At 35.2% G+C, this 72,089-nt stretch overlaps 1 protein-coding gene and 1 long non-coding RNA gene across 10 annotated transcripts; both read right to left on the bottom strand.

Annotated features, from left to right (window-relative positions):
• Window positions 1–12,951: 12,951 nt before the first annotated feature.
• Window positions 12,952–14,781, bottom strand: LOC120073889. Of its 2 annotated transcripts, none has more exons than XM_039026804.1 (3): window positions 14,279–14,781; window positions 13,758–13,837; window positions 12,952–13,224 (listed from the first exon to the last, which is right to left on the bottom strand). In XM_039026804.1, exons 1-3 carry the CDS (start codon window positions 14,496–14,498, stop codon window positions 13,150–13,152), a joined length of 375 nt encoding a protein of 124 aa, XP_038882732.1. In that variant the 5' UTR covers window positions 14,499–14,781; the 3' UTR covers window positions 12,952–13,149. The 2 variants fall into 2 exon arrangements, with proteins under 2 accessions (XP_038882732.1, XP_038882735.1); XM_039026807.1 differs by having other exon boundaries at window positions 13,758–13,834.
• An 8,999-nt stretch (window positions 14,782–23,780) lies between these two features.
• Window positions 23,781–65,225, bottom strand: LOC120067380. 8 transcript variants are annotated; one of them, XR_005478983.1, is made up of 6 exons: window positions 64,968–65,225; window positions 64,788–64,886; window positions 64,608–64,709; window positions 64,079–64,130; window positions 24,645–24,746; window positions 24,203–24,526 (listed from the first exon to the last, which is right to left on the bottom strand). It is a non-coding gene; the product is annotated as an uncharacterized LOC120067380 (long non-coding RNA). The 8 variants fall into 8 exon arrangements; XR_005478982.1 differs by having other exon boundaries at window positions 24,645–24,734; XR_005478981.1 differs by lacking the exons at window positions 24,203–24,526; window positions 24,645–24,746 and adding exons at window positions 25,966–26,469; window positions 26,544–26,794.
• Window positions 65,226–72,089: the final 6,864 nt, after the last annotated feature.

The raw sequence follows: 72,089 nt of genomic DNA, 5'->3' as shown, positions 1-72,089 counted from the left end.
TGTAGTTTGTAAATTGTATTTATACTAACATATTATTTATCTAATAAAATAAATTATATTTTATTTAACATTTAGTTGCATTAACCCAAAACTAATAAACTAAGATCCAAGATTATTAGATGTAACTTAAACATGTATATGGAGACATACAGGTGGATCATCTTTAAGGAAAAACCTGAAAGGTCTATAGTAGATGGATAAGATCGGGTACCTTATCCTGGTGACACTATAGATACGACCTGCTTTTTAGTTGTTACAATTGTTTAAAGTGCTACAAATTATCTGATCTTGATCATTCATGTGAAGACATGTAAGCAAGGGTATCCTACACAAAAATTTTGTATAAGAGCGGACCGCGAAATGAATAGTCTTACTTTATTACACCGCTGCTAGAAGAGACTTACATTTCACTAGAATGACCATAGGTGACTTGACCTTAATCCTTAGTGAGTTGTGAACTCTTGTCTACAAGGGCGGTTCTTTGATCTATATGGGTGAGAGTGGCCAGTTTCACCGATTCAACATGCCTACCATTTTGGGGATTGGTCTGATTAGGGAGCTAAAAACACAGCTACACAAGAAGAAATTCACTCATTCCCTATTGTTAGGGTTAGTAGATAAATTGCTCCCTTAAAGGCCGACTCTGGGTCTTGAACAATGTGGCACCACACTCCCTCGGGCCCTCTCCTAACCCGAGAGGGGTATAGTTATAGTTGGACTTTGACTAATTATTCATTAAAGAGATCAGCGATACTTAAGGAGTTAGATGTAACTACAGGGGTAAAATAGTAATTTTGACCCAGTTGTACTTGCAAGCAATTTGTGAAGGGTCAACACACTGTTGACTAGTTATATCCAATGGACACAAAAATATATCTATAATGTGAATAGTGCAGGTGTTGGTCTTTAGTGGAGTGATCGGCAGTTAATGAAGGTTGATTACTTTAATTAAAGAGTTTAATTAATTAATCAAGTGTCATTCAAACTTCAATCTATAGGTCCATAAGGTCCCATTGTTAGTTCAATAAGAATTAATGAGAATCAAATTAATTGTGGATTAATTTTAATTGTTCAAATTAATCAAAAGCAATTAATTATATAAGATATAATGATACATTATAATATAAAATTTCGATGAAATAAATAAATATTTGAATTTGATTCAAATATTAATTATATGAATATGATTCATATAAAAACTATAGATTAAAATTAATATGAATATGATTCATATTGATACTATAATTTGTATATGAGAGAATATTAAATTATAGGTTATATTATATGTGATCTAATAAATTATAGGTTATATATTATATGAGATATAATATTTAGTTTAATTATATTAGGTCGTTAATATAATTAAATCAAAATGGATTTTAAAATTTGAATTTAAAATCAATAACTCCTTAGGGAGTAATTTTGACAGAGTGCGGAGTTATTCTCATTCTTCTCTTATATACGTGAAATATATAAAGAGATCAACTGCTTGATTATTCTTCATTATCTTCATCTTCTTCCTTGAGATCTCTATGAAAATTTTCTCATAAAATTTCCTCCATTGGTTGCCAAAATTAATCAATAGAAGCCTACACCTCTTTATTGATTCTCATCCTATAGAATAACTCGGAGTCCTTGTGGTGGTGTCTCCTTGCTGCTGTGTTCGAGATTTTGGTGTCGAGTTATGGATATCGAGAAGGTAGAGTTCGTGCTATGAACGAGAGGATACGTGAAGATACGGTTATTCAAATGTGAGTTTCTCAATCACTTATCCTATCTGTAAATTTGGTAGAACGCATGATTAATTATATTTTTGTTTATCCATGTTTTCATCCCTATGAATTTTATGTTTTATAAAACGAAATTGGAGACGCAATTGCATTCGGTTGCTTCCGCTTCGAGGTATTCCAAATCCTTCAGAAGCTTCCAGCCTTTAAAGTACTTCCACCAACTCAGCTAGTAGCAGGTGATGTAACCGCATCACAGCCACATTAGGTTATGGAGTTTCATCACCTTCAATTCATACCACAATTGGAGTTGGATACATGACTGACCAATTGGATTTCTTCATTGATCAATCCGGGGCCTATTAGGGGAGTTCAATTCATACCTGAGATGAAATGTTCCAAAGATTCATGTGCTTGATAGCTTCAAGACACTATCAAGTCATGCCTTTCTACCTTGCTAATATCCTTCATGACCTCACTACTAAGGAAAATGAAGATGGAGTTTCCAAAACTCATTAGGGGAGTTCTCAGTTCTCTTATTGTTTCTTTCAATATATTTTATTGGGAATAGTGTCCTAAATCTCGTGGATCTCATAGTTTGTAATTTTTAAATACAAATTATTTATTTAATAAAATAAGAAGTATTTTATTCAACATTTAGATTCCAATAACTCAATCTAATAAACTAAGATCCAAGGTTATTTAATGTAGCTTGAATAGTATGTGGTAGACATACAAGTGGATCATGTTCAAGTTATAACCTAAAAGGTCTGCAGTACATGCATAAGGTTGTATGTTTTATCCTGATGATGCTGCGGATACGTCCCACTTTGTAAATGTTATAAGAGTTATAAATATTACAAATGATTTGATTCAAATCATTTATGTAGAGATATGTGAGTTAGGGTATTTTATACAAAGAGTTTGTATAAGACTAGACCATAAGATGATTCATCCCTCTTTATAACACCGTTAATTGAAGAGACTAAAGGGTTGTTTAGGGCGGAGTTGAGATATGATGTCTGAAATTCATTGTTCTGTGGAATTCATATATCTGTGTTTGAGGTGCAGAGTTATTTGGTCTGAGTTCATATGTCTGGGTATCAGATGCAGTTCTTTAAACTCTAAATAATATGCTTTTATAATTACTATTTTTGTTTTGAAACTTTTTTATTCAATAATTCTAACCATCCTTGTTTGAATAAAATATAGGTTGCAATTTTTTTCTTCTTTTCTTTCTTTCTTTCATTCTTTCTTTCATTCTTTTATTCTTTCTGTCTTTCTTTTTTGGGCAATGAACGCCAATTAACTCATTACATTTCTTATAGAAATATAGTTAAATAAAATGAGAAACTAAAGCGAAATCAAAACTTTTGATTTTAGCTAATTTTTCTCCTTGAATTTGATTATCATCTTTTTCTTTTTCTTTTTGTTCCTATTGTTGCTCTATATTTTTACTATGTCATAAACTTTTTAATTAAATCTCCTCCATCATCGTAATAGCCAATGGAATGTCACCACATTTCTTCAACAGTTTCACTTTCATTTCCTCTAAATTTGGAGGATCATCAGAGAACAAATCTCTATTTTTCACTAATTTTTGCTGAAAAATGTTCCGGGAAAAAAAAATTCATTTTATGTTTTTTTTTTTTTGTTATATGTTACATATTTTTCAACTACATACATACTTTTTGTCTAAATATTCTTAACACTCATTTGATATGTGAATTCATTACGTATAATTATTGCATTTAATGTAGCAAAATAATATTTTTTTATACAATAAAAAACTCTATAACATACTTTAACAGTCATCAGTCTTATAGTAGTAGGAAGTGGTTATCGAAGTTGATTATCGAAGTTGATTATCGAAGATGATTTTTTGTGGAGTTTGTAGTCGAAGGTGATTTTCGGAGCCTGAAGTTGGTCACATGAAGGTGTATTAGAGTTGGTTGTCGAAGTTTTTCATCAGAGGTGGTTTTCAAATCCCAGAGTTGGTCGGGCGAAAGTGGTCGTCGAAGTTGATCATCGAAGATGACTTTCCCTGGAGATTGTAGTTGGAGGTGACTGTTGGAGCCGGAAGTTAGTCACATAAAGGTGGTATTAGAGTTGGTTGTCAGAGTTTGTCGCTGGAAAGCTTGTCCCGGGTAGGGCCAGGAAAGTAGGGACTAGTAGTTGTTGAAGCCTCGAGTTGGTCGTCAGAGTTGCTCGCTCAAAGGTGATCATCGAAGGTGATTTTCAGCGAAGTTTGTAGTCGAAGATGGTTGTTGGAGCCTATAAAGGTGGTTGCCGAAGTTGGTCATTGGAGTTTGTTGTCGAAGCCAATTGGTCGTCAGAGTTGGTAGCACGAAGGTGGTCGTCCAAGTTAGGTCACCAGAGATGGATTTCGGAGTTAGTCATGAAGGTTGTTAGAGCTTGGAGTTGGTTGTCGAATATGTCATCAGAGGTGGTTGCCAGAGTTCGGATTTCGTAGTTAAAATTTTCATCAGAGGTGGTTGTCGGAGTCAGGAGTTAGTCGTCAGAGTTTTCATCAGAGTGTAAGAGTATATCAGCATGCAGCGGAAGCAACAAGGATCAATAAGCATTCTAATTCATTAATTTTGGCTGTAAACAAAGCATGCTCATACAATAATAAGAGTGTTTCAAGTAATACCTTTGTAGAACCTCTTGAATCTCGAATTCAGCTCCAAATCTTCTTGTGAACCACCTAAAGATCTTCCCTACTATTCTTTTGGAGCCTTAGATTGAATTGTGGGACTCAAAATAAGCTTGAATGAAGGGAATTTGGAGAAGAAGCTCACTGATGCACCCACTTGAAGAACACCTTCTTCAACTCGAATTTTTCAGCAAAAACTTAACTGATGCATTCCTCATTGCCACTTCAATCTTCTCTATTTATTGTAGGACTATCATGCAATGGAGAAGGCTAATCTATTTACGAGCTAGTAGGAGGACCTCATGGACCTATAGATCATGGGCTCCAATAATTCTAGATTAATTGGCTAAACTTTTTACACTGAATTAACCCTCATTTGTTAACTAATGGGTCACTCCACTAAAGCCCATAGTTGCACTCCCCTTACTGTAGATATATTATTTCCACTCGATATAGCCATGATTAGTAAGTTAACTCTTCATAGGTTGTTCGTAATAACGGCTGGGTCAAATGTTTGTTTTACCCCCGAGATTAACTATTGTTCCTTAAGTTCCACTGATCATCTAATGAACAATTGGTTTATGATCCAATCAACAAACTGATTCCTTCTCTGGCTAATGAGAGGGTGGGACCCCTTATTCAAGACTCGAAGTCAGCACTTAAGGGAACCACCTCTCTACTATCCTTGAAAGTAGGTAGAAGTGAATTTCATCTTGCACTCTATGTCTCCAACTATCTACCCGGTCTTACCCCAGAAATTGAGGTTTATTGAGTCGGCACTGTTGAGCCAACTCTCACCTATGCAAATCTAAGGATAATTCCGAATAAACAGGAGTTCATAGTTAGCTTAGGATTAAGGTCAAGTTACCTAGGTCATCGCTTTGAAATAGTCAGTCTTAAACAGTAAACAACGTTATAAAGTAAGAGTGATTGATTTCCTAGTCCGATCTTGTACAAACTCATTGCACAATACGCCCTCACTCCTTATGTCATAACACGTACGAATTAGGATCACATCATCTGTAGCACTTTACAACTTCTTGTAACAACTATAGAGTAGGCCACATCTAACAGTGTTACTAAAATAAGGCACCCAACCTCATTCATATACTGTAGACCATTTTGATTATTTACTCGAACCTGATCCACTTTTATGTCTCCACATAAAGTTCAAGTACTCATGTAATAGTCATAGATCTTTTAGTTTATTGAATTTATTTCTAAAACGAAATAAGTAATACATATATTCAATAACAACTTATTGAATTTTCAAAAATAAGTGTTATTGTTTATAACCCACGAGTTTTAGGACATAAAACCCAACATAGAGGTAGTTGTCGGAGCCCGGAGTTAGTTCTCGGACTATGGTAGTGATCGATGGATGGAGCCATTGGAAACATGGGAAGAAGGAGATTTAGGGTGAGTTGGGGTGAGTTAGTAAAATATACCAACTCAACTCTACCAACATTTAAAGTTGGTGGACCAAACGATGAATTGGTATATTATCCCCACTCAGCTCAACTTATGTTGGTGAACCAAACACCCCCTAAAATTTCATAGGATGACCATAGGTAATTCAATCTCGATCTTGAGTGAGTTATGAATTCCTATCCATGAGGGCAATCCTTTGATTGGTATGGGTGAAAGTGGCTCGTGTCGCCTAACTTAGTAAGTATACCATTTTTGGGATTTGTCCAATTAAGGAGTTGAGAACATAGCTACACAAGATGGAGTTCAACTTCTTCCTACTTTTAAGAAATGTAGATGAATTGCTCCCTTAAGTGCTGACTCCGGGACTTGAACAAGAGGCTCCTCCCTCTCATTGGCTCAAGAGGGATTTATTTATAGTAGACTATAAGCAGATTGTTCATTAGAGAATTAGTGGAACTTAAGGAGTAAGAAATAATTATAAGTAGAAAATATTAATCTGAACCAATTGTAATTACGAGCAATTTGTGAAGGGTTGACTTACTGATGATTGGTTATATCCATGGACACAAAAATATATCTAGAGTGCGAAGAGTGCAACTGTGGGTCTTTAATGGAGTGACCCACAGTCAATAAATGTTGCTTAATTTAATTAAAGAGTTTAATTAATTCAATCTCAAATCATTTAAGCTTTTAATTTGTAGATTCATTAAGTCCCCCTATTAGCTCAAAACAAGGAATAAATAGTTTTGAGATAATTTGAATTGTTCAAATTATTTAAGGAAAATAAATATATGTATTAACATATATGATATGAGATAATAATATTTGGATAAAATTCAAATATTAAAGTAATATGAATTGGATTCATATTAAACTATAAAGTAAAATTAATGTGAATAAGATTCGTATTAAAACTATAGGATAAAAGAGAGATATGTTTTTTCACATGATTTAAATGTATACCTGTATAAATATTTGATATTTTAAATTAATTAACTAATTGTTAGTTAATTAATTATTATGGCTATAATTTTATATCTTAAATATTATTTAGTATAAATATATATGTATATATACATTTAATTAATTAAAAGAAAAAGTAACTCCCATGTAGTTGCAGGGGAGTGGATAATGGAGTGAGGGGAGTTATTCCCCTCACATAAGTTTCTCTTTTAATTATGTATTTGATACATAATAGAATAACACAAAAACTTTCCTTTTTGGAATATCTCTCTCTCAAGTGAATTCTCTCTAATAAAAAATCTCAGAACAAAAGTTGTTCCTCCTGCTTTTCTCAAATTCCGAAACTAAGAAGGATCCCACAATCTCAATTCATTACTGGAGTCATAGCGGGGAAGCACTATTCGGTGATGTCTAGTATTGTTTGTGATCTTGGAGAAAGAGAAGGCCTTAAGATTTTGGAGAGCTATTCCTCATTGAGGTATTTTGTGTTCTCAAACCCTTTTGTATGCTTAACCTAGTTTTATTTGATTCTATAAAATTTTTTATGCCAATTCAAAAACAAAAAACGATAAAACGCTTCCGCTTTGGGATTCAATCCCTTCACATTTTGCATATTTTTTTCTTTGTTTTTTCTTTTAGGTTAGATTTAAAGTGCTTTCACTTATAAGATTGAAAAAACAATACCAAATAAAAAGATTAAGGATCATGTAAGTAAATACGCATGCTAGTCTTTTTTTTTTTTACAAAGTAATCCTTGATGATGATAATTAGAGCATATCTCATTTTAGTATGCATGCCTTGCTGTCGAGCCTAGGCTAGTCTTCTACATGTTCACACAATCTAGCAAATATTATCCATAGAATGTTATGTTGTTAGGCCTACACTACTACAAAACTAGGTTTTAATGTTAGTTTAAAACTGATATTATAGAGGTACAACGTCGATTGAAAACCGACATTGAAGATCATGTTATAAAAGGTCGTCAATTTCAGTTGTCTTTAATGTCAGTTTTAAACCAACATTAAAAACATTAAAGACAACCAATATTAAACACCTTAAATTACACCTTCTCCAATGTCCGTTATCTTTAATATCGGTTGTCAAACACTAAAAGTTTATTTGTGACAAGCAATGTTTGTCATCATCTTGGTACTTAAAAAATAATAAAATATATACATATTTTGCTTGCACACTACAAATCAATAGTATTTCTCTTTTACTTATACATGCACAAAATAAAATCTTAATTACTTTTATATCCTCTACAACACCTAATGGATGGATAAATGAACGATCAACTAATTATATTGCCACTCTAGTTTTATGTAAATCATTTAATTTTAAATCTTGGTAAACACGGTATGACATCACGTTAATAAAGGCACCTAAATCAAGCATGACCCTCTCTATATTCTTATTTCCTACGAAACAGGGAAGCAAAAATATACCAGGGTCTTTCTGATTTTCATGCATGTTCTTTTGTAAGATCGCAGAGACTAAATGACTTATCATAACCCATTCTTTTTCTTTGGTCTATCTTTTCCTTGTACACAGCTCCTTAAAAAACTTTGCATATTTTGGAATTTGTTTGCCAGCATCGAGAAGTGGGATATTGATCTCCACTCTCTTAGAAGTATGAAGAAGCTCTCGAACAACCTCATTCTTCTTTGGTCTTGCTAACCTGGAAGGAAAAGGAGTAAATTAGAATTCAAAAAAAGAAGGGGATCAATTTTTACTTCCTTCCTTGGTTATGAGGTGGTTCTCCTGTAACGGTTGGATCAATGGAAGTAGAATAATCATCAGCAGGCTCAAATGGGATGTCAATAGGGACAATTGGTGATGGAAGCTCTCTGCCACTCCTCAATGTGATGGCACTCACATTCTTCCTCAGGTTTGCTGTGATGGGAGCTTCCTAGATTGTCTCTCCAGTTTGCTCACAGAGGTGGCAAGCTAGGAAATCTGGTTCCCCATCTAGTCCAAGATAGTCTTTGTATCATATTTGAAAATGCAAACTATTATCAGCTAAATTTTTAACAATGTCTTCTATAGACATACCTGAATTTTAAAAGGCTCCCTTATTATTATGAGCCTTCTCATTTTTCCCAACCGAGTTAAAATTAGGGTAGTCTAGCCACCGTGGATTGTAAGCCTGGCTATGGGTCTCTTCATCTGTTTTGCATATTATTATTAAAACCTCCCATTGCATGCACCTCTTGTTTGGAAGTTTGAATAGACATCAGTCGCGTGCTCAGTTATTGAACAAATATGGCACGTCAATGTCAATTGATTCTTTTCCAACCCCATCTATTTCACAATAGTAACCAAGTCAGAAATTTGACTTTTTAATTCACTTACCTCAGCTGGAGATTTAATATTCGTAGAACTATGGTCCCAAATTGCTAATTATTCTCAATCATAGTAGCAATGAGCTTTTAAGCCTCATTAGGAGTTTTATTAACAAGCGCTCCTCCTACTGCAACATCTATATTGCTCTTGTCTTATTCATAAATTCCTCATAAAAATACTGAACCTGCATCTTATCAGAGATCTAATGTTGGGGAAGCTTGCACAAATTCATTTAAGCTTGCACAAACGGTCAAATTTCCATCCAAATTACTTATTTTTTAGTAACCAAAATGGGGGATTTTGAGTTGAATTTTTTTTATTGCTTAAATGTAAAAGAAAGTGAGAGCAAAGAATCACTAAGCACACAATTGGTAGAATTTAGATTATCAATGAAACAAATACCTAGCCCGAGATATGTTAAGGTTACTTTTGATTTCCTACTCAATCATGGACTAATCATGCATATTTCTTGAAATCACATGAACATAATCATCTATAGAGTGATGTCCTATTAATCAAATCAATCTTTATGTTTAGATGAAAAGCATCCTAAACACACAAATCAATTGGCATTAAGATCTAGGACTATTGTTAAGTTGAACAATTAATTCAGAATTTCCAATTAAGTACTCGATGTGAATCAATCCTACATTAATTAGATGAATGTTATTAGATTGGAATTGCGAATCAATATACAAGTCTAACTTAACTTTGGTTATTTGACGATCTAATGATTACATATTAGATCTAGATCTTTAACAATGAATTTAACAAGCTTGGCTAATTGTCAATAATCCCAGACACACTCAATTGAACGAATAAGTTCAAGGAGAGAATTCGCTATATCATAAAATTACAAGATGAAAATATTCATAATCTCGTGAGTTTGACAATCAAAAGATAAACCCTAAATCTTAAGCTAGATAATAGTACCTTAGCCTTGATACATGCTTCAATTCACCAAATAATAATAAAAGAAGATCTCAATTAAATAGGGAAGAAGAAATATAGAGGAGATCCCAAAAAGAGTAGAGAAAATTCTATGTAAAAGCATGAAAAATCTACAGGTGGCTAGGGTTGGGATATAAAAACACATGATGGTACCATGGTGCTTGGAGGCAGCGTTACGACGCTGTGTAAAATGCGCATCTCAGGTCATTTGATAAAGTCTGTAGCATCATGACACTATAGGATAGTGTCGTGGCACTGTCTGCTCTGCACGAAAAGGCATGCTACTGCCTTACGATGCTGCAAAAAGTATCGAGCAGCGTCACGACGCTAGCCCTTCTTGCTCCAATTTATGTTTCTTGTCTTGGTTGACATTCTAAACCTCTAATTAAGCTCTTTTTTGTCCCAAAATTGGTGCTAAGGGTTGGTTCTACCTAAATTATGCTCAATACCTGTAAAATCAAGAAATCAACTTGTAAAATACAAGAATGATCCCGAATTAAGTGAAGGGAGATAGCGCATTTCAGTGCTGTCACCGTAAAAATCCAACCATTTATAATTTGTTTAAATACATAGAGATTTTTTTTTTTTTTCAAAACTATTGTAAATAATGTATCAAACAAATTTTTTTATATTGTTTGACTCAATAAATGTAAATATTTAATTTGAAAAGACAAAATAGAAATTTATAAAATTTTAAAAGGCAAAAGAAATCCTTTTTCTTGTACATTTGTACAACCTAATTTCTTCGTACATGCTCCCTCATAAAAAAGTATTCATGAAAATCAGTTCCGATACCAAAAGGTAATAATATATAATAGGGAATTAAGTAACGAAGTATATCACTAAGATAAGATTTGGCAACAAACTTTATATTGATGAATCTTTTTCCTTATCCCCACATAATCGCTTTTATGACTTTCCATTGCACCCAATAAATTGAGAAAAAAAATAAACACAATAAAATCAATCCCACATTGCGAAATAAAATATCTTCCTTTGACTATACTTTAGATTATATGTGTATATATATTATCTTCCACATTCCCATCACCAATTTGTAATGCTCTCCCTTTTCCCCATTGCTATACCCCACATTGTCCTTTATGATTTTCTAAGGAAAAACCATCGATAAAATATCTTCCTTTGAGTACAAGTTAGGTTTAGTTTCAATAATCCTTTTTTTTTTTTTCTATTAATGGATAGTGATCAATCTGAGTTGTAGGATAAAAGTTTCACCACTAAATTGAACATTTTCTCATTAATTACAAGTCAAGAATAGAACTCGATATTTAAGATTAATGAATGTTATAAAATGCGATATTTCTTAACCATATATCGTCAACTAATGTTAAGTCACAAACACGTTCTCTAACTAATGCCAAGTCTTTGTATGCACTTTGTATCCTTCACCAACTTTTTAAACTTCTTTCTTACCTAGCTTTTCTTGCTTGTACTAACCAACTTAACATTTTAATTCGAACATAATTCAATTGGCATAAATTTATACTATCGACATCAAGATCAGCGGTCTGATTCCTTCACCCTGCATATTGTCAGAAAAAGATTATCCAAATCGTTAGAATTGGCTTTTTATCTGAAATGATGTGATTGAACAGTTGTGTCCCATCAGCAACAGTCGACTCATGTGATTCAATAAGTTTAAATACCCATGTAAATAATGTTAGTTAAGACTTCTAAAAAATAAAACCATTATATATTGGAGGTATCTTCTTTAAAAAAAACACACACACATCTCAACAGTTAGATTGTGATGTTTCACATTTACATTCTCGGTCATACCCATATGCAAACCAATGCATAAGTTCTCAACAATATTTTGATCACTTGAAGGGTTGTGACCTATCAACATCAATTGTTTTATGTGACCCAAAAACTTTGTAGAAAAAAGGAATCTATAACCCAAAAAAGAAAAATATAAAACATATGAGAAACATAACTAAACATTAAGAGGTCCCACATAAGCAATGTGAGTACTTTTTAAGTACCCATTCATTAGAGGTGTTTATATATATATATATATATATAAAAGTTTTTCATAAAAATACATACAACTTATTAGATCGTGATATTTCACATCTATTTTCTCAATCACATTCATGCAGGCAGAAACATTACTTCTTTTTATTGACATGTTGACCACGATGATTGTGTCCACATGATCAACATCATATGCTCAAAAGTTGAAAGATAAAATAGGAACTTAATTATAAAAAGTTTGAGAGCAAAATAGTTTAATATTGAAAATTCATGTAAACCCCAAAACTCTATGTAGATGTGGGGTTTTGTGAAAGTTGTTTGTACAAACGCATTTTTACTATTTAGGTTTTGATCTTTCACTTCTATAATCACAATTGCAATCTATATGCACATACACATTACTTATCTCCACAAACATGTCATCTTATAGAATTTCGAAAAAATATATATGCATTCCAAAGTTAAATGAAAAAAAAAATTAGAAGATAAAAGTTCCCTCCATAGCTTTATGCAAGCACATTATATACTTGCCTAAGACAGTTACTTATTTTAAAATAATGTTCTCTAATAATATGATCATTATGTTATGTTACAATAGGGTCCTTTACCATACATATTTCATTAAATTAAATTTAGTCACTACATTCCAATAAATTCATTAAAATCATTTAAATAAATAAATAAATAAATAAAACGGTAGAATACAAATATGGGATCCAAATATAGATGGTTGTCTAGATGAGTGACTACAATTTATTTTAAACTAATTTTAAATTATAGAAATAAACAATTAATGTAAAATATCAAAGTGAACATAGTATTTATTTTCTTAATTTTTAAATTTGTACTCGTTGTACTAATAAAGTAAAATATGCAATGTAAACTTAAATTAAGTAGCCAATTAAATTAATCCGTCCACCCATTCAAATTCACTAATATCTCAATTAGACCTTTTTTTTCGCACAATCATTAATTAAAGATGAACAAACTAAAGTGAAATGACATAAAGATTAAAAGAAGAAACAAAGTGAAAAAAAAAAAAATGCAAAAGAAACAATACAATAATAATATATTTTCTCAGTTGACAGGTGACATGGGATGGTCTCTCTCATCTTCATCCTCAACTGCTCTCTTTTCAATCTGTGGGACCACCTGTCATATCACACAAGCATGCCATTTTATTTCTTAATTAATTATATATAAAAATATGTTGTTTTCTAAGTTATTTATGTGTAATTTATAAGATAGTGATGATTGATGAGGATTGTTTCAAAGGAAAAAAAAAAGGGAAAAAAAAAAAAGAAAGAGGAGGATAATTGATGAGATTCGTTTAATAATTGAAGGAGATATTTTTCTTGTGTTTTATTAATTTTATTACTATTATTTAAAATAAGAAAATTTAGAGTTCAACTAATTAGGTGTTGCCTCACAAAGCTATGCTTAATTTACAATATGATCACTTTTTCATATTAGAATGTATATCCACGTGGCATTACAAAAATACCCACAACAGCCGCAAAAAAAAAAGAACATAATTTTGATGGAAAAAGAGAAGATTAAAGGAAGATAAAGACAAAAATGTTATAAAAGCAAAAATTGCTCATAAATATAATTTCTATTATTGGTAGAGAAAAAAGAAAGAAAGAAGAAATGCAATGTTTATATTATATGGTTTCTGCACTAGCCTGATCTTGAGTTGAAGTGTGCGGTAGAGATGATATCCTTCTTGATCTCCTGCTAGATCTACCGTTGATTCTAACAGCTTCTGGATCGCAGCCCAAAAGAAATTAAAAGGGAAATAATAATTAAAAGAAGAAAACTGGAAAATGCAAGGAACCAGAAAGGAAAGAATATTAATGATCTTTGGAGTGAAAGGAAAGTGATTTTTTATTGTGATATCTAAATCATAAATAAATATCTTCGTAAGGAATATTCACTATTCCCACTTTTATCGTATTTTTTTAGGCGCTGTTTGGTTGGTCCTTTTTAGTCAAAAAAAAAAATTATAATAATAATAATAAATTTAAAAAAACAAACCCAAAAAAATGAAAATAATGCGTCCTTCACGTTAACCAGATTTCACTCCAATATTGACCCAATAAAATAATGCGTTTTTTTTAAAAAAAAAAAAATTAAAAAGGAAAGAAAATTGGCGTTGAGTATTAAACTTAGAAAATGAGTGGCAAAAATGCAATATTGAACTGACCAGAGGTGGCATGGTTTTTGGTGTCGTCCTTCTGAGGGGAATCTAGGGTTGAGTCAGCGGTGTCCGGCAAGTGGCGGTCCAGCCGTAGACGGCGGCGATGATGGTTGCGATTTTCGAACATTGATTGGACAAAAGAAGCTTCCATGGAATTCAAGAAGTGCATGTGCTTCTCATTGGTCCAAAACGGCCCTGTTTCGCTGAATTGCACATGCGATTCCATGGCCCAGGGTATGTAAGAAAATAAAATTGAAGGAAGAAGAAAAAAGAACAAACCCTAGAGTGGAATTGAAAGAAGAAGAATTAAGAAAAAGCACTTTTCCGATGGGTTTCGGAGATGAATGTTGATTGGTGGGATTTAAAATTACGTTGGTTTTTATAGAACGCTTTTACAAAGAAGAACCACAGCATAGGGTTGGCGTTTCCTTTTCTTTGGCTCTCTCCCTTTTTCACATTTCTCAAACGCGACTACACATTAAAATCATGTCTTTCTCCTACTCGCCTTTCCCTTCTCTCCTCACCTACCTTTTATAATCCCCCATGATAAAAACAAACTTAAATGGCATATTTAGTCTTTAAAAAATTTAGAATTTAGTCCTATAGTATGAGAAAATATTCCATAACTATGTAAGATAAGCAAATTTTAACTTTTTTTTTTCTAAATCATATAGGTTAAACTTGTAATTAGACTTAAAAACAAACTTAAATTACATGTTAGCTCTATGCAATTAACTATCACTATTGCCTGTGCTAATTTAATTATTATAATTACCTCTTTCAACATTAAATCATAGTTTATAGCTATTTTTTTACCAAGTAAGTCATGTAGTATTTAAAACTGCTTCACGAATTTTAAATTAGTCACATAAATTTTTAAGAGGATCCAGTTGAATATAGATACATTTCAAATGATTACATACCTTATCATTTCTCACATTTTTTTTAATGATATGATAATGTTTACGCTAGTTCAACCATGTTTTGATTGGAGAATAGAGTTGTAAAATAGAATTTCTCGATAAATGTGTAAAAGAGAGAAAGATAAGATCCGTTGATAAATATGTAAACTTAAATAGTGGGATAAAATTCTATAAATACAAACTTCAATAGTAAATATGATTGAAGTTGAGTTATTTTAAGGCGATTAATAAATCGGTGGGTCAATTATCCCAAAGTGAATATTATTATATAATTTGTTGTTGGTGTAAAAAAATTTATTTTAAACGATTGTGAGTAAATGAGAGGAAAAATTTCCTTTATTTCGGTAGTATGAAAAAAATTCATATTTCTTTCATGTTAATATATTTTTCAAAATAGAGTGAGACTCACTAACATCAATATAAGATCCATGAATATTTATAAAAGCAAATTTATAGTACGAATAGAAAGGAAATATTAGAAATTTTTTCATAAAAGAGATAGAAAAGAATAATAATTGTTGGTGACAGGTGGAGGAGAGGAGAGGGCGAGTAGGAAAAGAAAAGTGTAGTCGAGAAAGTGGAGAAGGTTGGGGATGAGGGAGAGCGGTGAAAATATCTGAATGGATTAAATACTGAAAACAGAGATATTTTAGAAGATGGATAGAGAGAAACAAAAAGATCTGAGCTCATTTTTCTGTCCCAGACTCTTTTATTCCAGTTCGCCGATTCTGACAAATTTCATTATTTACTTTATTTATTTTTTTATTTCCTTTTACTGTTGCCCCCATATTTTATTTGCCTTATAAAAGTTTGAGCAAATATCAATTTAGATTCTTAAATTTTTGTGTGGTATAATTTAAACTTTAAATTAATTAAATTTTGGAGTTGCATCGATTTAAATTTTATATTTTTATAAGTTTATCAATTTAAATCATAAATTTTTATAAATATATTAATTTAAACTCTAAATTTTTATAAGTGTATTTAAATAAAACATAAATTGATGGTTTAAGATGATACAATTATAAAAGTTTAGAGTTTAAATTGATATACTTATAAAAGTTCAGGGTTTAAATTGATACAATTATTAATTTATAGTTTAAATTAACACAATATCCAAAATTCAAGTGTATAAATTTATATTTGTCATAAAAGTTTTATAGTAATTAAAATACAATATAAAAGATATCTTATTATAATAAGTGAAGAAGAGTATAAATAAATTATCTCCTTTGAATTTTAGAAAATTATTATCAAGAGATGTTTGGATCATTAAGTTTAGTTATTAAATATGAAGTCATTTAGTTTAAGAAGTTAATTAGTATGTGAAATTATAAATAATATGTATTTGGAATACATAGTTCTTTGATCAATGTTTAAGAAATATATATTTAGAGTGCTAAGTTGTTTAACTTGCCATTCTTAAATTCGTAGGCTTACTTTTCTTTACTATTTTTTAAGGATAATGAATTTGATTTCAATTTTTTTTATATATTATTTGTGGTACTTTCTTATTTTCAATTTCACTCAAATGTGATATTGAATTGAATATGAAAGTAACATATTTTCATAATTTGAGACCAATCCTAAATGGATTCAATTTGAATTTTACATTTTTTAATATTTGGGATCAATCCTATAAACATTTCCAATTTTACCTTCTAAAATAGACTTTTGTGGCATATGTGAAATGAAAATTTAATTGTACCCAAATTCAATTTGATTCAAATTCGAATGATGATCAAGAACATAACTTAAAAAACATATAGAATAATTTTTAAAAGGTAAATCATTTTTTCGTTGGTCAACTAATAATAATTGAAAAATCGATTCAGGTAAGGATAATTAGTTTATGTAATGATACCTCATCTTTAGAGAGCTTTTTATTTGTTAGAATATATATATATATATATATATATATAACCGCTATACCATTTGCTATACTCATTTTGAGTATACTATAATTTATATCGTTTACTTTATAAATAATCCTTTATATATATATGGTCCCTAATTTATATTATACACTTATGATCTTTCACGATTTAACATAAATTAAGTTGAAAGAGTTTTTATGCTTTAACAGTAATAATTAACTTTTAAATAATAGTTTAATTGAACTAAAAAAATACATTTTAGAGATTACTAGATGATACATATACGGTTTAAGAGGTTAAAATTGATGGTAGAATTCTTTTCTTTTTTTTTTTCTTTTTTTTTTTAAAGAAAGAAAATGACGGTAAAATTTATGTTTGAGAAAAAAATGGATGTTGGGTGTTTAAAACATAGACGTAAAGAACTATTCTAATTTTAGTTTAGCCATCAATCAATTGATTGTTGCATGTATGGGGAAGATATTGGATAGATAAAGCAAGCTTTAAACAAGTAGTTGACAATTGAATATAAAAACACACATTAACCCACTACGCAACTCCCAAATCCTGTTTTAGTCCAACTATTTACTTTTGGTCTTTTCTAATTATGGGGGAATCATTTCGAATCAATATCGAAAATGAGACCTATAAAAATCAAGCGAATTTTGAAATATCGTTTTGTTATCCACTAATGAATTATCTTGAAAATAATCTGAATAATTGTTGTTTTGTTTGAATGAGTTTTTAAATGATCAAGAATATCTTTTTATTTTAATTAAAAATACTTTTTCATATTCTTTTAAAACTTCATTTCAAATGGGTTTTAAATTGACGATGATATTAAAATTTAAAAGAGACGACATATATATATATATATATAGTTCCAATATTTTTAAAATTGCGAGTTGTATTATGTTAGATGTCAAAATTTGGATATGGAAAAAGATTGTGTTAATGTCAAAATTTGGACATAAAAAAGGGATATTCAGGCATACAACACTAATTACACTATCATTTGTAAAAATAGTAAATGACAAGATTCTTTTGAATTATGGCATAATATCTATATTTCTTTTCTTTATCCATTTTTTTAATTAGTATCAAAATCTTTCTTTTGAAATTTCACTCTACTCCAATTTTCCATTTATCAATTCTTCTTCTTTTTCTTCTCCCTTTTTTTTTTAATGTTATGTTATTTTCAAGTATCAGTTTATCTAAAATTTTTGTTTTTCCTATTTAATTTTTACTTTTTTTTTATTATTTTTCTGCATTATCATTAAACGTGTTGAGGATTTATTATATTTAATTTAAAATTTGTGTTTGTTATTTACGATTTTGAACTAAATATCGTCTATCCTCCATTTTTCGGCATACATGTTTAAGCTACAAGATAACCTTGGATGTTAGTTTATTGGTTTGTGATTAATGAAACGAATTTTGAAATAAAACATCAAATATTTTATTACATAAATAAAATGTTTGTACATTACAATTACAAACTATAGGACCCTGCAAGATTTAAGGCATCGACCCCAACAATCTCCCACTTGACCTAAAGCTAGTGAGGTGTACAGTATAAAAATCAAACTGTAATACAAAGTACACAAAGCAATAAACTAGGGCACAAACCGCCTAGTACAAAAATCTCCCACTTGCCCTAGTCTAAACGTGGCTTGTCCCATAGACCCATAATTTACAAGTGAACCTCAAACACCTTAGTCGTGAGGGCCTTTGTAAACGGATCAGCAACATTGTGCTCTGAAGCTATTTGCATAATGATCACGTCCACTCGATGCACAATCTCTTAGATGAGATGATGTTTCTACTCTATGTGTTTCCCGCACTTGTGACTCCTAGGCTCTCGGGAATTAGTCACAACACCACTATTATCACAATAAAGTGCGATGAGCTTTGACATGTTTGGAATGACTTTCAGATCCGTCAAGAATTTCCTGAGCCAAACAGCTTCTTTAGCAGTTTCACAAGCCGCTACATACTCAGCCTCCATAGTGGAGTCAGTAATGCACCCTTGCTTGGTGTTCCTTCATACTACTGCTCCTCCATTAAGAGTGAACACTGATCATGAAGTGGATTTTCTCGAATCCTTATCAATTTGAAAACCAGAGTCCATGTATCCAGTAAGGATCAGATCCTTTTAACCATACATGATCATGTAGTCCCTCGTTCTTCGCAGATACTTGAGGATATTTTTAATGGCGGTCCAGTGATCAAATCCTGGATTAAACTGATATCTACTGACTATCCCCACCGCATAGTAGATGTCAGGTCTCGTACATAAAATCACACATATCAGGTTGCCAACAGTCGATGCATAGGGGGCCGTCTCATTTTCTCAACCTTTTGAGGTGTCTTAGGACACTGCTCCTTAGACAATATTACTCCATGTCTGAAAGGTAGTAAGCCTCTCTTAGAATTCTGCATCGAATATTTTACAAGCATACTAAATTGATCTACAATATCCCATACTGAATTGAAGTACATTGACTCTATTTCGAGATCCATAACTTTGATCCATTCATCTTTGTCAACATCCTCCATTGCCTTCTTGTAAGACAATGGATCCTTAACAACTCCGTCAGCTACTATAGCTAGGATTTCAGTTAAACCCATGTAACGGACAGGTGGATTTGTAACCCTTCCACTACATTGAGGTTCCTTCAACACTTGAGGTGGATTTGACCTACTAGATGATCCAACTTCAACAACTCTTGTTGAGTTGTTGGGTTATTTAACAACTCTTGTTGAAGGTTCAGTAGTTTCTTTGGAAAGTTCATTCAACATAATTTTATTACAAGACTTGTGCTCCCTTATGTGGTTTTCTTCAAGAAAAGTAGCATTTGTAGATACAAACACTTTGTTCTCTTTTGGGTCAAAGAAGTAACCACCTCTCATTTCTTTGAAGTAGCCTACAAATAGACACAATTTTGAACGAGATTCTAGTTTCTTAGGATTTGCCTCAAACACATATGCTGGGCAACCCCAGATTATGAAATGATGTAAATTAGCTTTACGACCATTCCATAACTCCCAAGGTGTTTTGATAACACTCTTGAATGGAACACATTTCAACATATACATTGCAGTCTCCACTGCATAACCCCAAAATGAGTCAAATAAGCAAGTGTAACTCATTATAGACTGAACCATGTTCAACAGGGTTCGATTTCTCCTTTATAATACACCATTCTGCTGAGGTGTACCAGGTGCTGGGAGTTGGGATACAATTCCATGTTCTATCAATTGGTTTTGGAATGTTAGAACCATAAACTCTCCACCTTGATTAGATCGAAATTTCTATATTGTTTTACTTAATGCATTTTCAACTTCAGCCTTGAATTCTTTGAACTTTTCAAAAGATTCAGACTTACATTGCATTAAATAAACGTACCAATATCTTGAATAATCATCAGTAAAGGTGATGAAATATTCGCAACCTCCCCTAGCTTTTACATTCATCGGACCATAGAGGTCTGAATGTACTACCTCTAAAGGTTCTTTGGCCCTATGACCTTTTTCAGTAAAGGGCCTCTTAGTCATTTTGCCTTCAAGGCATGATTCACACACAAGTAAAGAATTTTTTTCTAACTCGTTTAAAAGTTCATTCTTCACCTATCTCTCTATCCTATTGAAATTAATGTGTCCTAAACTCAGGTGTCAAAGTTGGGCATTTTCTTTAGGAGAAATTTTAAGCCTTTTATGTTGAGTTCTACAGTTTTAAACATTTAAGTGTTATAGAGTTATTTATTTGCTAACGGCCTTAACACATATAAATTATTTTACAGTTCAGTTGAAAAAATATTGACACTATTCTTTGAAATAAATACTTTATTTAGAGAAATTTATACAATATTTTTGTTCAAGTAAACACTTTAAAGAAATTAAGTTCCTCTTAAAACCAGGAACTACATATACATTTTCTAGTAAAGTGAATTTATTCTGTAAAGTCAATTGAAGACCTCTCACTGCCACAGCTGAGAAGACATGTCCAGTTCCAACCTGTATCATCATCTCACCAACATCTAGTTACCGTTAGGAACTAATTCCCTGAAATGAAGAACAAATGTGGTTAGTGGCACCAGAATCTATAATCCAGGCAGAATCATCATTCTTCACTAAATATGTTTCCAATACAAGAAAATCACATTCACCTTGTTTGGCCTTCTTCTTTTCTACCAAGTACTTGGGATAGTTCCTTTTTCAATGTCCCTTTTGGTTGCAATGGGAAAAGACTCCCTTTGCAACCTTGGCTTTCTTTTGAGCAGTTGCTGGTGGGTTAGCTTTCCCCTTTTCACCTTTCTTTTTCTTTCACTTTTTGTTGCCGAAGGAAGAAGGTGCAGAATTTGTCCTCAAGGTCGAACCTTTGTGGAACTTCTTAAAGGATGAAGCAACATTTGCTTCACCCTTCTATCCCTTGCCTTTCATCAAGGAGCTAAAAATATAACTCATTCTATCACTAAAAGGTCTGTAGCTCGTTGATGAGGGTGGTTACGTTGTAGTCAATCCTGTTTAAACAACATTGCTCCGAAAATGAAGGAAACTTTCAGGTAAAGATTCTAAAATAATGCTAACCTGGTTGACTTCATCAATGACGGACCCATTCATCTCCACCATGTTGAAGTGGACCATCATGTTGAGAACATGTTCTCGAATAGATGCCTCTTCTTGCATACGAGCATTGAAGATGTGTTTGAGAGCATCATGCTTAAGTTGTGCGGATGGTTGTCCGAAATTCCCTTCAGGTACTCCATGATCTCACAGGCTATGAGCATGGCCTAATGCTTCTTGACCAAGACTTCAGAAAGACTCACCAAGATATATGCTCGTGCCTTTTCATTTACCCATGTCGTATGCTTTTCAAACATTTTGAGCAACATTTGGAACTAAAATGAGAGGACAGTCCTCCATTAGGACAAAACAAAGGTCATCGATTATTAAAATTGTGTTGATCGTGTTTTTCCATGAAGCATAGTTTTTGCCCGTTAATTTGTCAGCAGCGAGAAGATTTAAAGTAGCGGTAGCCATTGAAACAAATTTTCTGAAACATAAAATTTATTTATAATTAGTTTATTTGCATTAAACCACTAAGACAACCAATCGGTTTTTAGCAAAATAGTCTAGGGTACCCTAAGTTATATCTATTTTACAATGATGTTTCAGTGAGGAAGGACAAAAGTCACCGTAGAGTGATCAAGTGCCCCTTCACTGAAATGAGACATTCTCAACTATTAGACAAAAACAAAACTTTGTTACTGTAACTAACAGTCACCATTGTTTGGTCAGGGTTTGTTAACTTGCTTAACAATTCTTGTAAGTATGACCCTTCATTTTAGGTTCTAGAGTTCCACCCTAATGAGCCAACTGTAGGGAAAAATCGATTGGGACATGAAACTAAAGCAACCTTATCCATTTCTAGAGATTGAATAAAGCGTTATGTAAAAATTCCATCCTTTAGGGGGACATCCACGATGCCACGAGGCCATGCACAAAACTTTAGTCAACTTAATGAGAGAGACTGAGGGATTGTCACACATCTCGCTCTTACTTACTATAAACAATCTCTTCGTTCACCTTGATATTGATCTATACAAATGTCATCCGTATGGGGACTTCCATGGTGCATCGAGGCCGATATAGACCTCATGGGTGTGAATTTTAAGGAGAAATGTGAAGAGGATAAAATTAAGTATCATATACCCCATTTTCTCCTACTGAGTATTTTTTTTAGGGTTAATTAACTTAGGAAAAATCGACTACTGATTTTTAACTAAGTGAAAGTTTAATTTGCCCAAAAACAATATTTGTATTTGGATAGTTAAACAATTTTGATCAAAATCTAATAAACTCTTTAATAAACTTTAATCTATCTTGTATGCATGTAATAAATCTATCTAATTCACCTTTCTAGGTAATTTCCCAGGTAGAGGTGTTATGTTTCCGACAACTTAAATACCCTAGCCTAGACATAACTCGCCTTAGTCAAAAGATCCCTTATAGATATATTTGTTACATTGTTAATATTTTATTAAGATCAATTTAATCCTATTAAACTGATTAAAAGATTCAACTAAGATTTCTAATCTCATTAGAAATAGATCTTAGGTCTATGTGAATCATATTTTAAAACAGTTTTAAAAGATCATTTTAACCTGAGGTTTGCATATAATTCTAAATTATTGATTTTAATTTCTAAATTCATTTAATTATAACAATTATAAAAAAAATGAAACAAAATTAAAACCAATCAATTGTATCGAATGACATACTTAGTAAATTATAACAATTATAAATTACCCAAGCTAATGTCATGCTTCATGCATTTCCATTTCATTACTAACTATATATAATAATTATATAATAATGTAATGATATAATTAATAACAATCATCCATTCATATTCAAAACTGTATATTATAATATTTATAATATAAATGATGCATGGCAATGTTATTAATGCATCCAAACATATAGTATAACACTTATATTATATGATGCATGAGCATGCTATATTAATTAAATCATGCAATTATATATATTATAACACTTATAATATAAATTATGCATAAAATTAAATGCATAACCTATGGTGGGATTTTTACTATATTACACACATTAGGACATATAATATTAAAAATAAATCATACATCAAATACATAAAAAAATTATTGGATCGAGATTGGACACCTAAACAACTAATTAAATTAGTATAACACTTATATTAATTTAATTAACCAAAGTAACTATCTATTACAAGATAAAAGTCATCTGGTTCGAAACAAGTGAACCAAGCCTTGAACCGCTCGTACCGAACCATCCACCAACGATACCTCAGCAGCGATCTCGTAGTAAACACTGGCAGATCATGTAGCAAACACTGGCAGATCTTATAGCAAACACTAGCAGATGTCGTAGCAAACGCTATACGATCTCGTAGCATAAAGCTAGCAAATCTCGTAGCAAATGCTACACGATCTCGTAGGAAAAACTAGCAAATCTCGTAGCAAACACTGGCAGATCTCGTAGCAAACGCTACGTGATCTCGTATAAAAAACTACATGATCTCTTAGCAAAAGCTTTCTTCCTCATCGTAGCCTTGCTTTGAAATTCCTCTAAAACTCACCAGGAACAGCACAAGCGACTCAAAACTTTATATTACAGACTCGATCGCAAATAAATAAGCCCAAAACATGGGTCTTTACAAACAAATTTGTAAATTGAAAGTAGTAAACTAACAGTGCCAATCTCGTAAATTATCCAATAATTTCAAACATCCACGTTCTTAAACATTCATCAAATGAAAAATTACAAAATACTTAAATCCCACCAAAAACTGTAAAAATTAATATGAAATTTTGGAAAAAATTGGGCCAAAATTCCGCTCTGATACCAATTAAAGGATCCTTGTGAAGGGTTCATAGCAGAAGCAGATCGTCCCAATTCTAAAAAAATTACAAAACGCAATTTTACAGAGAAATAGAATAGATCATGCATTTAATTAAACAAAACATAAAACATGCTTGAGAAACTAAGAAGAGAAAAAGGGAATAGAAGACTTACCCTTGAAGAACGAAATCTTCCGTTTCCTCTTCACTGTGAAAAACACGAACACCAAAAAGGGCACTACCACAAAAGCAACCTCGGTATTCTCTGTATGAGAATCTAGGAGGAGTGAACTCTGACTATTTTGGTAAGGGAAGGGATTGAGAGAGGAGAAGAAAAGAAATGCAGGGAAAGCTTGGGATATCATAACACAAAAAATAAAAAATAAAAAAAAAATCTTTGTTTCTTTTCTTCAGCCGCAGAGGAGAAGAAAGTGTAACCAACCCACATACACAATCTAGAGAGAAAGAGGGGGAAGAGAGTTACAACTCCCTCCCAAATAACATTAATTCAAAAATAAAATAAATTAAATTTATTTATTTATTTAAAATTATTTAATATATATTCATTATCATATAATATATATTAAACTATATGTTATATCAAATATAGTATACCTTTCTCTCACCAATGACTTTTAATATAAATCACAATTATATAAATTTTAACCATATGAATCCAATTCATATAATTAATATTTGAATCATATTCAAATACTTATTTTCTCTCATAAATTCTAATTATATCATATATAATTAAATTAAATTAATTATATCACATATAATTAATTCTCTCAATTAATTTGAAAAATTAAAATTAATCCAAAAACTGATTCTCGTTAGACCACATTGAGATACCGAGGGGACCTCATGGACTTATAGCTCGAAGCTTCAACGATACGTGAATAATTAATTAAACTCTTTAATTTAAATTATTCATCATCCGTTAACTAACGAGCACTCCACTAAAGACCGCCAGCTACACTATTTGCACTACAAATATATTTTTGTGTTCATTGGATATAACTAATCAACAGTATGATGACCCTTCACAAATTGCTCATAAGTACAGCTAGGCCAAAATTACCGTTTTTCCCTTATAATTACATTTAACTTCTTAAGTACCATAGATCCCTCTAATGAACAATAAATCATTGTTCAACTATGACCAAATCCCTCTCAAGCTAGGAGAGTGCGTGACGCCACATTGTTCAAGCCCCAGAATCAGCCCTCAAGGGAGCAATTTATCTACTTATTCCGATGTTGGGGAATGAGTAAATTCCTTCTTATGTAGCTGTGTTCCCAGCTACCCAATCAAACGAATCTCCAAAATGGTAAGCTTGTTGAGTTGGTGATCTGACTACTCTCACCCATACAAATCAAAGAACTGCCTTCATAGGCAGGAATTCATAACTCACTCAAGATTTAGGTCATGTTACTTATGGTCATCCTGGTAAAATGTAAGTCTTTATTATGAACGACGTTATATAATGAGACTAAACATTTCGTGATTTAGTCCTATACAAACTCTTTTATATAGAATATCTCCATTCACATGTCTCCACATGAATGATCATGATCAGATCATTTATAGCAGTTTACAACAATCGTAACATCTATAAAATGAGTCATACTCGTTGTGTCACCAGGATAAGGTATTCAGCCTTATCCATCTACTACAGACCATTTAGGTTATCACTTAAACATGATCCACCCATATGTCTCTAGATACAAGTTTAAGCTATAAAATAACATTGGATGTTGTTTATTAGTTTGTGGCTAATGTAATTAATTTCGAAATAAAACGTCAAATATTTTATTACATAAATAAATTATTTGTACATTACAACTACAAACTAAAGAACCCTACGAGATGTAGGGCATCAACCCCAACAGCTGCTGCCATCATTGATCCAGCAACCTCCAAGGAAGCCACTATTAATTCACTTCACACCATGGATGCTGACAAGTTTGAGAAAGACAACAAAACTATTCGTGGCCACCTACTCAACCACATAAAAAATTATTTATTTGATATGTTCGTCATCCAAAAATTTGCAAAAGTTATCTGGAATACCTTGGAATCCATATACGGAGGCAATAACATAGCCAGAAGAAAATACATAGTTGGCAAATGGGTGCAGTTCAAGAAGTTGGATGACAAAACAGTGTGGAGCAAGTTCACGAGATGAAAATTTAGTATCCAATGTTCTGTATAAAGGCATGAAGATGTGCAAGATTCTTCAAGCAAATGTGTTGCTTGAAAAATTTTCACCATCTTGGAGTGTCTACAGTAACTACCTGAAGCACAAAGAGAAAGATTTAACACTGCAAAAGTTGATTAGTCACATGTGCGCTGAAGAGATGAACGGACAGAAAGATAGGATGAATTCTTTATCTGTTAATTCAGTTAATGCTAACCTTGTTGAATCTTCAAATGTGAAAGATAGGTTAAAAAACAAAGAAAAACAAACAACAAAGACATCACAGAAGAAGGGTCAATTTATGGCTGCTGGTGGACGAATAGAGAAATCCAAAGTGAACTGTTATGTCTATGGGTAACTCGGACATAAATCCTACCAATGCATCCAACGAAAGGAAAGGTCAATCAAAATTCTGATGCTGCTAAACCATTCCCACAGGCCAACGTTGTCGAGAACGATATCGTTCCTGTAGTGGTTGTGGAGGCAAATCTGGTGGAGAACAAGTTTGATTGGATCTTGGACATTGGTGCATCAAGACATTTATACTCAAATCAGGATCTTTTCCACGACTTCCAAGACACCGACAATGGTGAATGTGTTCTCATGGGAAATTCAACAACTACTGGTGTTCTTGGGAAAGGGAATATTTTATTGAAACTTACTTATGAAAAAACTCCATCCCATAGTGATGTATTGTATGTTCCTTCTTTGCTTAGGAATCTAGGGTCGGGGAGTCTATTGAACAAAGTGGAACTTAGGATTTTTTTTTTAAGCTGACAAGGTTATCATCATAAAAAATGATGACTTTATTGGTAAGGGATATCTATATGATTGTCTGTTTATTCTGAATGTTGTATCTGCTTTTATTTCTATGAATGAAAATGCCTTTCATTTTGCTTATATAGTTTAATTACTTGATTTGTGGCATGGTAGATTAGGACATGTTAATGTTACATCAATTAAAAGGCTTTAAAATTTGCATCTAATTAATGTATATGATTCATATGAAAACAATAGATGCCCAATTTGTGTAGAAACAAAATTTGTGAAAAAGCCTTTTAAATCAATAACAACATGTAGTATATAATTACTTGATCCAATTAACACAAATCTAGCTGATTTTGAAAACACTATGAGTAGATATGGTAAAAAAATATTATATTTCTTTTGTTGATGATTATTCTAGATATACAAAAATTTACTTTCTAAAATTAAAGGATGAAGCTAGTAACATGTTTGTGAAATTTAAAGCTAAAGTAGAAAATCAATTAGATAGAAAAATAAAACGAATTGGATCTGATAGAGGAGGAATATAGTGACAATTTCTTTAAGGAATTATGTGAAATTAACGCTTCCTTCATGAAGTAACTACTCCATATTCATCTCAACAAAATGGCATAGTAGAATGTAAAAATAGAACTTTAAAAGAAATGATGAATGCTATGTTATTAAGTTATGGATTATCCAATAACATGTGGAGGGAAGGTGTACTGTCTTCCTGTTTTATTCTTAACAAGACTCCTAAAAAACCCAGATAAGACTCCCAATAAGTTATGGAAGGGTTATCCACCTAATCTAGATTACTTAAGAGTGTGGGGAGCTTAGCTAAGATAGCATATCAAGAATTCAAGAAACCCGCGATAGGATCTAAAACTTTGATTGCATTTTCATTGGTTACGCAAATAATAGTGCTGCATATAAGTTTATGTGTTTAAGTGATAATTCAGTGTATGAATATAGGATATTGTATTTTTTAGCATGTTTTTCCCATGATTGAAACTGGTGATAAATCAGTAGATAATTCACTTAATGATTAAATTGCTAGTACTTCAAGCATCAATCAAATATCTGAATTCTCTCTTTCTAGCCCTAATAACACATTTGAAAATTCAGTGTTAGTAAGAATTTTGGGAAAATTTAGCGTTAGAAGTAAAAGACAAAGGGTTAGTAAGGATTTTGGACCTGATTTTCTAATTACATTTCTAGTTGAAAATTTAGATAAAATAGATGATCAATTTGCTTGCATGTAATTAATAGATGAGGATCAAAAAACCTATCAAGAAACTATACGTTCAGTAGATTCTAGTTTTTGGAAAGAGGCAATCAAGAGTGAATTCAAATCTTTAGTTATGAATCAAAAATGGGAATTAGTGGAACTACCCAAAGAAAAAAAATCCATTAGGTGTAAATGGATCTTTAAGAAGAAAATGAAACCATATGGTATAATGATAAGTTTAAGGCTAGACTAGTGGTTGTGGGATACACATAAAATCAAGGTATAGATTATGTTTATACTTATTCATCTGTGACTAAAATAGCCACTATTAGAGCTTTGATAGCCTATATTGTGATACGTGGCCTTCTAATACATCAGATGGATGTCAAGACGACATTCCTCAATGGGGACTTAGAAGAGGAAATATATATGACACAATCTGAAGGCTTTATTGTTGCTGATAAAAAAAAAGGTCTGTAAATTTGCAAAATCTCTTTATGGTTTAAAATAAGCTCCTAAACAATGGTGTGAAAAATTTAACAACACTTTAGTAAACAATGGTTTTAAGGTAAACTGTTCTGACACTAATATTTACTCAAAGTCATTTAAAGCTGACTGTGTAATTATCTATTTGTATGTTGATGATATGTTGACCTTTGGTACAAACATAAAATAATCAACGATACCAAGTTATTTCTATCCTCACAATTTGAAATGAAAGATTTAGGTGAAACTGACGTGATACTTGGTGTTAAGATAAGAAAAACTGAAAATGGTTTCTCTTTATATCAATCACACTATATTGGAAAGTTGTTAAAAAGATTTGAAAGTTTTGATGTTACACCTATAAAAATACCCTATGATCCTAGTATTAGTCTTAAGAAGAATAAGGGTAAAAGTTTCTCTCAGCCTAATTATGAAAAAATTATTGGCAATGTTATTTTTTTTAATGAACTATACTAAACCCGATATTGCAATGTTGTAAGTAGACTGAGTAGATACACTCATAATCCTGATAAGGATCATTGGACAACACTTTGTCATTTGCTAAGGTACCTCAGAGGTATAATAGACTTTTGTCTGCATTTCAATAATTTTCTTGCAGTGCTAGAAGGATATTGTGATGCAAACTGGGTAACAAATAATGACGAAGTAAATTCCACTAGTTTATACGTATTTATACTAGGTCGAGCAGCTATTTCATGGAAATTAGCTAAACAAACTTCTATAACACAATCCACAATGGAGTTAGAGTTTATAGCACTTGAGCTAGCTGGACAAGAAGTAAAGTGGCTAAGAAGTCTATTAGGGGACGTGCCATTTTGGGGGGCTTTTGTACCAATATCTCTGCATTGTGATTCACTGCCTGCCATAGGTATTGCCAAGAACAGTGTGTATAATGGCAAAAGAAGGCATATTCACCTGAGACATGGAGCTATGAAACAACTGTTGAAGGAAGAAATTATCTCTTTAGAGTATATAAGGTCTAGGACGAATTTAGCAGATGATCCTTTCACCAAAGGCCTAACAAGGAGAGTAATTCTATAGTCTTCAACTAGTATGGGAGTCAAACCCTTAGTGTGATCCATAACCCTTTATTTTGGGTGGTCTATTGTGATAGGCTTGATGGATAATTTGTGAGTGATCCATAGCCCCTTTATGTTGGGTGGTCTATTGCAATAGATTTTATGGATAATTGATAAATTGTAGAAATACAAGTTATTTTTGCTCTTAAGTTGGAACAACTAAGGTTTTTAATGACAAATTCTCCTCATTTTTAGAAGAAATGCATGGAATTACTCAAACATTAGAAAACTCATGCAAAAGAAGTTTTATTACCAAATACTGCGGTACTAACACATTGTATTGCAGGATTTCAACAAGAAGCCAACGCATCATTAAGAAGTGTCGCAGGCAAAAGTTCTAACGCATGGGCCATGCGTCGGAGGGAATTCAAGGCAGAGAAGATTCATTGATGAATGTTGTTTGTGTCAAATCACCACTTGCAAATATGGGCACCTGCAGCAGGCGGCGTCTGAAAAGCTTCTGAGTGTCAGGCGGCTGACCAGAGCATGGACTTTAATGCTGCCCATCACCAAGTGGAGATGACCAATGCCTATAAATAGATGAAGTCCCTCCAGAACACACATACATATACATGTATAGAAATCTATCAAGATTCTCACTCTCTGTAATAGTGTGGTCATAGTTGTAGTTTTTAGAAGCTGTGCTGTGGTGCCAAGATGATCAGAAGGGTTGAGAACCACCACCACCGCTGGTCAGGGAGCGAAGGAAGCCAAGCTTGAGAAAGACACTTCGTCTAACTCCTATACAAGTGATTGTACACAACATAATTGAGCCAAAGAGATACAAGAGATTGTACTCTACGGCTTGACTCAGTTTTTTTCATCTCATTTATCGCTTTCATTTCATTTGATTGAATATTGCTTTTGTAAAGACAATTTGCTTCTTTATAATTTCATATATTTGATCCATCACACTTGCCATTGTTTATTTCTTGTTTATGTTAAATGCATATATACTTTATGTAAAATCTCATTTTAAATGCTTAAGCCGACTTGATCAATTGGTGAAAGCATCCTTAACTTAGATAATTCGAAAGAATAGATAAGCCAGCATCAAGTAGGACGCCTAGTACATCTAGAGATAGACTTACTAGTGTCTATTGCATTCTGTGTTAGATGCATGCATCTTGGAGATAGATTTTGTATGTTATTCGCATTGAGAAGTGTTGAATAAAGTCTAACGCATAAACAAAGATAAGCAAATCATCCCATCTCATCCACATCACACTCTGGTTTGTGTACACTCATCTTAGACCGACGCATACCACTTACATTAAAATCAATTTTCGCATGATCCATCACTCACTACTCAACTATTTTGTATCTTCTTGCACAAGCATAGCACTTTAGTGTAAATAACATATTTCTCTCATATATTTATGAAACCCTTACAATAGCTACAATGCAAGGTCTGCATTAGTTTAACTGAATCCCTGAGTTCGACCCTGGACTTACTAGGAACCTAAACTAGATTTATACTTGGGTCTAGTTTAGGAAAACTTGAACGTCAATAGAAGAAGTGTCGTGTGTTCTGTTGCACATCCTTAACACACCAACGCGTTACAACTACATAAACGCATCAAAGCATCAACGCATCATTTATACTTAGAACTTATTTTTCCAATTTATTTTATACAATACACTCCCAGCTCAAATCACGATAGCAACGAACAAGTTTTTGGCGCTGTTGCCAGGGATTCAGAAACAAAACTAACCAGAAATTTTGATGTATCTTTTGTAGGAACACTTCAGTCGAAGGAGTATTACATGCCAAGCCTAAGCTTGTGAACGTTTATGAGCAGGGAGAGCACTCCTGAATTCATATACGGCCCTGAGATTGAAAGGACCTTCCGACGTAGAAACCGATCTAATCATCGTTGAAGGTTGAGGCAACAAATTCTCAGATAACAGAACAGGCAACGAGCAATGGCGGAAGAACAGGCAAATCAGAACTTAGCTCAGCAACTAGCTCATGCTGCACAAAATCCGATCCTAATGGCGAACAGCAGCACGTGTCCCATGAGGGAATACGCGTCCCTTGTACTGTATGATTTCTCTCCAGGAATCATATACCCAATGCCAGATGGGATGAGGTTCGAGATGAAATTTGTAATGCTTCAAATGCTCCAGACTGCTGGACAATTTGAGGGTGGTCATGGTGAAGATCCTCACGCCCACATGAAGCGTTTCCTGGAAACGTATAATTCATTTGTGATTCCTGGAATCACCCCAGAGGCGATTAGGCTGTCTTTTGTTCCTCTATTCTTTGCGTGATGATGCAAAACAATGGGTAAGCTCACTGAAGCCTGGTAAAATCACCACCTGGGAGAAGTTGGTGGAGAAATTTATGCAAAAATACTTCCTACCTACCACCAATGCGAGGAGGCGTCAAGAGATTATTAACTTTGAACAAGAAGAAGCTGAGACCTTAATCGCCGTATGGGAGCGTTTTAAGGGATTGGTAAAAAATTTTATGGTGGATTGAATAAAGCATCGCAGATGGCAGCCGACGCAGCGGAAACTGGTGGAATTATGGATAAATCTTACACTAAGGCTAAAGAGATATTAGACCACATTGCTAAGCACAACATAGAATGGGTGGACGATACGTATGATGAAAGAGTTGACAAGAAGAAGAGACCTCATAATGTTAATTCTATCGATTCCAACGCAATAGCCACACTTTCTGCACAAGTGGCTATGATGACCAGCCTTTTGTAGAACATATCATTAGGCAACGCATCAAATCAGCAGAAGGTGAATCAGGTAGAAGCGTTTGGGCAGCCCATGGTTAGCTGTGTGGGCTGTGGATATCCTCATTCCTATGCTGGATGCCCACAAAATCCTCAGTCAGTATGCTTCATTAAAAACAACTTATTTTCCAATACATATAATCCTGGATGGAGGAACCATCCAAATTTTTCTTGGATAGGAGGAAATCATCAGAAGCACCACCCAGGGGCGAACCAATAGCAAAGGCAAGGACCGCCACTTGCATTTCAACAAATACATCAGCCACATCAATAGTCCTTTAATAGAGGAGGATAGGTGTCGAGCTCAGGATCTCCACTTGAAAACCTATTAAAGGAGTACATAGCCCAGAATGACGCATTGTTGAAAAGCTTGGCGTCGTCTATCAGAAACCTCGAAAATAGGTAGGGCAGATAGCGAGCGAGTTGAAAAATAGGCAGCCTGGAGTTCTACCTAGCAATACTGAAACACCTGGGAAAAACAATGGAAAGAAGCAATGTCACGCGGTGACATTGCGAAGTGGAAGAGCTTTTGAAGAAAGAAGAATGAATCCAAGAAACAATAGTCCTTTAAAAGAACGCAACACACGTTCAATGGCAGTAGAAGAAAGAACGCCTGAGACCACAAGCCATTCAGAACCAAGTACATCTAACGTGGGAAAACCTGCAATGCCGCTGAACGTACCATTCCCTAGACGTTTGATGAAGAAGCATGATGAACAACAATTCAAGAGCTTTCTTGAGCTCCTGAGGCAATTGCATATCAATATTCCACTTATAGAGGCCTTGGAGCAAATGCCAAAATATGTAAAAAATTTTAAGGACATTTTGACAAAGAAAAAAAGAGTCAGCAAGACGGAGGTAATCACACTAACGTAGGAGTGTAACGCGTTAGTAAGCAACAACCTACCCAAGAAACATAAAGACCCTGGGAGCTTCACAGTTCCTTGCTCGATAGGAGGGCTGGATGTGGGACATGCATTGTGCGATTTGGGAGCTAGCATTAATCTCATGCCACTCCCAATCTTTAAGAAACTGGGAATTGGTGAAGTACAACCCACTTTTGTTACTCTTCAGCTCGCTAACAGAACAATCAAGTATCCTGAAGGAAATATTGAAGACGTTCTGGTAAAGGTTGACAACTTCATATTCCCAGCAGATTTTATCATCTTGGACTATGAAGCAGATAAGGAGGTATCAATTATCCTTGGACGCCCCTTCTTAGCTACTGGGAAAGTTTTAATCGACGTGTATAAAGGAGAATTAACTATGCACGTAGATAATCAAGAGGTGAAGTTTAATGTGTTAAGATTGTCAACTAAGCAGTATAGCGTTGCCTGAAGAAGAGACCTATGTATACGAGGTCCTCGCGTTGGAGGAGAACCTGAAAAAACCAGAGTCACCAAATCTGAGTGAGCGGCGGAAGAAACCAACACGTCCATCACTTGAGAAACCACTAGAACTTGAGTTGAAACCATTACCTAGTCACCTGATATATGCCTTCTTTGGAACAAACAAAACTTTACCTGTGATCACTTCTGCGAATCTTACTGAGTCTAACGAGCACTCTCTCTTGCAGATGCTGAAAAAGCACATGCGTGCAATAGGTTAGATGCTAGCGGATATCCGTGGTATCAGCCCATCTTATTGCAGGCATAAGATCAGGCTAGAAGAAGGGATGTCAGGATCGATTGAGCCTCAAAGAAGGCTGAACCTCATAATGAAAGAAGTGGTCAAGAAAGAAATTTTAAAATGGATAGACACGGGAGTCATCTATCCAATATTCGATAGTAGTTGGGTAAGCCCAGTTCACTGCATTCCCAAGAAAGAGGGAACAACTGTGATAATCAATAGCAATAATGAACTCATACCTTTGAGGACTGTCACGGGCTGGCGCATCTGTATGGACTATAGAAAGCTCAACGCAACAACTAAGAAATACCACTTCCGCCTTCTTTTCATTGACCAAAGGCTTGACAGACTTGCGGGCAAGGAATTTTATTGCTTTCTTGATGGATACTCTAGTTATAACCAGATTTTGATTGACCCAGAAGATCAGAAGAAGACAACATTTACCTGTCCCTTTGGAACATTTGCGTTCAGACGCATGCCCTTCGGGCTGTGTAATGCACCTGGAACATTCCAAAGGTGTATGATGGCTATCTTCTCCGACTTCTTAGAAAAGACCATTGAAGTCTTCATGGACGATTTCTCAGTCTTTGGAGACTCATTCCAATCATGCCTAGATAATTTAGAGGCCGTCCTCGCTCGATGCGAGGAAACAAACCTTGTGCTGAATTGGGAAAAATGTCACTTCATGGTGACTGAAGGAATTGTCTTAGGCCACAAAGTATCTAAAGCTGGGTTGGAAGTAGATGAAGCCAAGATAGATGTCATAGTAAAACTTCCACCTCCATCAAATGTTAATGCGCTGTGAAGTTTTCTAGGGTATGCTGGCTTCTATCGAAGGTTCGTAAAGGATTCTCTCAAATTACGCGACCTCTGAGCACATTACTAGAGGCGAACCGGCCCTACGATTTTAATGAAGACTTCTATGACGCGTTTGAAACATTGAAATATGCGTTGACGACAGCTTCGGTACTAATAGCACCAGATTGGATGCAGCGTTTTATTCTCATGTGCGACGCGTGTGATGTTGCAGTAGGAACAATGTTAGGGTAGAAAAAGGGAAATTTGATACATCCCATCTCTTACACGTCCAAAACACTGAATGACTCTAAGGAACACTACACAACCACTAAAAAAGAAATGTTGGTTGTAGTGTTTGGCATCAAGAAGTTTAGATCTTACTTAGTTGGTGTGTTAGCCACCATTTATACCGATCACTCAGCCATAAAGTTCCTGATGAGTAAAAAGGACGTGAAGCCAAGATTAATAAGTTGGGTGCTGTTGTTACAGGAATTTGATATTGATATTCAGGACAAAAAGGGAACCAAGAATTAGGTGGCTGACCACCTGTCCAGGCTAGAAATCAAGAAATGCAAGATCAAGAAAGTGAAATTAAAGACGCATTTCCTGATGAAAGCCTGTTTAGAGTTGAAGGTAGGGAACCTTGGTATGCGAACATAGTTAATTACTTAACTACCAAGCAATTCCCTAGGAACTTCAACTCTCAACAGAAGAAACGATTAGTACATGACAGCAAATTTTATTTTTGGGATGAACCGTTTCTCTATAAATAAGGCCTTGATTCCATAATGCGTCGATGCGTTCCGGAGGAGAAAACACAACGCATCTTGGCTAAGTGTCATGACTCTCCTTACGGAGGGAATTTCGGTGGGCAAAGAACCGCAGCGAAGGTCCTTTAAAGTGGATACTTCTGACCCACCCTCTTCAAAGATTGTTCATAAATGTGACCCCTACCAACGACTGTATTTCATCAAGGGACGCAATGCCCTTGAAAAATATTCTTGAAGTTGAGCTGTTTGATGTTTGGGGCATTGATTTTATGGGACCTTTTCCCCTGTCCTGCGGGCAACAATATATCCTGCTTGCAGTAGACTATGTATCAAAGTGGATAGAAGTAGTAGCTTATGCCAGAAAGAATGCATCCATTGTCTCTAAATTTCTTACCAGGAATATCTTCACACGTTTTGGAACGCCAAAAGCCCTGATAAGTGACGAAGGTACGCATTTCATTAATCGCATCATTTCTAAATTACTTGCCAAATATAATGTTAGGCACAAGATCTCTATCGCTTACCACCCACAAACAAACGGTCAAGTTGAAGTATCCAATCGAGAAATAAAATCTATCCTGGAGAAAGTTGTCAACGCATCGCGGAAGGACTGGGCACAAAGGCTGGATGAAGCGCTCTAGGCCTACAAAACTGCCTACAAGACACCCATAGGTATATCTCTATACTCTCTAGTATTTGGAAAGGCTTGTCACTTACCTTTAGAGTTGGAGCACAAGGATTTTTGGGCAGTTAAGAAGCTAAATTTGAACTTGGACATCGCGGGCGCTCAACGCAAACTTCAGCTCAATGAGCTTGAGGAGTGGTGATTGAACACACACGAGAACAATAAGCTATACAAGGAGAAGACAAAACGTTGGCACGACCAACACATCAGTAAGAAAGAGCTTGTTGTTGGCCAAAAAGTTCTATTGTTCAATTCACGTTTGCGTTTGTTCCCAGGGAAGTTAAAATCCAGGTGGTCAGGACCCTTTATCATTAAAACAGTCTTTCCATATGGAGCAGTGGAATTAACACGGGAGGATGGCACCAACGCGTTCAAAGTAAATGACCAAAGAGTGAAGCCATACTTTGAAGATGGCATGGAACGTCAAAAGTCATCTCTCGCGCTACGCGAAGCTAGCTAGGCCCACGTCGAAGCATCCCGCGTTCGCATCGATATGTATTCAAGGACGCTTCCCTCTTTCCTTGTTCTTTTTTTTTTTTTTTTGCATTTTATTTTACAATGCGTTTGAGTTTGTTGGTTGTTTGTTTGTCCTGTGTTTTAAGATTGATGTCTTTAAATTATTGCTATCATAAGTTAAGAAATTTTAACTTGTTTTTTTTTTAAAAAAATTGTGTATAAATTGGGATGGGAATAACGGACGCGTACTGACTTAAGTCCTAACATAATTGGCCAGTTGAAGGGACACGTCTCGAAAAATACAAAAGCACTCGAGTGCTTAGAAACCCAAGAATGTACTCTTCAACTTTGCATTTATTAACGAACGTCAGGCGCCGCCTGACGTCACCTCACTATCTCTCTCTCTCAGCCTATAAAAAGACCCAAACGCTTCGTTTTTTCCCTTTCTTCCTTATTTACTCTCGAGCCATCTGTGAAAAGAAAAAGAAAAACCTAGTGCCCTCTCGTTTTCCCTCACTGCCGATCTACTCAAGCACCTCTCTGGCCATAATGTCGTTTGCATCTGATAGTCAAAACCAAACCATGAGCTTCAAAAATCGCCGGTAAGTTTCTTCTTCTCCTCGTCTGTTTCGACTTCGCCTCTCCCAAGCCCTCGAAAAACCTCAAAACCCTCTGTCCAAATTAATCCAACGCACAGCAGAGCAACCTCCACCTCCCAGCGACCGTCTCGGTCGAAACCTACCACAACACCCATAAAACCTTCTTCTAAAACCACCAAAGCCATTACAACCCTTCCTGCCAAGACTCTTCAACCAAAACCCAAATACCTCTAAGCCAAAGCCCAAAACACCTTCAAAACTGAGGCAACGTCTGTCATCTACAGCTGCCAATAAGCCATACACCAAGCCTGCCCCACCACCATTCATTCCTAACATAACTCCGGTGGGAGCAACGCATGACCCTATTCCAGCCTACCTTCACAACGCCCCATCACTAGTCATGCGTCCACCTCCCCCACTTTCAATCCAACCCTTAGTAACCATCTACCCAGTCGAATCAGATGCGTTAAGCAAACCGCCGTATTCACCCATCGTCATCTCATCACATGGGTGGCCTCATACCCCATTAGGCACCCCACCATTTACTCCACCTAGGTCTGATAGTCCTGCGTAAGAGCGTAACCCTGAAGAGTTGGCGGAATTGGCTTGACTGGACGAGCAAGAAGTGTTTGGTGCCTTTTGGCAAGCCTCAATCAAGGCCAAGAGGAAGAACAAGTAATGCGTTTCGACCCACCTAACGCATCACTTGAATTGGACGAAGCGGAGCGGTACGCTATTATGCTCAAAGCAGAATTAGAAGAAGAAGATGGAGAAGAAGGGAGAATTGGCTCAGACGCATCTCAATCACGCCAAACCGATGCGAATGAAGGGCTCTCAAAAGAAAAGAGAGTGACAAGGAAGAGAAAATTAATCTTGGAGGAAGAAGATGAGCAATCAGCATTTGGTCCTGAGGATGCAATGCGTGGGACTTACTCAAGGCATGACGCGTTAGAAAAGGACTTGGAAGAGTATCAGCCTGCAAGGCAAGGGTGAAGGAAGACAACTCTCCAAAGGGAATTGGAGAATGAATTGAGAGAGCAAGCACGGGAAGCCAAGGAACATGCGGCGGGCAAACAGCAAGTATACCGATGCGTTACCTAAGAAGACCACGGGAAGAAAGCGCCAGTTCAATGATATCCTTGTAGAGAAAGGCTTCTTTCCCGAGCGCAACCCACTGTCAGTATACATAAGAGAAACAATAAACACAATGGGTTGGGGTCAGTTCTGCGTTGAGCACACACGAATTTGGCCCAACCTCGTCCGAATGTTCTACAACAGTGAGTTTGACATGGAGAAGAATATAGCCTTTGCTGATGGGGTATTAGTGTGCTTCTCAGCCGATAAGATCAATGAAGTGTTTAACATCGATAGTAATTTGAACGCAGAAGGCAATCGCATCTTGGAGCAATCAACGCCGAGCCAACTTGGAGATGCATTAAGAGTGGTAGCCAAGCCTGGAAGCAAGCGGCAAACATCTAGAAATGGAGCAAAGTTGTCGAAAGAATGCGTCTTGGCTACCTATTGTATCATGCAGTGCATCCCTTTAGATGTGGGAAGAATAATAAGGGATCAGATCAAGGCCATCAAAACCAAATTAAGAGGACAACTGTATTTTCCATAGCTGATCTGTGCATTGTGTGAACACGAGGGCATCCCTCTAGGGGATGATCATTAAGAGATTGACGGTTTAATAGATATCAATTTAGTCAGGCGTTTACTTTGCGGTTCGCCGCATCAGCCTGCTTTACCTCCCAAAGAAGTGGTAACCAAACCTCGATCATCTAAACGCACCCCCAAAAGAAGACGCATCCAGATAGTTGAACACAGCGATGAAGCTTCAGAGCTTGAAGATTATGAAGCAGAGCTTGAACTTATAAATGAAGAAGCGTGCCCAAGCCTCAACCTTACCTTCCATGACTCACCAATGGCCCCACCAGAAGAGAGTCTTGATCAAACGCATCAAGAACCTACTAACATAGATCAAGACATCCATTGTTCCCTTCCTTCGCCCTCACCAAGTCCAATTCCCAATTTTGTGCCTCCTTCAACCATCTTTGAACCAACTAGGTTAGGATTGAGTAACGCAGTAAATTTTGAAGACCCAATTGGAAGAAGTGAAGAACCAGCACCACCTCAACGTAGTACTGACGTTGAAAAGTTGAAAACTTTCATCAGTGATCAGCTCAGACCATTGGCCGTATCCATTGAAGGAATTCAGCAACAAAACTGGGTTCTAAGAGATTACCTAAGGTAGCAAACAAGAAATATGCAAGACCAATTCATTTATACAACGTAGTACATCAATTAGGTCTTGGTTGGAATGTTTGCCCTGCCTCCACAACCTACTCATCTTAGAAACCCTTTGCGCTTTATGGATGAAGACCCTAGAGAAGAACGCAGGGATGACGCGCCAACACAATAGAGTTTTGGGGTGTTGGGTTATTTTGTATTTTGATTTATTTAATGATCTTTTGTATTAGTTTGACTTGTTTTTCTGCTTCTATGTTATTCCATGAAAATGAATAAGAAATTTCTATCATTTTGTTCCTTGTATTTGACCTTAGCATACTCTTTTTTTGTTCTTTAGCTATTTTCTAAGTCTTGTGCTTTTCCTTACCTCAATGATATCAACAATATGAAATCTATAAGTATAGAGTAGGCGTTAGGAAAATCAACAAGGCCTAAACTTATCTTAAAAGACTATATGTTTTCTTTCTAACGCATGCAAGCTTTAAATCAAAACTCCTTTCGAACTCTCAAAGCCTTTTCGAAATTTTGTTTCTCTTTTAGCAATGAGGATTTAGCTCATCTCCAAATTTGGGGATAAGTGAAATTCAAGTTAAGATGCATCAAACGAGTACATCATAAAGAAAGGGAACAAAATAAGAAAATTGTTAAACGGAACTCCTCTGTCATTACTTCAAAAGAAAAACCTCAAAGTGACATGAGTAAAAAGTTGGAACAGGCATTTAGCCATAGTTGGATGCTCGCATGACACCCGTGGGAGCTAGACAAAATGAAGTTAAGTCTCCTAGACCAATGCATCCCATAAAACTTCTCTATCTAGTTTAAGAAAGTTGTATCTTGAAACGCATGAGTATTAGATATGAGTTTAGTTGTGAAGGGTTCTCACCCGTAGTTGGATGCTCGTATGACACCCGTGGGGGCAAGCCAAAACGAAAGTGGGATACCTGGAACAACGCATGGGTAATTAAAAATTCATATTTTTCTTTTTATCCAGAATTTATCTTAAAAAGAGCATCTAACGCATTGCTGGTTTAGAAAAAAAGGGGAATGTTTTGAGAAACGAAAGGAGTTGTTGATAAAGGGCCTGCTGCATCTGAAACTAAACATTATTCCTTTTAGAAAAGAGTCAATCTGAGTTACATTTTCCAAACTCTTATCTCAAGCTTATGACTGAATATGATGAGAGGCAAATTCTGCACACTTAAGACAATGGAGATAACAAAGAATTATTTTGGAATGTTTGAGGACAAGCATTGTTCAAATTTGGGGGTGGTGATAACTTGTAGAAATACAAGTTATTTTTGCTCTTAAGTTGGAATAACTAAGGTTTTTAATGATAAAATCTCCTCATTTTTAGAAGAAACGCATGGAATTACTCAAACATTAGCAAACTCATGCAAAAGAAGTTTTATTACCAAATACTGCGGCACTAACGCATTGTATTGCAGGATTTCAACAAGAAGCCAACGCATCATTAAGAAGTGTCGCAGGCAAAAGTTCTAATGCATGGGCCATGTTCGGAGGGAATTCAACGCAGAGAAGATTCATTGATGAAGGTTGTTTGTGTCAAATCACCACTTGAAAATATGGGCACCTGCAGCAGTTGGCGTCTGAAAAGCTTCTGAGTGTCAAGTGGCTGACCAGAACATGGACTTTAATGCTACCCATCACAAAGTGGAGATGACCAATGCCTATAAATAGATGAAGTCCCTCCAGAACACACATACATATACATGTATAGAAATCTATCAAGATTCTCACTCTTTGTAATAGTGTGGTCATAGTTGAAGTTCTTTAGAAGCTGTGCTGTGGTGCCAAGATGATCAGAAGGGTTGAGAACCACCACCACCGCCGGTCAGGGAGCGAAGGAAGCCAAGCTTGAGAAAGACACTTCGTCCAACTCCTACACAAGTGATTGTACACAACAGAATTGAGCCAAAGAGATACAAGAGATTGTACTCTACAGCTTGACTCAGTTCCTTTCATCTCATTTATCGCTTTCATTTCATTTGATTGAATATTGCTTTTGTAAAGACAATTTGCTTCCTTATAAATTCATATATTTGATCCATCACACTTGCCATTGTTTATTTCTTGTTTATGTTGAATGCATTTATACTTTATGTAAAATCTCATTTCAAATGCTTAAGCCGACTTGATCAATTGGTGAAAGCATCCTTAGCTTAGATAATTCGAAAGAATAGATAAGCCAGCATCAAGTAGGATGCCTAGTACATCTAGAGATAGACTTACTGGTGTCTATTACATTCTGTGTTAGACGCATGCATCCTAGAGATAGATTTTGTATGTTATTTTCATTGATAAGTGTTGAATAAAGTCTAACGCATAAACAAAGATAAGCAAATCATCCCATCTCATCCACATCACACTCTGGTTTGTGTACACTCATCTTAGACCGACGCATACCACTTACATTAAAATCCATTTTCGCATGATCCATCACTCACTACTCAACTATTTTGTATCTTCTTGCACAAGCATAGCACTTTAGTGTAAATAACATATTTCTCTCATATATTTATGAAACCCCTACAATAGCTACAATGCAAGGTCTGCGTTAGTTTAACTGAATCCCTGAGTTCGACTCTAGACTTACCAGGAACCTAAACTGGATTTATACTTGGGTCTGGTTTAGGAAAACTTGAACGTCAATAGAAGGAGTGTCGTGCGTTCTGTTGCACATCCTTAACGCACCAACACGTTACAACTACATAAACGCATTAAAGCATCAACGCATCATTTATACTTAGAATTTATTTTATAGAATAAACTCCCAGCTCGAATCACAATGGCAACGAACAATAATCTCTAAAGTCTTCATAGCTCCATTTTGAGTGGTCTATTGAGATAGACCTGATGAAGCATCTAACGTGAAAGTGAACATGTGGGCTGCCTTCTATAAAAGAGTTTAAGGGTCTCTTTCTAGAGATTTCACAATGACCCAATGTTTTATGTGAATAGCCCAAATGGCTTTGTATGCATGATTTGTGAAAGGATATGCATGTATACATATATATATATATATATAAATTGAGAAGAAGAAAAGATGCGGAAAAATACCCTTGAAGATTAGTCTCTAAATGATTTCCTCTCCAAAAACTTCAAATACGAACAATAAAAAACACAACAACAAGTGTTCAAAACCAACAGACACCACCACGTAGAGACCTCGGTATTCATGAGGTAGAGAACTGTAGAGAGTTTATGGGCTTCTTTGAATAATTTGGAGAGGGAATGATTTTGTTTTAAGAGAAAAACACTTTTCAAGACCTTCAATAACTTCAATATTTTCAACACCTTACAACTTTAACACATTTTGGAATATTTATAATAGTGCAAGTGAAAGATGAAAAAAAAACCTTTCTTTCATCTTCCAAATAATAATGAGATAATTTATTGAAGAAAATGAAAGGTTTATGTAATTAAAAAATACATATAATTAAATAAACTAATTTTCATTTAATTAATATATACTTACAACCTATTTTATGTAATTAAAAAACATACATATAATTAAATAAAACTAATTTTTATTTAATTTATATATATAATTTAATTTAATATTATAAAAATAAATTCTCTCAATTATTTAATATGAATCAAATTCATATTAAGTTTGATATTTTCTCTCAAATTATATCTCATATAAATTTATGTAAATATTTTCCTTTATTAATTCGAACAATTCAAATGAATTCGAATTAAGTCGATTCTCGTTTTTATCCTAATTGAGCCAACGAGTGGACCATATGAACCTATAGTTTGAAGCTTCAATAGTACTCAATTAATTAATCAAACTCTTTGATTAAATTAATCAACTTCCATTAACTGTCAGTCATTCTAATAAAGATAGACACCTGCACTCTTTGCACTACAGATATATTTCTATGTCCATTGGATATAGCCAATCAACAACGTTGACCCTTCACAAATTGCTCGTAAGTACACCTGGGCCAAAATTATCATTTTGCCCTTAAAGTTATATCTAACTTCTTAAGTACCACTGATCCCTCTAATGAACATAAGTCATAGTCCAACTATGACCAAACCCCTCTCGGCTAGGAGAGGGTATGGCACCATATTGTTCAAGCCTCGAAATAAAGTCTTAATGAAGTAATTTATCTACAGTCCCTAACTATGGAGAAGGAGTGAGTTTCTTCTTGTGTAGTTGTGTTCCTAGCTCCCTCATCAGACGAATCCCCAAAATGGTAGGTATATTGATTGGTGAAACTGGCCACTCTCACCCATACAAATCAAAGGACCACCTTCATTGGCAGGAGTTTACAACTCACTAAGGATTTAGGTCAAGTCATCTATGGTCATCTGGATGAAATGCAAGTATCATCTATCAACGGTGTTATATAGAGAGACTATACATCTCATGGTATGGTCTTATACAAACTCTTTGCATAGAGCACCTCTACTCACATGTCTACACATGAATGACCAGGATCAGATAATTTGTAGTATTTTACAATAATTGTAATAACTACAAAGCAGACCATATTCGTAGTGTCACCAGGATAAGGTACCTGGCCTTATCCATCTACTACATATCATTTAGGTTATCACTTAAATATGATCCGTCTGTATGTCACTACATACATGTCTAAATTTCAGAAAATAACCCTGGATCTTAGTTTATTCGTTTTTGTGGATAAATACAACTAAATGATAAATAAAATACCTCTTTATATTTTTAGATAAATAAATTTTTTGTCTAGTACAATTATAACTACAAGATCTACGAGAGTTAAGGTATCAATCCCAACAATCTTCCACTTGTCCTAAAGCTAGTGGGGTGTACAAAAGAAAATACAAATAACTATAATGTACACAAAAACAAGAAACTAGGACATACAATATGCGCCTAGAAATATCTCCCAATTACCCTAGACAAAATGAGGCATGTCTCATAGACCTAGACTCTCTAGGTGACCCTCGGACACCTTAGTCGTAATGGCCTTTGTAAACGGATCAACAACATTATGCGTTGAAGCTATCTGTGTGACAATCACGTCTCCTCGATACGTAATATCTTGAATCAAGTGATATTTGATCTCATTATGTTTCTCACACTTGTAACTCCTGGGCTATTTGGAATTAGCCACAACACCACTATTATTACAGTAAAGGGTGATAGATCTTGAAACGTCTAGAACTACTTCCGGTTCAGTCAAGAAATTCCTGAGTCAAACGGCCTCCTTGGCAGCTTCATAAGCTGCTACGTATTCTACCTCCATGGTGGAGTCAACAATGCACCCCTACTTGGTGTGTCGCTAGACTACAACTCCTCCATTAAGAGTAAATACTGATTCTGAAGTGGATTTCTTAGAATCCCCATTAGCCTGAAAATCAGAGTCAGTGCATCTTGTAAGGGTCAAATCCTTAGATCCATACACAAGCACGTAGTCCCTTGTTTTTCTAAGATACTTGAGGATGGTTTTAACAGCAGTCTAGTGATCTAATCCTGGATTAGATTGATATCTACTAACTATCCCCATTGCATGGCAGATGTCAGGTATATTAATGTTGACATTCAAAACATGGAAGTAATTAGGATCTTAAGCACTCTAACTACATTAATTTTAGAGATTAAGCATGCATGTTTATAAAAAAAGAAAATGAGGTTTATAGAGAACAACCTTTGAAGAACTCTTCAATTGCTCCAATCTCTAGATGATTTCTCCTCTCTAACAGATTGTAAACTACCACAAGAGCCTTCTCAACTATTATCTGGCCTTATATTGGATTGTGGGATCTAAAATGAGAAGGAATTTAAGGGAATTTGGAGAGAACTTCAAGGTTTTGGTGTCTAGGCTTAAGAGGACTATTTTTTATTAAGATTTTAGAATTGCATTAGCCTTTTTAGCAAATTAATCCTTCATTTTTATAGAAGAACAATGTGCAATCAAATTGCACAAAAAAATGACACCAAACCATCAATGTTTGAGTGGAATTGTAGGTGGAGGTGTTGGGATTGGTGTCCTAATTCTCCCAGAGTCTCGTTGTTTGTAATTATACACATTGTTTATGAATAAAATAATTTTTATTTCATTTTGGCATTTACTCATATCCAATCAACAAAGCTCTATGGTTATCTTATGTCAACTTAAGCATGTATATGAGATATACAAGTGGATCGCCTTAAGTGATAAACTAAATAGGTCTGTAGTATAAGGATTAAGGTGAGACACCTGATTCTGGTGACAGTACGGATACGACCCGCTTTGTAGGGGTTTGCAAGTGTTATAAATTATTACAGATGGTAGATCCTGACCATTCATGTGGAGACATGCGAGTGGGGGTGTCCTATTCAAAGAGTTTGTACAAGACTGGACCACGAGATTACTAGACTCTGTATATAACATTGTTGATACTGAAGACTTACATCTCACCTAAACGACCATAGGTGACACAACCTCAATCCTGAGTATTTTTGGGAATTTCTGTCTTTAAGGGTGATCCTTTGACTAGTATGGGTGAGAGTGGCCAGATTGTCAACTCAACATGCCTACCTTTTTGGGGACTTGTCTGATTTGGGAGCTGGGAACTCAATACACAAGATGGAATTCACTCCTTCCCCGAAGCAGGGGTAAGTAGATAGATTGCTCCCTTAAGGGCTGATTCTGGGGGCTTGAACATAGTGGCCACAACTTCTCTTTGGAAGAGTGGACTCAGTCATAGTAGGACTATGACTTATGTTCATTAGAGGGATCTGTGGTACTTAAGGAGTTAGATGTAACTACAGGGGCATAACGGTTATTGGCCGAGCTGTACTTACGAGCGATCTGTGAAAGGTTGTCGCATTGTTGATTGGTTAAGATGGACACATAATATATCTGTAGTAAGGAGAGTTCAGCTATCGATCTTTAGTAGAGTGCCTGGCAGTTAACAGATGGTGGATCCCTTGACTAAAGAGTTTAGTCAGTTATTCACGTACTGTTAGAGCTTCGAGCTACAAGTCCATAAAGTCCCCATGGTAGCTCAATGGATTCAAGTATAGAATTAGTTCTTGGTGTTGATTTGAAATGTTCAAATTGACAAGAGGTAATTCGATAATATATGATATGATCGGTATGGTGTATGAGATACATCAAGTGGAGGGTTAATGTAAATGAGATTTACATTAAGTGTCATGGAATAGAAAAAGAGCTATGGTTTGTATGTTTCATGAGATGAAATATTAAAACTATAAGTTATAAATATATTATGATAAGTTGATTATCATTTATATTTATGATAATATTAATTATTAGATAATTATATCTTTTTCTCTAATAACCAATTGAGTGGGAGGTTATTGGTAGTTTCATGGTAACCATGAGATAAAAGAAAAAATATTTTCCTAATTTTAGTAATATTGGCAAAACATTATTTTGAATTTTGTACTCTCATAAATAACTCATGGAATAGTTGTCAAGTAAATCAGATTTACTAAACAATAGCTTGGAGTTAGCTAAATGATCTTGGAGTGTTCTTACACGATAGACACTCAGCTAGAGATGAGCTAAACGATCACATAGCTTTTGCTAGACGATCGCATAGTTTTTACTAAACGATTGGGTATCGACCTATACGATATGTTGTTTCATCTCTCACTTGCTCAATCATTTACACGATTATTCTTCCTCCGATTTTCTACCTCTAACCAAGTCCACACATAGCCCACCCTTTGGATTCTCACATTGAGAATACCGAGATAACCTTTTTGGTGGTGTCATACTCAACTCGACAGTCGAGGTTCTGTGGAGGCCGTTCGTGGTGCTCGGGGTGTTCGTGACCTTGGCGATCGCTTAGTTCGAGTTCGTTGTGATCGTGCAGTGTAGCAGTCGTGTTGGACAAACGTTCGTGTGTTGCTGTGTTGCTGTGCTCGAGCGTTTGTAATCAAGAAATTTGAAGATGAGTCTTCAAAGGTTTGTTAATTCCTTCCCTTGATCATATAGTAAAGCATGTTGTAATTTCTGTTTTATACATAACCGTATATTTCCGTTTATGATTGTAAGTGTAATGTTCATATACGATTGAAATTTGGAAAGATCCTTCCGCTGCTCATGGAAATCCTCGTGTCGGATTTCCTTCAGGAGGAAGTGGGAAAAACCCACTTTCTCTAATTTTCATTTATTTAAAGAATTTTCTATAAAATTATTATTAATAAATTTTTAATTTCAAAAAATGAAAAAAAAAAGTTTTATAAAATAATAATTCGATAATTAGTATTTAAATAAATTATTTCTACAATTATAATTAAATATTAAATATTAAATTAATATGTAACATCTATTCCATGGCATGAATCCCTATTCATATAATTAATATTTAGACCGTATTTAAATATTTTTCAATTCTTCAATTTCGTTTAATTCGATAATTAAACGTTTAATTATATCACATATAATTAACAGTTCCCATAATTAAATTTGAACATATCAAATTCAATGATCATACTATTCTATGGTTTAGTCCGTTTATGAGTTAGTAAGAGGCCTAATGACCTAGATCATGAGCTCCAATGATTCGAGATTAATATCCTAAACTCTTTTAATCGAATTTAATCAATATTCATTAACTACTGGGTCACTCCACTAAAGTCCAATAGCTGCACGGTCCTCTTTGTAGACATATTTCTATCCACTTTATTGACCATGATCAGTAAGTCGATCCTTTAGGTTAATCATATTTATAGCTGGGTCAAAATTACCATTTTACCCTTATAGTACATCTTTCTCCTTAAGCCTCCACTGATCCACTAATGAACAATTGGTTTATGATTCTACCAATAAATCGAGTCCCTTTCAGTCATAGAGAGGGTGAGACCCCTTGTTTAAGACTAAGAGTCAATATTTAAGGAAACAACTTATCTACTATCCCAAAAATCGGTAAGAGCAAATTCCATTTTGCAGGATGGTGTCCCCAGCTATCTACTCAGTCTTACTCCTAAAATGGGAGGCTTATTGAGTGGCGTTGTTGAGCCACTCTCACCCATGCAGATTAAAGGATAATCCCAAATAAATAGGAGTTCATAGTTAGCTCAGAATTGAGATCGAGTTACCTTAGTGAAAGAGTTAAATAACATGCAGCGGAAGTATCAAGGATCCATAAGCATTCAAATTCACTAATTTTGGCAGAAACTTAAACACGCTCTTCTAAAAAGAGGGTTTCAAGATCATACCTTTGATGAGCTCTCCAAGAATCCGAATGTACAGCAGTAGTCTTCACCAGAAATCACTGTGAACCACCTCAAAGTCTTCCCTACTATCCTCTTGGAGCTTTAGACAGAGTTGTGAGACTCAAGAACAGCTTGAATTGGTGAAGAACAGTGAAGAACACACAGTAGCCGGATGGGAAGAACACTTTCTTCTCATAGAGTTTTTCTCTCAAAATTTCTAGATTAGTCCTTCTCAAATGACTCCAAACTTCTTTATATATTGCAGATGAACATGCAAAGAAGTGAAGTGCATGACTTGCAGCTCATGCTTAGATAATTAATGAAGAGAAGTTAATGGCTTTTATGTGAGCAAGAAGATGAAGGTAATGGAAAATCTTCATTCTCCATTTTGTGCTTGGCATGCAAAAACCAATTTTCATTTTTCTTTTAAAATCAAAAAATGATTTCAAAACCATTCTGATTAATAAAATTGAAAATTGAAAATTGATTTTCTTATATTAATTTCATAAATTAATTTAATATCAAATATTAAATCAATTTTAGCACGATTATCATCTTCATATATCTAAATCATATTTAAATATATATTCTCTTGTTTCATTTAATTTGAACGTTTCAAATTAATTTCTCGAGCTACTCTAAAGCTTATCCATTTTCGAGCTAGTAGGGGGACCTCGCGGACCTACATATCATGGGCTTCAACGATTCGAGATTAATCGGCTAAACTCATTAGTCATGATCTAATCTCCATTCATTAACTAATGGGACACTCCACTATAGCCCATAGTTGAACTTGTTTCACTATAGATATATTATGTCCACTTCATAACCATAATCAGTAAGTCGATCCTTCACAAGTTGTTTGTAATCACAGCTAGGTAAAAAATATTGTTTTACCCCGGTGAATACATCTTGTTCCTTAAGTTCCTACTAATCATCTAATGAACAATTCTGATTCATAATCTCTATGAATCAAATCCTTTCTCTATCATGAGAAGGCGGGGCCCCGATTGTTCAAGAATTGGAATCAGTACTTAAGAGAACAACCTATCTGCTAACTCTAAATAGGGTAGGAGTGAATTCCATCTTGCAAGGCTATGTCCCCAGCTATTCATCCGGTCTTATCCCCAAAATGGTATGCTTATTGAGCAGTGTTGTTGGACTACTCTCACCATTTGTAGATGAAAGGATAATCCCGAACAAACAGGAGTTCATAGCTAGCTTGGGATTAAGATCGAGTTAACCTAGGTTACATATTAAATGAAATAGTCAGTTTTAACAGTAAACGGTCGTTATAAAGAAAAGTGACTATTTTTGTGGTTCAATCTATATGCAAACTCATTGCATAGAATGCCCCCACTCTCATGTCTCAACATGAACGATTTGTGGATCACATCGTTTGTAGCACCTTACAACTTCTTGTAACAACTATAGAGTGGGCCACATCCAATAGTGTTACCAGGATGAGATACCCAATTTCATCCATATACTTATTAGACCATTTAGGCTATATACTGTCAACTTGATACTGTTTACGTCACTATATAAAGCTACAACATTCAGACTATAGCCATGGATGCATTTATTGGATTTTCATAAAAAGATGCAAAATCAACAAGTCATTATTATTGATAAAATATAATATTTAACATGAACTGCAAGTTCTAGAATATTCCCAACAATCTCCCACTTGGACTAAAACTCCACTGAAAACAAATATATACAATATAATGTTGAGATACATAATGGGAAAAATACAATAAACTAGAGCATCTATAATACCATAGCCATTCTCCCATTTGCCCTAGATTACAATACTCGGAGTCTTAGTCCAGCTAGGTAGCCCTCGAAAACTTTAGCTGAAAGGGCCTTGGTGAATGGATCAGCAAGGTTGTCTTCAAAAGCTATCTTTGTGATGAGCACATCTCCTCTGTGTACGATCTCCCAGATGAGATGGTACTTTCTTTCAATGTTTTTTCCATGCTTGTGACTCTTGGGTTCCTTTGAGTTAGCAACTGCACCACTGTTATCATAATACAGTGTGATAGGCAGGTGCATATTTGGAACGACTTCCAGATCAGCTATGAATTTGCATAGCCATACTGCTTCCTTAGCAGCTTCACATGCAGCCACGTATTCCACTTCCATGGTGGAGTCAGCGATACAACTTTGCTTGATGCTTCTCCAAATTATAACTCCTCCGTTAAGAGTGAAAACTGATTCTGAGGTAGATTTCCTGGAATCTACGTCAATCTGAAAATCAGAATCAGTGTATCCTGTAAGGATCAAATCCTTAGGTCCATACACAAGAATATAGTCCCTCGTTCTCCTTAGATACTTGAGGATATTTTTTTACAGCAGTCCAATGACCGTGTCTAGGATTGGATTAGAACATGTTGATGATTCCAACTGCAAAACATATGTCGAAGAGTGTACACAACATAGCGTACATTAAACTCCCAACTGCAGAAGCATATGTAATTCTGTTCATCTCCTCAACCTCTTGAGGTGTCTTAGGACATTGTTTCTTCGACAAATAAATTCCATGCCTGAAAGGTAATAAGTCTTTCTTGGACTTTTGCATATTATACCTTGACAATATCTTGTCAATATAAGATGCCTAAGACAGTGCCAATGTTCTATTCTTTCAGTCTCGAAAGATTTGTATTCCTATAACATACTGAGCATCACCCAAATCTTTCATTTGGAACTGTGATGCTAACCATCTTCTTATGTCAACAAGAAAACTTGTCTGATTCCCAATGAACAAGATATCAACAACGTATAGAACTAAGAATGCTACAGTTTTGTTGACTATCTTCTTATATACACAAGGTTTGTCAATGTTCTATTCAAAGTCATAAGATTTGATTGAGTGTCAAATCTTATATTCCAGGATCTGGAAGCTTGTATCCATAAATGGATTAATTAAGCTTACAGACTTTTTATTCCTGTCCTTTTTCGACGAACCCCTTTGGTTGAGACATAAAAATACTTTCATCAAGATAGCCATTCAAAAAAGCTATCTTGACATCCATTTTCAATATTTCATAGTCATAATATGTGGCAATGGCAAGAAGTATTCTTATTGATTTTATCATGGCAACAGGAGAAAAAGTGTCTTTATAATCAACTCTTTCTCTTTGGGTAAAACCCTTTGTCACAAGTCTGGCTTTATAGCTTTGTACCTTACTAGTTTGGTCTCGTTTTCTCTTGTAGATCCACTTACAACCTATAAGTGTAACACCTTGTGGTTGATCTACAAGTTCCCAGACTGAGTTGAAGTACATAGACTACATTTCATCGTCCATGACTCTTATCCATTGTTCTCTGTCAACATCTTCCACTGCCTTCTTAAAGGTTAATGAATCCTTTAAACCATCATCTTGTATGATGTTTTGAGTTTCTGTTAAACCCATGTAGTGTTTAGGTTGTTGAATAACTCTCCCACTACGACGAGGCATTCCCAACTCTTGGGATGGACGTGACGGGACATCTACCGTTATTGATGGACCAGCTTGATCAACAACTCTTGTTGATCTTTCTGTAGTATCTTTAGACAACTCTTGCAATATTAGTTTACTGCGAGGTAGATGATTTTTGATATGATCCTCTTCCAAGAATGTTGCATTTGTCTATACAAACACTTTATCTTCTTGGGGATCATAAAAGTATCCTCCTTTTGTATCCATGGGATATCCTACAAATAGGCATAATTTCGAACGTGTTTCTAATTTCCTAGGATTCTGTACCAATACGTGTCCTGGACAATCCCAGATACGAAAATGACGTAAACTCGCTTTGCGTCCTTTCCACAATTGATATGGTGTTTCTGAAACACTTTTGGATGGAACAACATTTAGAATATAAACTGCAGTCTGTACTGCATATCCCCAAAAAGATTGAGGTAATTGAGCATAACTCATTATAAACCGAACCATGTCTGACAAGGTTCGATTTCTCCTTTCTGCAACACCGTTTTGTTGTGGTGTTCCAGGTGCTGTGAGTTGGAATTGAATTCCATGATCTACTAGATAGTTCTCAAATTGCAAATCTATATACTCACCACCTCGATCAGATCAAAGTGTTTTAATTCTTTTACTTAACTGATTTTCAGTCTCAGTCTTAAATTCTTTGAACTTTTCAAGAGTTTCAGACTTGTGACTGATTAAGTAAATATAGCCATATCAAGAGTAATCATCAATAAAACTGACGAAGTACTAATATCCTCCTCGAGCTTTAACATTTATCGGACCACAAAAGTCTGAATGTATAAGTTGGAGAGGTTCTTTGGCACGAAGACCTTTGTCAGAAAAAGATCTTTTCATCATTTTTCCCTCAAGACATGATTCACATGGAGGTAGGGAACTTCTTCTAACTGATTTAGATGACCATTTTTTACCAATCTCTCAATCCGGTTGACATTAATGTGACCAAGCCTGAGGTGCCAAAGATAGGTGTTAGGAGAAATTTTTCACTTTTTATTATGAGTTTCAGGCGTTTTAAACCTCTCTATATTTAAAATAGCTTTTGTTTTAGTTGGTTGTAATATATATAAGTTGTTTTCAAGTCTAGCAGAACAAATATGAACCTCTTTTAAATAAATAAACACTTCATTACATTAAAAAAATACACTGTACATATTCTCTAAAAGACAGGAAATGGAGATCATATTTTTTTTTCATCTTAGGTACAAAGAACACATTCTTGAGCAAGATAAAAGTATCTCCAAAAAACAACTTCACATCTCCCACTGCTTCAACTGAAATGACTTCACTTGTGCCCACCTTGAAAGTCATCTCATATTCAGAAAGTCTTCTCCAAGAACTAGTTTCCTGTAGAAAAGTACAAACATGATTAGCGGCGCCTGAATCTAATATCCAGGTAAGGTGAGAATTTTCCACTATACATGTTTCAACAATAAATCATATTTACCTTGTTTAGTCTTTTTTGCTTTCTTTTCAGCCAGATATTTTGGGCAATTACACTTCCAATGCCCAACCTCTCCACAATGGAAACATTTCCCTTGGGAGTTTTGTTTTTGTTTTTCTTCACAACGGTTTTTTTCTGTTTTCCTTTCTTCTTCATATGTACGGTTTTATCCTTAGAAGAAAAAGGACCAGCTTTCTTATCATCAACGGGTTTCGTACCAGACGTGGACCCTTTGTAAAACTTTTTCGATTTGGAAATAACATTTATTTCTTTTTCCTTGAGTTTCATCATAGACTGATAAGTTTGAAATTCATTCAACAGCGTCGTTAAGTTATAAGTGATTTTGTTCATGAAAGCATTTGTCCTAAACGACAGATAGCTCTCAGGAAGAGATTCCAGTATCATGTTCACTTGACTTGTCTCGTCTATCATAGCCTCGTGAGCCTTCACAATGTTAAAATGGACCATCATGTCGATAACGTGTTCTCTTACGTTGGTTCAATCTTTCATATGTGTCACATACACATATTTGATGGCTTCATGTCTAACAGACGATGATGGTTGCCCAAACATCTCCTGTAATGATGCCATGATCTCACCAGCTGTGGGCATGACCTCATGTTTCTTGTTGAGTACATCAGATATACTCGCCAAGATATAGGCCCAGGCTTTTTCGTTCGTCCTCACCCACCTATCATAGACATCCGAACATTTCGGGTAGTCGTTGAATTGGGAACTGGAGGATGCTTCTTCGTCAACACAAACCTCAAATCGTCTATTACTAATATTGTATTGATATTTGATTTCCAATTCAAGTAACCATCTCCATTAAATTTGTCAGAAGCAAGCAATTGTACGATCGAGTTTGACATTACTGAAACATTTTAAACAAACTCTATTAAATATGCATCTAAATCCATTTTAGCAAAACTAATAAAGTACCCAATAAATCTTTATTTATTTGCAACGATACTTAAGTGATTTAGAACAAGTGTTATCATAGGGCAGTCAAAAATTCCTTCACAGAAGCAAGACAGTTTTTGACCAAATACTATTATCTAGAATAACTCATATTTCAATAGTTCTTTTGGTTATCGTTTTCGGTCAAGATCTTTACTAACACTTGGTAACTCTTGTAAGTGTGATCTGCCATTTTCAGATCTTATAAGACGGTATGAATATGCCTCTGAGATAGAAGAAAATATCCAAGATGGAACTATAAGACCCTATTCATTTTACTGAAGCCTGGGTTGTTCTGAATCCTATGTTACAATCCTCTGTAAGGATCACCACGGTTAACAACTAGCTAGTGCCGCATAAAAAATGACAGTAGGCGTAACATGGGAATCTCATGGTTCAAACTAATGGAGGAGACCATAGGACAATGTTGATACATTTCCTTCACCCACTTACTATGAACCACCTCCCTCATTCACCTTGTTATTGACCCATGCAAACACTTTCCGTATGAAGCAGGTGAGGTAAAATCGACAAGAAGCCGAGCATGGATCTCACGTTGTGAACTCTTGAGGACGTGAGAGCTAATAACTATATATCAAATATATTGTTAATCTCCCACTGAAGTATTCTAAATGTTTGGGTAATTTACTTAGGCATGACGGCTAATTTCATACAACCTAAGTCTAAGTGGTTTATCCAAATATAACTCTTATAATTGGATTTAACCTACAATGTTTAACCTGTCTCTTATACACATCTAGATGTGTATAAGAGACAGGAACTCAGCTACATAAGATGATATTCACTCATTTCCCGAGGTAGGGGTTGTTGGGATTGGTGTCCTAATTCTCCTGAAGTCTCGTTGTTTTGTAAAGATGCACATTGTTCAATGAATAAAATAAGTGTTATGTAATTCTGGCATTTACTCATATCCAATAAACAAAGCTCCTTGGTTATCTTATGTGAACTTAAGCATGTATATGTGATATACAAGTGCATCTCTTGAAGTCTCGTTGTTTTGTAAAGATGCACATTGTTCAATGAATAAAATAAGTGTTATGTAATTCTGGCATTTACTCATATCCAATAAACAAAGCTCCTTGGTTATCTTATGTGAACTTAAGCATGTATATGTGATATACAAGTGCATCTCTTGAAGTCTCGTTGTTTTGTAAAGATGCACATTGTTCAATGAATAAAATAAGTGTTATTTAATTCCCGCATTTACTCATATCCAATAAACAAAGCTCCTTGGTTATCTTATGTGAACTTAAGCATGTATATGTGATATACAAGTAGATCATGCCTTAAGTGATAACCTAAATAGGTATGTAGTATAAGGATTAAGGTGGGATACTTGATCCTGGTGACACTACGGATACGGCCCGCTTTGTAGAGGTTTGCAAGTGTTGTAAACTACTATAGATGGTAGATCCTAACCATTCGTGTGGAAACATAGAGCGGGGTTGTCCTATACAAAGAGTTTGTATAAGACCTGGACCACGAGATGACTAGACTCTGTATATAACGCCGTTGATACTAGAGACTTGCATCTCACTTAAAGGACCATAGGTGACACGACCTCAATCCTGAGTGTTTTGTGAACTCCTACTTTTGAGGGTGGTCCTTTGATTAGTATGGGTGAGAGTGGCCAGATTGCTAACTCAACATGCCTACCTTTTTGGGAACTTGTCTAATCTGGGAGCTGGGAACTCAATCACCAATATGAAATTCACTCCTTTCTCAAAGCAGGGATAAGTAGATAGATTGCTCCCTTAAGGGCTGATTTCGGGGCTTGAACATAGTGGCCACAGCTTCTCTTTGAAAGAGAAGACTCAGTCATAGTAGGACTATGATTTATGTTCATTAGAGGGATCAGTGGTACTTAAGGAGACAGATGTAACTACAGGGGCACAACGGTTATTGTACCAGCTGTACTTACGAGCGATCTGTGAAGGGTTGTCGCACTACTCATTGGTTAAGATGGACACATAATATATCTGTAGTGAGGAGAGTTCAGTTGTCGGTCTTTAATGGAGTGTCTGGCAGTTAACAGATGGTGGATCTCATGACTAAAGTGTTTAGTCAGTTATTCACGTATCGTTGGAGTTTTGGATCTACAGGTCCATGAGGTCCCCTTGGTAGCTTGGATTCATGTTGAGGATCAGTTCTTGGTGTTGAATTGAGATGTTCAAATTGACAGGAGGTATTTTGATTATATATGATATAATCAGTATGATGTATGAGATACATCTAGTGGAGGATTGATGTAAATGAGATTTACATTAAGTACCATGGAATAGAAAAAGAACTATGGTTTCTATGTTTCATGAGATGAAATATAAAACTATAGTTTATAAATATAGTATGATAAGTAGGTTATCATTTATATTTATAATAATATTAATTATTAGATAATTAATACTTTTTCTTTTAAATAACCAAATGTAGTGGGTGGTTATTGGATCATGGTAACCGTGATTATAAAGTTTAAGTGGTTTCCTATTTTCCGAAAAAAGAGAGAGGAAGTTTTTCACAAAAGTTTGAAAAGAATTTGAGTTTTCTCTCTGGCGAAAAGAAACTCATGGAAGTTGTCAAGTAAATACAGATTTACTAAATGACAGTTGGGTGAGCTAAACGATTGTGCAGTGTGTCTACTAAACGATCGCATAGCTTTGCTAGATGACCGCTGACCCAAGGTAAACAATCGTGTAGAATCGATCGAGCTAGACGATAGAGCTAAACGATTGCATAGCTTTTGCTTTTACTAGACGATCGCATAGTTTTATCTAAACGATTGGGCATCGACCTATACAATAGGTCTCTGACTTCTCCCTCTTGCCCAATCGTGTACGTGATCGTTCTTTCCTCCGTTCGTCTGCCTCACACCAAGTCCGAACAAGAGTCACCCTCTGGATTCTCACACCAAGAAACCAAGGTCGCCTTGTTGGTGGTGTCAGACTCAACTCGACACCGTCAAGGTTTTCTAGAGGCCCGTTCGTGTGTGTGGCGAAGGAGTTCGTGTTGTGGAGAAGTCGTGACCGAGGAGATTGTTGAGGACGAGTGCGTAGTGTTCGTATTATGTTACGGTCGTGTAGATCGAGCGCTCGTGGTTGCTGTTGTTCGATTAGATTGCGCATCGGAGTGTGGAGACACTTCTGCCGTTGTTAGTACAGTTTTTTCCTCTGTATATTTGTTGTTTCATATTGTAATTTCTCTGTAAATTGTATAACCGCTTGTATTGAAATCGACTGTAAATGTATTGTTGATTCATGATTGTAATTTGGAATATTCTTGTTTCGTTGCTCATGAAAATCTCGATTCCGATTTCCTTCAATTGGTATCAGAGCTAGGTTCTCTGATATTCCAAATTACATATCTGAATCGAACGGTTTTTACAGTCGCAGTGGGTTTCTGTATTTGTAGTTAACCATTTTCTACATTTGTGGATGAATTTGATGAATGTTTGGGTTTAAATTTCCTTTTTGTTAAAGCTTTCGTTATTATAAAGTGTTAATTATAAAGGCCCCTATGTTTTTGGGCGAAATTAACTTTGCAATCGAGTCTATAATTCGAAAAGTTCGAGTTCATCGAGTCGTTCGTGATGAAGCTTCGGCGCATGGCGATGCAGTTCTCAACAAAGAAGAAGATCAAGCGTTGATCGGATCGTGTAGCCTCAGGTAAACGATCATAGGGATTTTACTGAGTGATTGTTTGGTACTTTTTCTAGACAATCATATAGTATTTTCTAATCGATCGTTTACCTAATGCTAAGCGATGGGGTAAATCGTTTACCATATCGCGTGACATTGGTTGCGCGATCGCGTAGGCACTGGAGGTAGGCGATCGTAGTCGAAGCATGCGATGCTCGTTGTTTAGTAGAATGCGTGCACTAGACGATCATGTAGTTAGCAAGCTTCATCGCTTCGTTACTAGCTATGTGATCGCACGTATGCGATACGGAGATGCTAGCTCAGCGATCACTTAGGCAATGGTGCTTCGCGACATCACAGTCGCTTAGACGATCACGGAAGGCGGGCGTCGTGCAGAGCGCGCTAAGAGATTGTGTACTTTAGGCTTCATCGCTTTGTAAAGGTACATGATCGTGTAGTAATATTTAAACGATCGTTTGGATTTTTCTAGACGATCATATAGTAGATGCTGAACGATCGTTTAACTCTGGAGCGCTGGTAAGTGATAGTACGAAGGGTTTGTTTTATCATGTAGACGATCGCAGGGTGCTTAGTACACGATGGATGGTTGAAGAAGCGATGCTTTGCCGAGCGGTTCAAGACTCGGTTCGCCTGTTTGAACTGGAGACTCCTTGTCTTTGTAATAATTAGCTTTTCTTTTGTGATTTAAGGAAATTTTACCCGGTTCATCAACTTTGATTGCTTATACATGTGATGTATGGTGCTTATACGTCAAAGTGTTTGTCATATAGTTAAAAACCCACTTTAGGTTGTGCAATTATTCATGCATCATGTATTATAAATGTTATAATCTTGCATGAGAAATTACTTGAAAGCATGTGCATGCATCATGAAATATAAGAGTTATATTTTGCATGCATTGAGCATTATCATGCATCATCCTTTTATTATAATTGTTATAGTCTAAGGGTGAATGGAAGCATGTTTTGCTTGTTTCATTGCGATTTTGTATAAGTGTTATATAAAAAAAGTAGCAATGAATGGACAATGCATTGTGCATGAAACTTAGGCTATTTATAATTGTTATGAATGCCTTGCATGTGTTAGCCTCGCATTATGGTGGTTGTTTCCATTTATAAGTGTTATAAAGAAATTAGACCTAAAATCAATAATTCAGAGTTGCATGCGGACTTAGGGTGAACTCAAGTTTTTTTAAAAGGGTTTTAAAATTGGATTGAGATAGACCTAAGTTCAAATGGTTCTAAAGAGTTTAGTAACCTAGATTAATCTTTTAAAATCGGTTTAATAGGATTAAATTGGTTGGAACAAAAGATTAAATTTGTTGTAAACCTATCTATAAGGGACCTTTTGTCTAAGACGGGTTCTAGCTAGGCTGGGGTTCTTAAGTTGACGCAAACGTAACACCCCTACCTGAGAACCTACCTGGAAAGATGAATTAGATATATTTTCAAAAGCATGCGACGGTTTGGTCAAATACTCCGTTAAAGAGTTTAATGCATGATGATCAAAAGTTGTTCAACTATCCAAGGTAAAAGTTACTCTTGGAAAAACCTAAAAATCACTTAGTTAAAATCCTTAGCCGTGTTTTTCTAAGTAAACTAAACCCTAGGTTATAAAATACTCAGTGGGAGGAGGAGGCGTATCAGATATGTCAATGAATCCACTCACGTTTCTCCTTGTATGTTCACACCGTGAGATTTATGCTTGGCCTCGAGATGCCCCAGGATGCATCCCCCTTCAGATGGTGTTTGCATGAGTCAATATCAAGGTGGACGGAGAGAGTATTTATAGTAAGTGGGTGAAGGGTGTATGCCAACACGTCCTATGGTCTCTGTCATTGGTTCACATCGTGAGATCATTCTGTATGCCCTCGTGTCGCCTTCGATGCGCCCCCCTTCGGATGGGTTTTGTGCAGTTGGTCAATATCAAGGTGAACTCCAGAAATGGATTTAGGTTTTGCCCCAATTGGATTTTTTCCCTTCAGATTGACCTTTTGGGATGGACCTCTAGGGCTTAAAATGGCGGGTCACACTTACGGGAGATTGTTAAGTAAGTTAATGATCTCTTGGCCAAATCAATGATGGCTAGTCATTATGAGAGCAAAAGTTGTTCTGGTATTAATGACTGGTTGAGATCTTCTCAATTCAGAGGTGGGATAACTAACCTCCATTCGGCGGCTTTTGTCCTAAACCTTTAAAGCGTTATTGCGAAACTAGATGTCATTCAGGGTTCATGCTAGCTTTGCTAAAACCTTATTGGATGTTGTTTTTTTTACAACGGGTATTTGCTTAAAACCTAACGTAGGTCAATATGTTTTTCTTTTCAACAACTCATTAGTATTTCTGTTAAAAGCTTTTAAAAATGACCGATTTATTACAGTGGAAAGAATCGTGTGAAACGAATTTCGTGGCAAGCGACCTTCATCCCACTACTCTCCAAACGAGGAGACAAGATAGTAAATATGATTTATTGGTCTTGGAGACATGTCTGGTAGAGAATGATGATTCTGTCTAGATCCTAGATTCAGGTGCTACCAATCATGTCAGTTCCTCTTAGCAAAGATTTAGTTCCTGGCAAACGTTGCCACAGGGAGAGATGGCTCTTCGAGTCGGTAATGGTGAGGTTGTTTCAGCTGTTGCTGTAGGCAGGCTGAAGTTATTTGTTGACAAGAAACGTTATCTATTACTGGATAATGTTTTTGTAGTTCCTCATATTAAGAGGAACTTAATCCTGTCTCTTATACACATCTAGATGTGTATAAGAGACAGGCATTAAGCAAGGATGCATCATAGACTCAACTATAAAAGCCGAATACGTAGCAACTTGTGAAGCAGCTAAAGAAGCTATTTGTCTGAGGAAGTTCCTTACAGATTTGGAAGTTGTTCCAAATATGGATTTGCCTATCACTCTTTATTGTGATAACAGCGGGGCTGTGGCAAATTCGAAAGAGCCTCAGAGTCATCATCGAGGTAAGTACATAGAACGAAAATATCACCTGATCAGGAAGATTGTGCGTCGCGGTGATGTGATAGTTGAACAGATCGCATCGGAACACAAAGTTGCTGATCTCTTTACAAAGGCCCTTACAGCTAAAGTGTTCGAGGGTTACCTAGAGAGTCTGGGCCTGCGGAACATGCAACATCTTGTCTAAGACAAATAGGAGATGATACTGGGGCATGCCCTAGTTTATTGTATATTGTACATTTTATATTGTATTGTACATCAGTCTCCCGAGTCATTAGGATAAGTGGGAGATTGTTGGGATTGTTGTCTTAATTCTCCCAGAGTCTCGTTGTTTTGTAAAGATGCACATTGTTCAATGAATAAAATAAGTGTTATTTAATTCCCGCATTTACTCATATCCAATAAACAAAGCTCCTTGGTTATCTTATGTGAACTTAAGCATGTATATGTGATATACAAGTAGATCATGCCTTAAGTGATAACCTAAATAGGTATGTAGTATAAGGATTAAGGTGGGATACTTGATCCTGGTGACACTACGGATACGGCCTGCTTTGTAGAGGTTTGCAAGTGTTGTAAACTACTATAGATGGTAGATCCTAACCATTCGTGTGGAAACATAGAGGGGGGTTGTCCTATACAAAGAGTTTGTATAAGACCTGAACCACGAGATGACTAGACTCTGTATATAACGCCGTTGATACTAGAGACTTGCATCTCACTTAAACGACCATAGGTGACACGAGCTCAATCCTGAGTGTTTTGTGAACTCCTGCTTTTGAGGGTGGTCCTTTGATTAGTATGGGTGAAAGTGGCCAGATTGCTAACTCAATATGCCTACCTTTTTGGGGACTTGTCTGATCTGGGAGTTGGAAACTCAATCCACAATATGGAATTCAATCCTTTCCCGAAGCAGGGATAAGTAGAGAGATTGCTCCCTTAAGGGCTGATTCTGGGGCTTGAACTGTCACACCCCCTCCCAGATTACCCTTCTTAATCCAGAAGTGAATGTGACGACAGTAGTTACCAACCCTTTTGTGGCACTTACTATCTAACTTACATTCTTAACCTGCTTAAATCCCCGGAATACATATATAATATTCACCAAACTAATGAAACTTTAAAAACAACCTCAGAACACAAGGGATCGACAATAACATAACTACATCATATTAACACATACAAAGTTCGGTGGGTCCCAATATACTTTACTAGTCCCTAATATGAGCAACACATATGTACAGACATTTACAAAATAGACACCTAAAACTTCTCTTTAGACTTTGGACTTTTAACTGGAGTCCTTGAGTGGCAGAGCAGCATGACAACTAACCTCTCGGTAGATGACCACTACTTAGGAAAAGAAAAATATTTGAAAGAATGAACTACTCGCCCAGTGAGTGACTTAATAAAAACATAAATCTCATGCTTAAACTGAAAGCTAGAAAACAAAATACTGGAACTAAAACAAGCCAAGCAAACGTGTACATAAAACTTTTTAAACCATTGTATTTGAAAACATAAACTTGGCAACTATTATTCATGTCATCATCAACATCATAAGCACTATTTTATGCTTTGCTGGACTATGCCTTAGTCTATCAGTCTAGAGTGGCCTTCTTGCTCACTCTTTATCATCCTTTACTGCATTACTACTTAACTAGCAAGGATACCTTCTCCATGTCCTTTAGTATCAAGCTATTCAAATTCTAGGACAAAGCTTCAGTCCCTTCTCATCTAGTCCTTCAGTATTGAGTTATTCAAACTAGGACTAAGCTTCAGTACCTTCTCATCTAGTCCTTCAGTATTGAGCTATTCAAACTAGGACTAAGCTTCAGTACCTTCTCATCTAGTCCTTCCGTACTGAGCTATTCAAATCTAAGACTAAACTTCAGTACCTTCTCATCTAGTCCTTCAGTACTGAGCTACTCACACTGAACTTGCTTATTCTTATCTTTTAATGACTTAGTTGCCCAAAAGCTTTCTATACCAATGCATCCTTTTCTTCATTGAAAAGCATAGCATAAACATAACATTAATGTGAGATGCGTTGCTTGGTAACTATTTGAGAATAGTTGTCATAAATAGCTTTCAGTAAACATACATTGTTGGACATTCATAAGCATTAACAATTTACTTAAAACATTTAAAGCAATTAGAGTCACTCACAATTTCAGGCTCGATCCTTCGGATTTGTAAGCCTCTCCTAATTGAACTTGGCCTGAAAATCACATTATTAACTTATGGTTATCCTCTAGATGATTATCCAGTCCAAACACTGCATGAAAAAATTAACATTTTACCATAATTCTCTTAATCCCTAAATAATTTCTAAAATATCCTAACTTTACTTAAACTTCTCTAAAACCTTAATTTAGTCTACGTTTTACCCAATTTCCTCCCCTTAATCATCTTCAAAATTAATCTGGGATCCCACTTTTCTCCAATTCCATGCTTAAAATATCATATGAATACCAAACAACTACTACTTATGTTTGAGAACACTTTAATTACCATATATTTGGATTTTTCAGCTTTTTAATGACGGACAGAAGTCATCTTCAACCTCCAGCCCACCTTTCTTCCAAATTCGGCCAGTTTTCCGGTGAGACTTCCGGCGACTAAATTCGCTCATTTCAGCCATACCCACTCGAATTAATTCATATAAACCTCTTACCCATCCTCTAAACTATCTTACCTCACATTTTGGGGTCTTGAGTCGCCCTAAATATTCTGGAATCGGTCAAATATTTCTTGATACCCCTGTTTTCCGGCGAGAAGTTTCAGAAGTTTTCCCAGCCTGAAATTCATCAATCCCTAACCATATAACCTAAAATTTCTTGCTTAAAATTTCTAATAAGCATATTAACCAACTAACCTGAGAATTTGAAGCTTTGAAAAAGCTTGAATAACACCGAATCAGGTCCAAAAGTCACGTTTCTCTGTTCGCCCGAAATTCTGTGCAGTCTCGGTTTTCCTATTAATTCACCAATTTTTAGTCAAAATTAGCTCTAACGTCCTTCAAGAAAAATGTTAATAAACCTCTTAACTTACTAACCTCAAAATGTCAGCCTCAAATTTGGTTTCTACAGCTCGAGAACTTCAAAACACTGAAGCCTGTTCAGACTGTTCGAAATTCAGACTTAACCCGACTTTTCATTCAAATTCCTCAACCTCCACAGCTCCAATCACTCCGGTAACCCTCGAAATTCTCTTTCTCACGTCCCTTTACAATTTCATCAAAGAAAATTAGGGTTTGCTCGAGGGAATCTGTATAAATCGCTCTCATTTTCAGACTCATCACCACCTTTCTTTTTCTTCTTATTTCTCTATTTTATTTATTTACTTATTTATTTATTTATTTACTTCTTTTCTTTCTCTTTTTTTTTTCTTAAAAATAAAATCAATTCCTCTTCAAATTCCTTTTCCTTTTCCAAAATTCCACTTTTGTCTATTTCTTCCTTTTCTTTTAGATTAATTCCCTTTCTCTTCTTCTTTTTTCTTTTCTTTTTTTTTTTAAACTAACTTTTAACTTTAATTATTTTAATTTTTTCCTTTAGGAACAATTCAAGATCAAGGGCTTACATGAACATAGTGGCCACAACTTCTCTTTGGAAGAGAAAACTCAGTCATAGTAAGACTATGATTTATGTTCATTAGAGGGATCAGTGGTACTTAAGGAGACAGATGTAACTATAGGGGCATAACGGTTATTGGCCCAGCTGTACTTACGAGCGATCTGTAAAGGGTTGTCGCACTGCTCATTGGTTAAGATGGACACATAATATATCTCTAGTGAGTAGAGTTCAGCTGTCGGTCTTTAGTGGAGTGCCTGGCAGTTAACGGATGGTGGATCCTGTGACTAAAGAGTTTAGTCAGTTATTCACGTATCGTTGGAACTTCGGATCTACAGGTTCATGAGGTCCCCGTGGTAGCTTGGATTCATGTCGAGGATCAGTTCTTGGTGTTGATTTGAAATGTTCAAATTGACAAGAGGTATTTTGAATATATATGATATAATCAGTATGATATATGAGATACATCTAGTGGAGGATTGATGTAAATGAAATTTACATTAAGTACCATGGAATAGAAAAAGAACTATGGTTTCTATGTTTCATGAGATGAAATATTAAAACTATAGGTTATAAATATAGTATGATAAGTAGATTATCATTTATATTTATAATAATATTAATTATTAGATAATTAATATTTTTTCTTTTAAATAACTAAATGTAGTGGGTGGTTATTGGATCATGGTAACCATGAGTATAAAGGAAAGTGGTTTCCTATTTTTTGAAAAAAGAAAGAGGAATTTTTTCACAAAAGTTTGAAAAGAAATTGAGTTTTCTCTCCGGCGAAAAGAAACTCACGGAAGTCGTCAAGTAAATACAGATTTACTAAACGACGGCTGGGCGAGCTAAATGATCGTGCAGGTGTGAGCTAAACAATCGTGCAGTGTCTACTAAACGATCGCATAGCTCTGCTAGATGATCGCTGGCCCAAGGTAAACGATCGTGTAGAATCGACCGAGTTAGACGATAAAGCTAAACAATCACATAGTTTTATCTAAAAGATTGGGCATCGACCTATACGATAGGTCACCGACTTCTCCCATTTGCCCAGTCGTGTACGCGATCGTTCTTTCCTTCGTTCATCTACTTCACACCACGTCCAAACAGATCCCACCCTCTGGATTCTCACACCGAGAATACCAAGATTGCTTTGTTGGTGGTGTCAGACTCAACTCGACACCGTCGAGGTTTTTTGGAGGTCGTTCGTGGTGCGGCGGAGGAGTTTGTGTTGCGGAGGAGTTCGTGATCGAGGAGATCATTGAGGATGAGCGCGAAGTGTTCGTGCAGTGTTGTGGTCGTGTTAGACGAGCAACTCATGATTGCTGTTATTCGATCAAAGTGCGCATCCAGAGCGTGGAGACGCTTCTGCGTTGTTTAGTACAGTTTTCCCTCGTACATTTGTCTGTTTTTGCATACTGTAATTTCTCTGTAAATTGTATAAACCGCTTGTATTGAAGTCGACTGTAAATGTATTATTGATTCATGATTGTAATTTGGAATAGTCTTGTTCCGCCTGCTCATGGAAATCTCGATTCCGATTCCTTCACCCCCAGCCTTAGACAGGTTAATAACCGATATGAGTTTGTAACCGTATTTTATAAGGTAACAATCTATTTTAATGTTAAAATTAGTTGTTAACCTAAGTGAGCATGCAACTGTTCTTTGTTATGGATTTTAAAACGTCTAACCAATTTTTAACAACTTACAAAATTTAGACATGCTTAACATCCACAACATTCAACAAAGGTATCTAATATAACTATTATATTAAACACAACCCTAACATGCATACTATATATATTATAACAATTATAACATACTTTCAATGCATGTAACGTGGTTCCTATGGTGGGGTTTTAAATCTACATGGCATACTGTATGCATATACAAGAATTATTTAATTATTACATACATCTCATGCATACAATTAAATACTAACTGTTGTGGTTTTCGTTTTGGCATAAACAAACAAACAGATGGCTAACTATTCAACAAAGCTTTCAAATTGTCTTTGAACTGCTCGAACTGACTTTCCAAACCGAACCCAAATATCTTGAATCGGCTGGATGAGTATGAAACCGAACCAGCCAAAACCATTTGAGGTTGAATCAGATTGGACCTTGAAAAACCATTCGAACCAGCTGCTCTCGGTCCAACCTCAAAATGCTGTTAAGGCCGATCGTGTAACGCTAAAGGTAATTGTCTAGTGTCATTGCCTTAGGTTGAGAGAAAGTACACAATCGCTTAGTGTTTGCTGAAAGCTAAACAATCGTTTAGCTCTATCGTATAGGACTACACGATCACTTAGTTCCATCGCCATGCTATCGTTTAACTCCATCATATAGAACTAAACGATCGCTTAACACCATCGCCCAACGCTTTCATGTCATCTCTTAGTATCCGCTGCAGCTAAACGATCGATTAGTTCCATTGTATAGAACATCATCGCGTCGCTTATCATTTATCTACATGATCGCTTAGCTCCACGACTAAACGATTGCTTAGTGCTATCGCGTAGCACTTCATTGCATCGCTTAGCACGCATCATAACTAAACAATCGTATAGCGCCATCGTTTAGCAAATTTAACGTATCGTTTAGTTTCCACGACAAAGCTAAACGATCGCGTAGTGTTATCATATAGCAAATTCACACATCGCTTAGTTCCCGTAGGTATATGATCGCTTAGTATTCAACATCACAATGACCAGCGCCCATTGCTAAACGATCGTCTATCTTTTCTTCACATCATGTAACGTCTGAAACTAAACGATCGCTTAGCAACTGAACCTCAGCAACAAATTTGAGCAAAAGCTGAAAAAACTAGAACAACAGCTCGGCCTCCTTTGTTTGTTTCTTCAATTACATCTTAATTTCAACTCTAATGACTCTAAATAAATTACAAACTCTTGCTAACACATAAAAGCTCATCAAACAAGAGTAAATTAGAAATTTAATTGAGAAATTAAAGAGAATTAAGATGCCAAAACTTAGAAAACCATAGCAGTACATCAGTTTCATATATCTCATGAAAAATACCCACCACACCAAAATTAAACCGAATTGAATGCTTAAAAGATGCTTTGATAGCAATTGAAAGAGTTAAATAACATGCAGCGGAAGTATCAAGGATCTATAAGTATTCAAATTCACTAATTTTGGCATAAACTAAAGCATGCTCTTTTAAAAAGAGGGTTTTAAGATCATACCTTTGATGAACTCTCCAAGAATCTGAATGTACAACAACAGTCTTCACCAGAAATCACCGTGAACCACCTCAAAGTCTTCTCTACTATCCTCTTGGAGCTTTAGACAGAGTTGTGGGACTCAAGAACAGCTTGAATTGGTGAAGAACAGTGAAGAACACACAACAGTCGGATGGGAAGAACACTTTCTTCTCACATAGTTTTTCTCTCAAAATTTCTGCATTAGTCCTTCTCAAATGACTCCAAACTTCTTTATATATTGCAGATGAACATGCAAAGAAGTGAAGAGCATGGCTTGCAGCTCATGCTTGGAGAATTAATGAAGAGAAGTTAATGGTTTTTGTGTGAACGAGAAGATGAAGGTAATGGAAAATTTTCATCCTCCATTTTGTGCTTGGCATGCAAAAACTGGTTTTCATTTTTCTTTTAAAATCAAAAAATGATTTCAAAACCATTCTGATTAATAAAATTGAAAATTGAAAATTGATTTTATTATATTAATTTCATAAATTAATTTAATATCAATATTAAATCAATTTTTGCACGATTATCATCTTCATATATTTAAATCATATTTAAATATATATTATCTTGTTCCGTTTAATTTGAACGTTTCAAATTAATTTCTCAAGCTACTTGAAAGCTTATCCATTTAAGAGCTAGTAGGGGGACCTCGCGGACCTACAGATCATGGGCTCCAACGATTCGAGATTAATCGGTTAAACTCATTAGTTCGATCTAACCCCCATTCGTTAACTAATGGAACACTCCACTATAGCCTATAGTTGAACTGCCCTCACTGTAGATATATTATGTCCACTTAATAACCATAATCAGTAAGTCGATCTTTCACATGATTTATTCAAGTATACCGTTTATATTTGGATTTTAACCTACTTTGTCTAAGTGTTAAACTAATTTTAAACCTCACACGCTCATGCAAACACATAAAACCGTTGGTCATAATCCTCAGGTAGGAGGTGTTACGTAAACCGTCAACTTAAATACCTCTAACCTTAGACAGGATTATGAACCAATTGAGTTTGTAATCGAATTTATAAGATAACGACCTATTTTAACTATTCAAATAAGTTGTTAACCTAAGTGATGGATTTTAATGTCTAATCTAATTTTATAACAACTTATAAAACAATAGACATGCTTTCAAACCATAACATACATCAAAGGCATTCAAAATTAACATAACACTTATATTAATTTTAAGAAACCCTAAACATGTATACTATATATTATAACTAACTTATAACATAATACTATGCATGGAACATGCTTTCCTATGGTAGAATTTTAAATCTAAATGACATACTATATGCACAAACATGTTTAATTTAAATATAATATACATCACAGCACAAAATAATTAAACAACATTAAAATGGTTCAATGTTGGCATCCTAAGTAAGCAAAACAACTAAAATTTACAAAAGAAAACTAAAAACAGCTTCAAAAGAGGTCTGGACTGCTCAACCCAACCTGAACCGGACCCGAATCACCGAACGGGCCTCAAAATGCTCCAAGAATGATTGAACTGGTCTGAACGGGGTTGAATTGGACCTATGCTGGCTGAACCATATCGGGGTGCCTCTTAGAAATTCACCCACCAAATTCAAATTAATGATAATTGAGTGCTTAAATCATGTTCTGATACCAATTGATAGAGTAACTAATATGCAGCGAAAAAATAAGAATCAATAAGTACTTTAATTACACTTAACTTGAGTTTAAAACATGCATTGAAACAAAATTTCAGAAGAGGGTTTCTAGAATACAGTACCTTTGAAGATTCTCTTCAATTTTAGCTTCCCTCCACGAATTAGATCTTGAAATCAATGGAGGTCTACTACAGAGTCCTTCTCTACTATTCTCTAACTTAGATTTGAGAGGTGAAATCTCTGAATTAAAGTTGAAGATGACCGAGAAGGAAGAAGGTTTAAAGGGTAAAAAATTACGCAGAGGTTTTGCTATTAATCAACTAGCATGAACTAATAATTGAAGTCAATACTTCAATTTATACTAAAAAACCATGCACTAAAGATTAATACAGCTTATGCCATTGAAATTGAAGTGGCATGAGGTGTTATTTGAGTTGGAAAAATCCAATTTTGAATTTTTCCACTTTCAAATATATTTAAACTAATTTAATTCATTTAATTTGATTAATTAATTTTAATTAAAACTTTATTTTCAAAAAATTAATTTTAATTTCAGTTTTATAATTATGAATTTCCATAAATTTAAAATTTAATTAATCAAATTACCAATTTAGAATAATTTAAAATTTTGAATAAAATTGGATAATTAATTAAACTTAATATCAAATATTATATTTCACCTCATCAAATATTTAAATATTTTTTAATAATCCAATCTTGTTTAATTTTGACAAAAATTAAACGATTTAATTGAATCAAATACAATTAATAGAAACCCTAATTGAACTTGAACACTTCAAATTCAAAACCCTAGTTTCAAATCTAAGCATTTCAAATTCACTCAATTTACTAATCTAAGATAATTTTACTAGCTAGTAGAGGGACCTTATAGACCTACAGATCATGAGCTCCAACAATTTGAGATTAATTGGCTAAACTCTTTAGACTGAATTAATCAATATTCGTTAATTACTGAAAAACACCATTATAGCTCGATAGTTGCATTCTTCTAACTATAGATATATGTGTCCATTTTAACCATAATTAGTAAGTCGATCCTTCACAGGTCGTTCGTATTTACAACTAGATCAAAATTACCATTTTATTCCTATAAATACATTTTGCTCCTTAAGCTCCCACTGATCCTCCATTGAACAATTGGTTTATAGTCCAACTTATAAACCATGACCCTCTCGATCATGAGAGGGTGGAGCCCCATTGTTCAAGACCAGGAATCAGCACTTAAGAGAACAACCTATCTGCTAACCCTAAGTTGGGTAGGAGTGAATTCCATCTTGCAAAACTATGTCCCCAGCTATCTATTCGGTCTTATCCCCAAAATAGAAGACTTATTGAGCAGTGTTCTTGGACTACTCTCACCTATGCAGATCAAAGGATAATCCCGAATAAATAGGAGTTCATAATTAGCTCAAGATTAAGATCGAGTTACCCTAGGTCTTTGAATTTTGAAATAGTTAGTTTTAACAGTAAAGAGTTGTTATAAAGAAAAGTGACTATTTCAAGGTCCGGTCTTATGTAAACGCATTGCATAGGTGCCCCCACTCACATGTCTTTACATAAATGATTTTGGAATCACATCATTTGTATAAGTATACAAAAATGGGCGATATCCAATAGTGTTACTAGGATGAGATACCCAATCTCATCCATATACTGATAGACTATTTTGGCTATATACTAAAACTTGATCTTATTTTATGTCG

This window comes from Benincasa hispida, chromosome 1 (genome assembly GCF_009727055.1).
Source record: "Benincasa hispida cultivar B227 chromosome 1, ASM972705v1, whole genome shotgun sequence".
NCBI lineage: Eukaryota > Viridiplantae > Streptophyta > Magnoliopsida > Cucurbitales > Cucurbitaceae > Benincasa > Benincasa hispida.
The sequence above is the reverse complement of the archived record's forward strand: the minus strand, read 5'-3'. Positions and strand labels throughout refer to the sequence as shown.

Coding starts and splice junctions, on each gene's coding strand:
- LOC120073889 (XM_039026804.1), bottom strand. CDS start 14,498: ATGGAATCGCATGTGCAATTCAGCGAAACAGGGCCGTTTTGGACCAAT. Junction 13,838..14,278: donor CAAAAACCATGCCACCTCTG/GTCAGTTCAATA, acceptor GCTGCGATCCAG/AAGCTGTTAGAATCAACGGT. Junction 13,225..13,757: donor ACACTTCAACTCAAGATCAG/GCTAGTGCAGAA, acceptor GTGATATGACAG/GTGGTCCCACAGATTGAAAA.